The sequence below is a fragment of the Lissotriton helveticus genome, chromosome 12 (assembly GCF_964261635.1).
Source record: "Lissotriton helveticus chromosome 12, aLisHel1.1, whole genome shotgun sequence".
NCBI lineage: Eukaryota > Metazoa > Chordata > Amphibia > Caudata > Salamandridae > Lissotriton > Lissotriton helveticus.
The window spans coordinates 784,208,060-784,269,007 of NC_136073.1; the positions used below are offsets into that span (position 1 = coordinate 784,208,060).

At 43.9% G+C, this 60,948-nt stretch overlaps 1 protein-coding gene across 1 annotated transcript; it reads left to right on the forward strand.

Moving 5' to 3' along the window:
* The first annotated feature begins 16,982 nt into the window (after positions 1-16,982).
* ILF2 (interleukin enhancer binding factor 2) lies at positions 16,983-60,266 on the forward strand. Its single transcript, XM_078671409.1, has 15 exons — positions 16,983-17,215; positions 17,907-17,963; positions 19,298-19,340; positions 19,463-19,567; positions 19,763-19,840; positions 31,103-31,205; positions 31,297-31,362; positions 31,852-31,968; positions 32,274-32,352; positions 32,765-32,852; positions 32,951-33,012; positions 33,096-33,210; positions 34,120-34,210; positions 34,299-34,478; positions 60,091-60,266. The coding sequence occupies exons 1-14, from the start codon at positions 17,211-17,213 to the stop codon at positions 34,475-34,477; spliced, it is 1,188 nt and encodes a 395-aa protein (XP_078527535.1). The 5' UTR covers positions 16,983-17,210; the 3' UTR covers position 34,478; positions 60,091-60,266.
* The last annotated feature ends 682 nt before the right edge of the window (positions 60,267-60,948 follow it).

The following is a 60,948-nucleotide window of genomic DNA, read 5'->3' on the forward strand; positions in this document are numbered from 1 at the left end:
ATTTGGGCCCAGATCTTTGGACTGGGGTGAATGTGTGACATTGATCCACATTCTGTCCATCATTGTTGTGTTTGCAGTTACCGCTCTAAGTGTACTGGGGATGCTCAGACGTGAGTCCCAGGCACTCCACACCACTGGAATCAAGCTAGCCGGGCTGATGAGAGGTGTTACCTCGAAACCGGGCCGGTCCTCGGATGCTTGTTTCCGTTCTGGGAAGGACATGGCTTTTGTAGTTCGGACTGGACTGTTCCCATGGGGCACAGGGTCAGCGCTGATTTGCATATCGCCATTGTCTAACCCAGGGTGGTGTGGAGTGGAAAAACGATGGATTTGGGCCCAGATCTTTGGACTGGGGTGAATGTGTGACATTGATCCACATTCTGTCCATCATTGTTGTGTTTGCAGTTACCGCTCTAAGTGTACTGGGGATGCTCAGACGTGAGTCCCAGGCACTCCACACCACTGGAATCAAGCTAGCCGGGCTGATGAGAGGTGTTACCTCGAAACCGGGCCGGTCCTCGGATGCTTGTTTCCGTTCTGGGAAGGACATGGCTTTTGTAGTTCGGACTGGACTGTTCCCATGGGGCACAGGGTCAGCGCTGATTTGCATATCGCCATTGTCTAACCCAGGGTGGTGTGGAGTGGAAAAACGATGGATTTGGGCCCAGATCTTTGGACTGGGGTGAATGTGTGACATTGATCCACATTCTGTCCATCATTGTTGTGTTTGCAGTTACCGCTCTAAGTGTACTGGGGATGCTCAGACGTGAGTCCCAGGCACTCCACACCACTGGAATCAAGCTAGCCGGGCTGATGAGAGGTGTTACCTCGAAACCGGGCCGGTCCTCGGATGCTTGTTTCCGTTCTGGGAAGGACATGGCTTTTGTAGTTCGGACTGGACTGTTCCCATGGGGCACAGGGTCAGCGCTGATTTGCATATCGCCATTGTCTAACCCAGGGTGGTGTGGAGTGGAAAAACGATGGATTTGGGCCCAGATCTTTGGACTGGGGTGAATGTGTGACATTGATCCACATTCTGTCCATCATTGTTGTGTTTGCAGTTACTGCATCCATATAGCATAGTACACAGCTACACTGGGCACACAGTTACAAGCCTCCTGCATACACATAGCATTGTGCACAGCTACACTGTGCACAGAGGCAAGCCTACTGCATCCATATAGCATAGTACACAGCTACACTGGGCATACAGTTGCAAGCCTCCTGCATGCACTTAGCATCGTGCACAGCTATGCTGGACAGTTTGAGGCCTTCTGCACACGGGGCCGAGACCTGATGCGTACAGTACTCTGAGTCAGGCAGACATCGAGGGCACCCCAAACTCAGCAGTCACTAGTCTGTCTGCAAAGTTGTGCCACTCATTTAATTTACTTTTAGAGGAGCACGTGGGTTCCGATATGTATGTTTCCCTTGCCTTCATTGCTTGCTTTTGCTCGCGAGAAAGTGTAACTCATAGTCGTTGAATGTCACTCATAATTGCACTGAAATTATGAAAAGATCACACATGGCAATCTGAAACCTAGGTATACGGCATGTTCTTTTGCATGCTCCCAGGCTTGGGAAGATGATACAGAAAGTAGGGGAATTGTGATTCTGGCAGCAACGTTTGGACTATATGTAGGATTTGGCAGACCCAGGAACTATGCAACCGATTTTTTTTTTTTTGCAACCGATTTATTTTATTATGATTTAGAATTCCACATAAAAATACATCTTAAAAGCATGTTACATTCCACAAAAGATATCAACATAAATTCATATTGTCATTACATCTACGAACCCGTCTAATCCGAACAGAAGGAAAGGGACTAGTCGTATACCCGTGCAAGAGGGCCTGCATTTTGCGTAATCATGTTGACATACATGAATTCATACAGATTTATAATTAGGGCTCCCGGTTTGCAGTTTTTACGGATTTATACATATGAATACAGGCGGAAATCTATATTTCCTTTGTCTGTATTTATATTTATAAACGGCAAAATACTAGCACATTTTGACTTGCTGACGGCGGTGGTGGCTTCCTGCCAGGAAGCACACCGGTGTTTAGTGTATGGCCCCCTTCTTTGCTGCGGTGAAGGGGCATACACTAAACATGTATGTCACACACATTTTGAAGAATACATCTAATTTATATTCAAGACAAATATGTTGAACTTACCGTGTCTGAATGATTAACTGTATTACATTAAAAAAGGAAATATGATGACTGTGACTGTTGAATTAATTTACGAAGCTGCTGGCTGGCTGGGCTTTCTGCGCAGGCCACAAGGTCAAAAGAGGAGGCCATCACTGGCACCTGAGGCACATGACGGAAACTTTTAAGCTGAGGGCAGAGGGGTGTAGCGCAGGACAATATTTTTAGTCCAGGGCCGTCAGTGGTAGTACTTTCTTGTGCCACTACAGATTGATGGCCTTGTGATCAAACCCCACTTTGGATGGTGTGAAATTAAAAACTTTGGACACAGTTGAAATTTGTGCATGCGTCACTGTGCTCTGAGCCTCCTGTACCTCATGTGTGCCAGCCAACTTGGTGGTGGTAGGGGAGCCAGCAGACCTGCTGCTGGTACCACCACCTCCGTACTCACCGCCAGGGAGGACTAACTCTGAGGGTGGGGAAAGGCCCCTGTGGTGTGGTGTGGCTGTGCCACACTCAGAAAGTCTGCATTGCTCAAATGATTCATGCACTGTGACAGAGTTGCATACATGCCAACATTTTGTAGCTGCAAAGCGGTAGATTATGAAAACAAAATTTGTAGAATTTATTTCCCAACAGAGGTAATTTTAGGTAGGAGGCAGTTAAAATAAAAAAATTTGAGTCTCCCATCTGAATTGGGTCTATTGCATACATACCAATATTTGGGAAGAGAGAGTTTTAAAAAGAAATAGGGGGTATTTATTTTCCCTATTGACTTGTATTGAATTGGGGACTATTGCAGGAGGGTAATTTTTGGCATGAAAAATCTGGATTCTCCCTCCTGAATCATGTCATGTCGGTACGTATGCTGTTGGCATGAATGAGCTGGTCCACATTAGTTGAGGCACAGCACGATAGCCTGATGCCAGTGCTGGCACAGTCCCATTTATTCATGTATCTGCCGCTTTCATGTGCACTTCCTTCCTATCTTGGCACCAACATAAAAGTGGCCCCATTATCGAACCATAAACCTTAACAACCATTGGCATAGCCAAAGGTCTCGCCTTTGGGACCTTATAAGTGTTTATCCATGCAACAGTTGTTGTTACACCAAGGATATTGTGCTGCATAACTAAATACTTATAAGGTCCCAAAGGTGAGACCTATTGGCTATGCCAATGCTTGTTATTTGTTTTCTATTACAATATAGACTATATTGTACTAGAAAAAGAATAAAATTGTCAATTTAAATAAATATGGAAAAATACTAGCTGTAGCGTCGTCTTTTGCTTGTGGCAAAAATAAATGTGGATAAATACAGAAAAAATGGCCAAAAAATAAATATGGATAAATACAGACTGAAATGGCAAAAAAATAAATACCATAAAACCGGGAGCCCTATTTATAATCAAGCACTATCCTAAGACATTCGATATTAAAACTTATCAATAAACAAATGTAAAATTTGCTATACAGTACTAGATCGTGAAAACAAGAACCATGTAAAAAGATAGTTTATCTATTCACTAAACTGTACTGTATAACCAACAGCATAATAACAGTACAAAGAAGTTCAATACCATAAACACGCTTCTTTTAGTGTAAAATCTACAATAGATTAGCAGCAAACAGGGGTTTAGTGAGGTACTTGGAATCCTAGAGGATAAGATACTAGAAGTTTATAATAGTGCCCATACTTAATTCCAAAACTAATCAATCGGACCATAATCGTCTAATATATAATAGTCTAGCAGCAGAACGATTTTGGTAAAGTGCTTGAAATCCAATAAGTAGTAACTAGCAGCAAAAACGGTTTATAAAGTGCATATGCTTAATTGTAAACATGAAAAAATAGTGCAAGTGCTATGTACAAACATACTGAGAAGATCTTTATGCTCTTAATATATATTTAAAAATTGTTTAAAAAAGCAAAACATTTTAAAACACATCAGTTCGGATGGGGAAACAGACAATTTTGGGCCTCTTCTGCAGTAAAAATATTATACTTTAGAAAACAATTCCTTAAATATCTGCAACGTATTGACTGTAATGCGGGACAAACAAATAAAACATGATTCAAGTCTTGTATACAGGAGTTACATAAATGACCAAACCTTTCATATCTAGGGATACCCTTCCAGATTCCTGTTACGATTCGTAGGGGGAGTAAATTCAATCTTAGTAGCAAAATCACCCTACGCACTCCATGTTTAAGATTCCATAAAACATAAGTTTGGGGATTTTTGACAATACTACTCCCCACTATACAATCCATATTCTATTCTTTGAACACAGTTTTATATCTCTCTCACGAGAGACCCCATAGATTGTTTTCTTTATCATAATTTTCAATGCCCTCTTAGGGAGAACCGCTACCCCTTCCATATCTAAACCAAACATTGATAGTGCTTTTAAATTATTCCTAAAAATATCACTTTTTTCCATATTTACAAATATTTCTCTGTACAATGCTTCCCGGAGCAATTTTTTTGAGTTATTTAACAGTGCATTACTCCATCGTAAGCACACGACCATTGAAAGCAGATATGTAGAAAGGAGACCAAATTCGAGCCCAAGCGCTGCAATCGGTGCTGCATAATTCAGATGACATATTTGGCGCCAGATTTGTCCTTCCACTCTCTCAAATTTGGCTCACTGTTGTGCATCTATTGTTTCACCTCAGAGTTGGCGGAATCTTTATTTTTATAAACCGAAATAATATATTAGAAATGTCTTTTCCCACAGTGTGTGTTCAGATGATTAATTGCTAAGGCTTGTTAAATAGCTTTACAATAGTCCTTATGTTTATTCTCTGAACACCTATTTGTAAATATTTTTCCTAAATATGGATAAAATGTTACTACTTTCAATTTCTCTTTTCCCAGGAACCAATTCAAATTTTTTCTGACCTTACATCCTTTAGCACTAAAAAGCATGATTTTACTTTTCATAATATTTATTTTTAGATAATAATCCTCTGTATCCCTAATTAGCTCACCAAGTCGTCTTTGTAGTCCAATTGGGGTTAAATCCATTATTATGGCATCATCTGCATGTAGCAGACAGCTCAACTCTAAGTTTCCTAATTTACGGGGATCCCCTTTACTAAGCCCCACTCTTCTTGGCATATCATTAATATGAATAGAAAAGAGTAAAGGGGCCAGCAGGCACCCCTGCTTCAATCCATTGTTGGTTACTATTTTCTTCGAAAGGGCTTTTGTTCCCCCTAATAATACTTGAGTCCAGGTAGAAGAGTGGAGAGCGATTATTAATCTTAAAAGATTCCCTGGTATCCCCATGGTGACCAATTTCCTCCACAGCTTCCCCGATCTACCCTATCGAATGCTGTGGAGAAATCTATAAAAGCCGAATATAATGGCATGCCCCGACTTACTGGATATTTTTCAGTTAGCGTTTGCAGAATGGAGATATTAACCAGTGTGCCACTATTCTTACGGAATCCTGTTTGTTCCAATGGGATATCATTATTTCCAAATGCCCACTAGGAAATATGCAGAATTTGTCCTTGTGTCATTGTCTAACACCAGGACAATTCAGCAGTGCCTGCTTGTTCTTACTTCCAACTGTGCCAAGAACAGATGACTGATTTAAAGGACCATTAGCCCATTAGCCCTTTTGTTGAAGTATCATCATGCCTGGAAGCGATGTTGAGCCTAACTCCTAGAAACAAATCCTCTCTCATTGTAGTCAAAGAATCGAAATTTGCCTAGCTTATGTAACGGCAAGTTTCAATTCTATTAAGAACACGGAGGCGAGGATTATGCTTTTCTTTCTCCGCAATTTTTTACAATAGAAAAAACACAGCAGCCTCAGAAAAGCTCATAACGAAAAAATGCTTATATCTCAACAGTAAAGCATTATCCATAAACACACAATCCAAGAAAAAAGTCTCTGGGACTACAACTCCCATCCTTGCAACATAGACAGTCTGCACGGAGTCCTTCCTTCATGTCCACCATCCATAGATAGGAAGTCCCCTCTCCATGTTCTTCCTCTTTCTTCGCGCGAATTACGCACTCAGTTCATTGGTCTGATTTGGAACCGTCATTTCCTAACAGAAAAAATGGAACAGCGTAAGCGTTGTAACGGAAGACACAAAGGCTTACAGCTGAATTAAACAACCATTTGACCAAACTCAACATGAGGAGTAAACCATGAAAAAACCTGGTTACTTACTGCCATACGGGCGGGATGTCGCTCGAAGACGTCCTGGGTGGGATAATCCTCGCCTCCGTGTCCTTAATAGAATTGAAACTTACTGTTACATAAGCTAGGCAAATTTCGATTCTATGGCAGGACCGGAGGCTCAGATTATGCTAGTTCAAAGCTTACTCACCACCAAATTTGCAATATCCACCACAGGCTTAAAGTAAAACTTCTTAAAGGTGAAATCAGAGGACCAGTCCGCGGCCCGCATTAAATCTTCTAAACGAGCTCCTACAGAGAAAGCCTTAGAGGCCATGGCCCCCCTGGCAGAGTTAGCTCCGAAACGTTTGGTATCAATGCCTGCCTCCTGCATGACCCAGCGCACCCACCTGGCTATGGTGGGGGAAGAGACTGCATGGTGTGGTTTTCGCAATGCAATTAACAATTGTCTCTCACCCGGAGGGCGAATGTCCCAAGTCACATCCTCATAAGCTTTCAGACACTGAACAACACATAGCTTCGGAACGTCCACGAAAGCCGGATACGAAATGGTTCTAGAAGCCGACTTTGTGCGGCGACCAATCGTGAAAGTGACACCATCCGGTGAAAACACGAGTGCCGAGACATCCAAAGCACGCACATCCGACACTCTCCGGCAGGACACTAAGCATAAAAGCATCGCCAGTTTCGCCGAGAGTTCCTTGAAAGACAGGTACCTATTAGGTTGCCAAGATAGAAAAAGGTTCAGCACCACATTGACGTCCCAAAGGACAGAGTATCGTGGCTCCGGAGGCAATGACAACCGGATGCCCCGCAAAAGCCGGCACACAAAAGGATGTATTCCAACAGGAGAACCATCAAACGGATGGTGCGCCGCTGAGATAGCTGAACGCACAGCATTAATTGTGCGATACACAAAACCATCCATGGCCAGTTCCGCCAAATAATTCAACACGGGAACGACTCCCGCGACCAAGGGATCCAAGTTCCGTCGAAGACACCAACGAACCCACTTAGACCAAGCGGATTTGTAGCGCTTCGAAGTACTGATGGCCCAGGCCTTGGACAACAGCCCTTCAGCCGATCTCGAAAGGCCTGGCAGCGACCAACGTCTCCTGAAAGCCTCCATGCCATGAGGCCGAGAGAGCCCTGAACGATGAGATGATGTGGCTCCCGATCCGGATTGAGAAGCAGGTGAGGAAACCGGGGGAGTAGGATTGGAGAATCCCAGGAAAGTTCCAGAAGAACTGGAAATCAGACTTGGTACCTCCAAAGCGGCGTCACTAGCACCAAATCCACCACCTGCCGGCGAACCTGAGCCGCCATCCGCATCTCCATCGAAAAGGGGGGAAACGAAAAAGGGCCTCTCCTTGCTCCAGTCCTGGAGGAACGCGTCCGTGGCTTCCGCCAGTGGATCCGACCTCCAACTGAAGAATCTCGGAAGTTGATGGTCCAAGCGGGACGCGAACAGGTCCACTGAGAAAGGACCCCACAGCTCGTTGAGCCAGCGAAAAATCTGAACATCCAACATCCACAGACTGGAGTCCCGAAGGTATCTGGAGTGCCAGTCTGCAACCTGGTTGGCTTGGCCCGGCAGGTACTCCGCCGTTACCGATACGTGATGGTCTAGACAGTAATCCCAGAACTGTTTTGCCAAATTTGCCAGTGCACGGGACCTCGAGCCCCCTAGGTGGTTCACGTATCGCACTGCCGACACATTGTCCATCTTCAGCAGTACACACGATTTCACTGAGTCCCCGGTCCAGCAGCGTACTGCAAAGGAACCCGCCAGAAGTTCTAGACAGTTGATATGCAACTTCTGTTCTTCCAATGACCAGGTGCCGCCTGTGGAAAAATCTCCACAGCGCGCCCCCCAACCAACCCTGCTGGCATCGGACTCGATAAGGAGGTCCGGGGTAGACCCGAAAATCGCTCTACCATTCCAGGCCTCCATGTGAGACAGCCACCACGACATCTCGTCCTTGATCTCTTCCGAGAGTGGAACCATCTGGTCGTACGACATGCCCCTGCGCAGATGGTAAGCCTCGAGCCGCTGAAGGGCCCTGTAGTGAAGAGGGCCCGGGAAGATGGCCTGAATCGAAGACGATAGAAGGCCTACCACTCTGGCGACTTGTCGAAAAGACGTGTGGGACTTTGTAATTGTCTGCCGCAAGACGTGCTTGATTTTGGACAACTTCCGCGACGGAAGGCTGAGAGAAGCAACAACGGAGTCTATGACGAATCCCAAAAATTATACTTTCTGAGAGGGTACAAGAACCGACTTGTTTCCATTGATGACAAAACCGAGCTCCTGCAGGAGGTCCACCGTCTAGCACAGCTGGGAAAGCAAGCTGTGTGGACATTGCGCCATCAGCAAAATGTTGTCCAAATAGACGATCAGGCGTATTCCCTGCGCCCGCAGGAATTCCACCACGGGGTGTAACACTTTCGTGAAACACCATGGAGCCGAGGATAGACCAAACGGCAGGGCGGTGAACTCGAACACCCGTTCCTGCCAGAGGAACTGGAGGAAGCGACGGTGTGGAGGATAGATTGGAACCACAAGATAAGCATACTTGAGATCCAGCCGCACCAACCAGTCCCGCGGGAGGAGGATATCCCGAAGAAGATGAATCCCCTCCATCTTGAAATGACGGTAAATCAACCACCCGTTGAATTCCTTGAGGTTGATTACCGGACGACGGCCATCGCCTGGCTTGTCCACTAAGAAAAGATTGCTGATGAACCCTGAGGGGTGCCGAGATGACTGACGAACGGCCCCTTTGCGGAGGAGCTCCGCGACCTCTTCGTCTATCAACTGGGCATCGGACACCGAGAAGGTTATAGGTCGTGGGGGACCCACCTGAAAAGGCTGATCGTAGAATTCGATATGAAACCCGCGGATGGTTTGCAGCACCCATGCATCCGCTGTAAGGTCCTCCCACGCACCCCAAAAGGCCGCTAACCGACCGCCAATCTGAACCCGCTCTGTGGGGATAACACTCACCGTTTGCGTTGTTGGCGCCGGAGTTCTTTCTGAAACCTCGTCCTCCGAAGCGCTGCCCTCTTGTAGGGTAGAAGGAGTTGAAATTGGCTGAGGTGTTGTCCTGCCCTCGCCCGGAGCCTTGCCCTCTGTTGCTGGCATTCTGCCCGCCACGGCCGGTCGCGCGGCCCCTACCGCGACCGGCCCCTTGGGAGAAACGCTGCTGGAACACGCGTTTGATACTGGTCTGGGCCTTATCAAGAGAGGTGAATGTTGACACGAACTTTCCTAACTCTTTAATAAACGGCTCCCCGAAGAGACCGCCCTGGGCAACCGCCCCTGCCTCCGAAGAGGCCAAGTCTCCTAACTTCGGGTCTAGTTTGAACAGGAAAGACCTCCGACGTTCGGTTGAAAGGGCGCAGTTGGCGTTGCCTAAGAATATAATCACCCTCTGCGCCCAATTCGACAGGACGTCGGGAGAAATGGCGGTCCCAGTGACTTTAGCTTCCTCCGCCATATCAAGGATTTTTGTAATGGGCCCCACCACGTCGAGCACCTTGTCCTGCAGTGGCGGCTGGTGGAATTTTAAACTGGTGAGGCGTATGCAGAACAAACGAACGCATGCAAGCAAGCGCAGCGCGGAGCGCAACGGCAAAAAGGGGGGTTCTCCCCCGTGGAGAATTTTTTTTTAAATTGGCATCTTTTGGTGCGATTTTTAGCACTATTTCTGTGATAAATGGACAAAAAATTCAGTTTTTCTAGGCATTCATAACAGAAAACTCATACACTATTTCAGAGAATTTCGGGGTTGCCAAGCAAGTCTGACTTCTGAAGAGGGCTAGGGTACCCAGATTAGACTACTTTGGCTCTACCCTTTCCAATGGAAAACACTAGTAAGTGATGTGAACAAGTTCAATGGACAAACTTAGGGTCTAGGGAGAGTCCCTCTCCTGAGAAAGAAATTAAAAAAAGATTTGCAAATGGTGCATTTTGAAGCAAATGAATGCAGCGATAAAGCAAGGTTCATTACGCAGTTGGAACATATTAAAAACTGCCCCATATCTTATCGCATTAATATATTCAACAGTTACTGTAATGTGCAAATTGTACAGCACAACAACTTAAGCCCTTTAAAGTGTGTGGTTGCCCAGTGTCTTGCACTGCATGTGGCATCAACTTTGAAAGAAAATGCTATAAACAAGTTTTGGGAAGCCTCCACAGCTGCTGATTGTAATCAGTCATATAGAGTATATAGAGATATAGAGATATAGAGTATATAGAGATATGTGCAGAAAGGTCTTTTAGTGGGATATCTCTAAAAAGGAACATTGGCAATGAAAAGTGCAGTACGTACAATAGGATCAGGGCCCAGGATTGAAATGGGTGGGGGGCATTGTATCCCAGTTATTGCTGTTGTTTACTGCTCAGCTGAGGGAGGCCAGTTTACATACACTGCCTTAAAGCTCACAGCACCCTGGCTATGCCCCTGCACTTGGAAGATTCTCACTAGTTGTTTTGCTGGCCTAGGGCTGGTGTTTCTCAAAGGCTGGCAGAACTGGGGCCAAGACCTCATGGTGCGGCTCTCCGCAGCAGTCCTGTGGCCTTGCTTCAGGTACATGTGACTGGTCCTACCCCGTACTTCGGCACCACCACCTGACCCCATCACCAAAACCTTAATGGAAGTGAAGTAAAGGATTCTAAGTAATGGGGGTGCATCTCCATTAAATATAAAGCTAAACACAGCCCCCTGCATCTGCCCTCACCAGGATGGTAAAAGATTCATTACTAAATGTAACAACACATTTTGCCTTTTTTTCGCCAGAACATTTATCCCCAATACCAAAAGAGGCAGTAATGTGCCTCAAGGCACATTACTCACGCCTCGAGGTGAATAATTCACCCATTGAAACAAACCTGACAGGGGCACAACAGAACCAAGTCACGCACTACAATTCTCATCATTCATCCACTGTTGTTCACGCCGCCAGTGAGCTGTGACCTATTAAAGTTCTCCATCACTCACCCGCTGCCAACCACACATTTACAGATGATAGCCACCATCAATACTGCTCACTTCAAGACACCCAATCCATGTATGACTCACTGCCAACTTTCACATCCACTGACTACGCACCCACCCACAACCTGAACTCTGCCCAACCACCACTCTGCCCAACCCCATCAACAGGTCCAAACACCTTCAGCCATCATAAACATGTTTAAAACAATTTCCCTGATGGCCTCGATCATCATTAGCAAACAATCACCCTCTACAATAGTCATCTACTGCCAATTACACTATAATGACTTGAAATGCAGCACTCAAAGCTACAATAATAGAAATAAGCAGTTGTGTTTCTGATGCTCATTAATCATGCACATGACTAATAAGGTGATTCCAACTTTCTGCAGCAGAAAACTACATGTGTGTTCACACACTGTTCAGGCTCATTGCGATTTGAAATGTTGCTTGAGGACACAGAGTGCTGTGAAATTTCGACACTCAAAATTGTAATTTTAAATATGTTTCAGGCTTTCAGCCCTCTTCACTTGCTTGTCTTCTCTGACACTACTAACACCAATCAGAAGAAAGGGTCAACTCTCATATCACTCAGTAGAGCTGAGAAGTGTCTACCGCCCCCTCTCTATTTATTGCTAGAAAATGGCTGGATTACAAAAACTAGCATCAACAGCAGATTTGTCAAACATACTTTCAGCCTCAAATTCATCCATCATCTGCAGATACGGGGAAGCATTAGGAAATGTATTTTTTTTTACTCAGTCCTAGTACATAAACTCTAATCATTACATTCAGGTGCATCATGACGTACACGCAGCAGAGTGGCACCTCATTGCCTGTGTGCGTGTTGTAAGTCAGCATATGGGTTACAGCATGAGGTAGTTATGTTAACTAAGGAAATCTGTGACAGGAACATAAAGGAAACAGGTAATAAATACTTCGACAGGGCAACACTTGTGCACAGTTCTAAATCATGTTTAGTGAAAGGCAGTTCACTTCTGCAACAATTTAACTGGACACATCAAAAGAGCTAATAACTGACGTTAAATCTACAATCTCCTGTTATTAAACTACAACGCATGTTTGTTTATCACCACCAAGAGGCTGAAGCACCGTTGCAGTGTCAGGCAGCCCTATGCTGTAGCCTGTAACATAGTGCACGTGAACTCAATAAAGCCATGTGTAAAAGTGACGGGATGTGAACTTACCAATTCTTGAGCCACCTGGGAGGCACAGCTGGTTCCGTCCAACCTCATCCCTGCATGGTGACAGGGGGTATCCAGGAAAAACGCGGTGCTGTGGGTGGAGCTTTTCGCAATAATAAGCTGCTGCAAAGCTCACTGCGCATGGAGACCCTGGTGCTGCAGTGTGCAGGTGTCACATTTGCTGGAAAGACCTTGATGTGGTATTGAATGTTGAATTAAACAACCATGGGCACATCCTGTAGAGTCCTTGCACCCCGGTCTGCTGTGGAAGCGGCTGGGATATTCTTGTCAACTCTGGAGGCCCGATCGGCCACATCCACTCGGTGCGTAGTCCTACTAGTGCCAAAACTCACCACTGTTTGGACCAGCTTCCCCCTACTGCTTCACCCATCGGTCATGACAGTATCTGGTGTGCTTAGCTAGGTGGCAGGTGAGGCATCATCCAAGCTAGTTGCAGACTAGGCCAGATGCAAAACAACAAGCTTGCTGTGAAAGGGCCAAGGGGTGCTGACGGCTTCAGTGAGGTTTGTGGTCTGCGAGCTTAGAACATACAGGGATATAGCAGGGATATCCAGAAGGAAACTTGGCCAGCAGTGGTTATTATTACCCTGTTACTTTCGTTATCGAGCTCAGACATAAAAGGCTGATTCTGCAGGCCCTGCTGGCCGCACACAGCTCTCAGCAGCAAAGGGCCGTCTCTCTAAAATCTCTTCAGGAAAGGCCTGCTTTGAAATTAGTTAAATACAGTACACCGTTTCTGCGACATAGCGTAGGACTTGCAAGTTATTTACATGTGAACATCCTGCCTTGTTTCCGAGTACCGCTCAGCCTTTCCTTCGTCTTCATCTTCGGTTGATAAAATGTGTACCCTTAAGTAATGTTCGAGCGTCTCCAGTGTAAACGATGTTGAAAGACCGCGCAGCGCTCGAGCTCATTCGAACTGGAGCCAAAACCATATCTCAGTAATCAGCCTCTCGTGTTTAACAGAACACACCGAAAGGGGATTCACTAAAACAACCATGATTTTTGCATGTTGTCGTGTTGCAGTTCAAAGGAAAGTCGCAAACACATTGCTCGACCCAGCACCTAAGTGTGACATTTACGAATTGGAATTGTAAAGTTGCCATTGCACACGGCAGGTGTAGCTTCCATTAAACACAACACAGCTGCTCACACATTTAGGTGAATTGCCCTGTGAGTTTGTCTTCCCAGGGATTGATTGCCCGCTGCCCCCCTGTGGTGCCCAGGGATTGATTGCTCGCTGGCCCTGCCCCTGTGGTCCGGCCGCAAACTCTCATGATGTGATTGCCTTGATTTCTGAATTCTGAGGCGTCGCCTATGGCCTAGCTGCTGTGTCGGACTCTCCCTGTAGGACGCCCTCCCTGCCTCACCACACCTCGGCTGCCGGCCTCCGTGCTGCCTCTGGAGCTGGGTGGCGCTGCACTTTGTGCCTTTAATGAGCGCAGGTGATGCTTGGTGCAGATAAGGGGCAGGGTTGATACAAGGTGACGGCACCCAGTGCCAAAGGTACAGTCCCAAAAAGAGATCATTGTGAACACACGAGGCAAGTACCGCCGCCTCACGGCCTCGGGCTGTTGATGAGACATGTCCCCCTGCGGCGCAGCGTGGCCATACAGTGCGGCAGCCAGCCAGCCAGCCAGCCACCCACCCACCCACGCGCGGCAGCACCACCATCCTCTTGCGCGCGGTAACTCAGCCAATCCTGGCGCAGCATAACATCGCCACTGCGCCAGGATTGGCTAAAGAGCAGGGCTTATATTGCCCATAATGAGACCCGGCTCCCCCGGTCTCTGCCTGTTTGACGGCTAGGGGAGGAGGAGGAGGGAAGGGGCTATTGCGTCTGTGCGCATGCGTGGGCAAGTCATAAAAATGACTTGTCCTAAATGTGCACACTGCTGCTGCCCTCCCTGCCACACTGCTATCAGTCACACGCTCCCAGCTGCCACTCACTGCCGCAGGCCCGCCCCCCACACCTTCCGCGATCGCGATGACGTTGTGACTCCGGCCTCAATTATGACTGTCGCGTCGGCGATTGTTGTGCGCTCTGCGCTGCGCTCATAATTTTACTTTTCGCAGTGTAAGTGACAGCAGTGACGGTCGTCCATGTGGCTAGTGGGGCAACGCCCCAACGCCCCCAATGGACGAACCGCCACTGTTGTCCTGGCACTACCGCCAGGATCGGTCAATGCCCTTACGCGGCTCTTTCATAAATTTCGCTAGAAATGTCGCCATCTTGGTATCTAAATCCGGAGTCATGGCAACTTTACCTTCCAAGGTGGGCCTAGGGCATTCCCCACGGAGACATCCCCTGGCCTCTTTCTCTAGAGGCTTGCGCAACCGACTAGCCACGAATTTTGCCACCTTGTCGCCCGGGGCCAAGGCTGCGGACCGCGGATGCATAATTTCATCCGGATCCAGCATACCTGAGCTGTCCCGTGGCAACTCGGCGGACGAGCTCGAAGGCCGCCAGGAACGCACCGACTCCTCTTCCCTGTCCGAATCCGGGGAATCCCCCGGAGACGAAGGGGCCGTTTCAGGAGCCACTACGGAGGCGGGGGCCGAAGGTTGGTCAGGCGGGGACTCGGTTGCCTTAGCCAAAAAAGCGTCACGCAGGCGTTCAAAGGCTCCCTTGTCCACCCCCTGGGTGCCCTCTGGTAACCCCTCTCTGCAGGGCTTCTTAGGAGCGGGGGTCCCTCACCCGATGGACCTGGGAGGGCATAAGGCAGCCCTCCCTGCGCCTGGGCAAGCTTGGCGCATTCTTCCACAATGCGCGCAGAGAGACGCTCCTCCATAGGAGCCACTACCTCTGTCACGCAACGGTAAATGGAGCTATCTACTGCCTGGTAGAACTCCTCATCCTGCAGATAGGACTGCGAGTCATCCTCATAATACTCACCCTCCATGCTGCCCAAAACCAACACAAGGGTCCTACACACTACCCAACTAGCGTGGGTGTCACTGTAAATTAGGGCAGACCAGAGGATTGCAATAAAGTTTTTTATGCCAGGGACTGGCAGGGATAGGGTGCACTCACTCCCACAGCGTGCAGACCCACCACAGAGGGACCAGGTCAGCCACCTCACAGCGCGCTACCACACCAGTACTGAACACGAGTGCAAGTCCTGCCACAAGGCGTCAAACGCGGTACAACCCGCAGTACAGAACCCCACTGGGGCGTTCAAAAGGGGCAAATGGGTTACAGACCCGAAGAAACGGGCGTTAAATGAGGCAGCTCGAGGGCTCGGCTCCGTGGCAGTTGGTCTCCTCAGCGCGGCTCCTCTGTGAGGAGAAAAAACGCGCCAGAGACCAACGAGGCGCAGCAGCGCCCTCTAGCGGGTGACAGCGCACCGCAACAAGCACAGGAATGAAAGCCGCGAAGGAAGTGAAACGACGCTTCCGCGACTTGTCTGGGGCTCTGTGAAAGCAAAATTACATCAGAGACCCATAGCCCCCAAAAACAGTACTAATAAAACAGTATTCCCCCCAAACAGTATAATAACACTGAGAGGAAAGGAAAAACACTTATCTGGCTGCGAGAGCAGCGAAGAAAGAGGAAGAACATGGAGAGGGTACTTCCTATCTATGGATGGTGGACATGAAGGAAGGACTCCGTGCAGACTGACTATGTTGCAAGGATGGGAGTTGTAGTCCCAGAGACTTTTTTCTTGGATTGTGTGTTTATGGATAATGCTTTACTGTTGAGATATAAGCATTTTTTCGTTATGAGCTTTTCTGAGGCTGTTGTGTTTTTTCTATTGTAATAAATTGCGGAGAAAGAAAAGCATAATCTGAGCCTCCGGTCCTGCCATAGAATTAAAAGTAAACACCAATCTCTATTTTTAACGATTAAGCAACTATTTGCCAGATGACCTAGCCTGACATTTGACCTTTGTTTGAACGCTCAGCTAATGTGACAAGAATAGTATACTCAAGCAAATTGTTATTTCTGGGGGTATTGCAGCATAACTCTCCCCTCTACTTCCAGAGCCTATGGCCACACATGATCACCAATTCGTGGGTTCCGAGAGTACATTTTTTCCAATATGAATGTTTTAAATGTCCAATGACAAGCTTAGCCAGTATATTTTATACTTCCAAGGCTGAAAGATAAAATGTGATAATGTTAAAAAACAATCTGGAGGTTCCAGCCAAAAAAGGTTGTGTTACCTGCCAAACTACTGTAAAAGTTGAGAGGCATGCATTTAACACCAAATGCTCACACCGTGACTGTCAACCTTAAAAAGTTGAAAATCAATGTATTGGCGGGGTGAAAGCCAACTACTCAGTATCCGTGACAACGCCACACCGACGAATAAACAGAGCGCAGCGCTGCTCAATTGGCCTATTGCTGTTGGTCTCGCGAGGGCGCAGGCGCACTGGAGTCAAACGAACCAGTCAGGAATAGGGACCCTCAGCGCACATGCGCAGACTCCATCTGTCCTGCGACAAGCGTCACGCTGTGCCTGGAGCTCCTCCTTCTTTGGATTTTCGCCGCTGGGTTACAGCTACGATTGGGCTATCTTTTGGTTTGTTTTGGGCTGGAGCAGTGCTCTAAAGTCTATCACGCCGGCCGGTGTCTCCTCGTTGTGCGTCGAGTCCAGCGGTCTCCTCCATTCATCACTCGCCGTGTCTGCTACGTCTGTCTACGGCCTAACGATGAGGTGAGTCTGGCGGGAAAAAAAACTCCACCGGGTTTAGGCCGAGGCTTGTAGGAAGAAGCTTGGTAATTAAGAATAAAAGGCCGGAGCGGCAGGCGTTGGTACTGGGAGCCATAATCGAGTCCTCTGTTTAATATCCAGCGATTTTTATTTTATTTATTTATTTATTTATTTTATGCGTTTTTAGATAGCGCGGACTTTACCGGAAGGTGTCGGAGCGCTTCACAATAGGAACAGTAGTGATACATGAGGAGAAAATTACAAGTGACCAAATTACAAAAGCAAATGTTAAGTTACATGAGGCAAAAGTGACAATTTTGAGCAACCAAAATACAAGAGGTAGCAAACGGTGCATTACAGGAGGAAAAAGTGACGTGTGCAGGTTACAAAAGCGTACAAAGTACAAGTAGAGGTATAGTACTGCAATACATGGCAGACAATGGCCCTCCTGTAAAGCGCTGTAATGTCTTTAGGGAAGTACACTCTGTATTAAACTGCAAAACAAAGAGAGTGGTTAAGGAAGCTGATGTTTAGAAGTGGGAATTTGGTGCTGACTGGAGGCCAGTTGGGCGAGTGGGCCCCCCTTTCCGTCGTTTTTAAATCTTTCTTCACCTAGGTTCAAGAAAGTAAACGCACAAAAGTTTCCAACATTATACTTTGCACGTTCCTAAGAGACGCTGTTTTCTTTTTTCAGGGGCGAAAGAGGACGTGGTCGTGGACGCTTCGGTGCCAGGGGTGGCCTTTCTGCAGGGTGAGTTGTTGTCCTGCTTGGTTAATGCTTTTCACAGGGCTCCTTTAATTAGTGTCTTTGGTAATATAAAAGTCCATGGAGCCAGGTGTATAAAATAGGTTGGATTTATTAAAGCTTAGTTCCAGGTTAAGTTCATTAGAAGAAGATAGGTAGATGGAAATTAAACCCCACCAGGAGCAGCCTTCCTGCCACTCAGCCTGCCTGCCATCAACTGCCACTCACACACACAAGCCAGGCACCAAACATTCCATGATGTCATCAGGCATTCTACCACTCACACTAGCTGGTCAACAGGGAAGTCTCCGCCAGGGAAAGCAAAGGCACAAGTCAAATATAACAGTGTCCTTAGTTGTTAGCTCATGAAATGATTCTAATATCCCACCCAGTGCGGTAATTTTCCACAGAAAAGATTGCAGTCTTTTTTTTTTTTTTTTTTTTAACCTGCTCTCGAATTTCCCGCTGTTGTCTCTAATTCATTCTCCCACTGCTTCATTGGTGCAGAATTTACCTGACCATTCCATCTTCTGATCTCCATTGTCTTACTGCTCCCTAACTCCATTCGTATCTCTGGGGTGCTGCATCAAATACGGTGTCTTAGGTCTAAAAGTCTCATAGCTTGATGTTACCCTACCGATAAAGAAGAGAAGCGTGAAAACGTGTAAATCTCTTTACATATACCTTGTTGAGGGGGGTTCAGTTTGAGAAAGGTTTACATCTTTTTACATTTCTAGAAAGAAGGATGGTAGACTGACCCAGAGCTTTATCACTTGGGTAAGGTTTTTGCGACTGCACATGGAGATCATCAGTCATGAAAGTATATGCATTTGAAGTAGACTTTATTCCCTGTTTTCATCCACAGGAAGGCTTTGCTTTTGTAAGTCCCGTGGCGCTGCCACGGCTTTGTTTTTCAGATTAACTGGTAAAGTTCTCACTTTATTATTTATTTATTTATATATTTTATTTAATGGATCCGTTCTTCTGCAGCTAGAAAAGTTAGTTTAGCCGTGGGTTGATTTTGGGTCCAGTGGAAGGGAATCCATCTGATTACCCCAGACTTAAACCCAACTATCCAGTTTCAGGACTTGTGCTTTAAAATTCAGTAACAGTTTATCTTGAATTGGCAAGTACAACCAAGAAGCAACCCCCAAGTTTTTTTGTTTTTTTTGGGTACTGCAGCAAGTATCTTTATGAAATGCTTCTTTGACACCTGTGTACACTTTGACTAACTCTATTGTTTTACATTGTTTCTGCAGCATCTAAGAAAGCTAAATGCTTGATTATTCGTATTCTGTATCTGATTTAACAGTAACTTGCATATGTTGCATTCTTTTTAGGTTTAGACCCTTTGTTCCACACATCCCCTTTGACTTCTATGTGGTAAGTGATCTATCAACAGTATTATAGATTGGTGCTTGCACTGTAATGAGTTGATTGAATGTGGATTCTGGAGAATATATCTGCACCTGTTTACTATTTTTCAATAATTGATTTTTCCTTAGTGTGAGATGGCCTTCCCTCGTGTGAAAAGTGCTCCAGATGAGACTCCTTTCAGTGATGCATTGTTGAAGAGGAACCAGGACCTGGCACCCACACCATCAGAACAGGTACCACCTTTCATTGGCTTTCTGTGCTTGATTGTAGACATATTGCCCTGAGGAATAGCACCCCTCTGGAAACTACTTTCAGTTGAAGGTATGTTTCATTGGCCTGAGATGAGTTGTCAGTTTGTCCCCCCTGGAGTTGATTTTGTGTCCAATTTTGCATGTTTATTTTATTTCTCTTTTGATCTCCCCCTTCAGGCATCTATACTTTCCCTTGTCACAAAGATCAACAATGTCATTGATAATCTCATTGTGGCACCAGGAACTTTTGAAGTGGTGAGTTAACTTTACTTTATTTTCAATCTTTGTATTCTCACAATTAGTTTGCTTTTGAAGTGTTTACCTATCTTTAGTAAATGTCCATAAATAAGAAAGGGGGAAATGTGTTGTCCTGGAATGAGACTGGCGATTATAGTAAGTTGCAAGCCTGAGTTTAATATGTGAGCGAGGGTTGTTTCTGTAGAATGTTACACTCTCAATCCCGATAGAAGTGAGGGAAAGTTTAAGTAGATATGAAGGAAGTAAGACTAACCGAAAATGTTTGAGGGCAATTGATGAAGAGTCCAGACGTGTGGTAAGTTTGGATACTTGTGAGCGTGGAAGTATAAGGATATGTCAGCAGGATAGTACCTTAATGCTATTAGGATCTGGCTGCTGACTGGGTGAGATGGTAAGCAGGATAAGTGACTCCTTTGTGCATAGTGCTTAAATCCAAGGGTTGTAGAAAAAAAGTTAAAACGCTTCATGGTGTCTGATAAGTGTTTGAGCAGCATAAACGTGACCAGCTTGAAAATACCATTGTTAGGGAGATGTGCTGGGGGAGATAGTAGTATTTTTGCTGGCATTGCTTTGAGAGTGTAAGGGTAGAGAGGATATTTGGTATTAATTGTGAGATGATTTGACAGATATGAGAGTTGATTTGATGGTAGCCAGGGCATGTTTGTTGGCCTCAAGTTTATCTGTTGGGTTTTGAGTGATTTGGAGAAATCCTGCGCTAAAGTCAAGGCATCTGCTACATTTCTCTTCATGTTTACAGGTTGAGTTCAATACATATATATATGGTTGTGAATTTTTTTTGACAAGGTGTTTACATTTGGTGACATGCGCCTTTTAGTGTCTGTATTTATATCAGCTATACTGATATACTGGTTGTCATTTGTATGATAAGAGGGGGTGGTGTTCTGGGCCAGAGGGAATTTTTATTCTAAGCAAGTGTCCGGGTACCTTCAATTGGGTGGATGGATATTTGGTGGGTTGGGTTTAGGTCACCTACAATGAGTGGGGTGGAGAGGGTAATGATTATATGGCCTCTAAGGTCATCAAAGAATAAGCCAGTTACTTCATTATGAAAGTCACTGATTAGCCATGTAAGACCCAGAAATTTGAGGAGCCCTACTAGAAGATTGGTGGAAGTAATTGAGGGAAGCTTGATCTCTTGTGATACTCTGAACTAGTCTGAGGGTAGTGGTTACCTTTTGGTCTTCAAGTGAGGATACAGGGTGACGTATGTTTAGTGGTAGGTTGGTGATAGCTCAAAGTGTGGTAAGAGGGTAACACTTCTATAGATATGTTTGTCCAAAATATGATTTCAGTGACTGAAAGCAGAAACAGTGTAACTTGTGTTGATACAAATACATGCTTCCTAGGAAGCAGTGACCTACCTACTGTATGTTTAGTAGAAACTTTCAACACATGCTTGGGTATACGTTAAGCAATATGTCTTTGGGCCGTCACAGCACAACAGCATTGTGCTTTATGACCAGTGACACAGCGCCTTTTTTATTACATTGCATGCTGAATGATGGGAAATAAGGTAATACCCCGGTAACTTACCAGTAATCTTTATTGCCCTTAGTCCACGTTGTCCCAGCCATTACGACATGAGGTGATGTCCCCTCCGGACAGAACCAAAATACAGGAGGGTCCTTTAATGCTAGTCCCTCCCTCTCACCCTGGGTGCCATTAATAGGGTCTGGCACTCCTGGCTACTCCTGTATTGTATCCAAGCCCTCATCAAAGAACTGACATAAGGGAGGAAGGGAGGGTGGGCGAGATGTAATGGCTGTGACGAGGATGAGATGGGCTAAGGGTAATAAAGATTACCAGTAAGTAACAGGGCATTACCCCTACAGCCCTCATTCTCTTCATTCAAAATTTGGTATGCTCAAGGTCCTTTGACTAGTTGAAAGGAATGAATTGTGGTGGTAATGCAACACCTTAGATTTAATTAGAGCAAATACCAGAAAACAAAAGCACAATAAGTGATTAATCTGCTGGTTCAAAACACCTGTACCCAAATTACAATGTGAGCCAAACATTATTACGTAGATAAATGCTTGACAGAAGTATGCTCTGAGGACCAAGTAGCAGCCCAGCAGAGTTTATGAAATGATACTCCTTGGACCTCTGCCCAGAGAAGGCCGTCTCTCTCTTCTCGACCCCCCCCCCCCCTCCTTTCGTAGACCAGTTCCTGAACTGGAAGATATCCTGTAAGGCCAGCAAGATAGTACATTTAATCCATGTACTCAGTCATAGAGGTCGCCTTCTTGCCTATTTAGACTGCCCATATGTTGCAAGTAAGTTTTCCTGAACTGCTGAGACCTGGTAACATAAGTGAAGAACTCTTTTAACTTAAGTGTATTAACCAAATTTTCCTCCGGAGAGGAGGGCGAAGGAAAGAAAGAAGGTAGAATATCTCCCGAGATCTATGAAAAATAGTTCACTTTTGGGATAAAGGCTTTGCCAGGTTTCAAAACCACATAATCGTCCAGAAATCAAATGAACGAAGGGCTGCATTTAAAGGCTCTCAGCTCCCCAGTTCTCCTAGCCGAAGTGATTGCCACCAGAAAAAGCACTGTAAGGGAAAGAAACTGTCTAGTGGCTCAAAGGGATGATGTTGTAAAGCCCATAAAACAGGAAGGTCCCAAGCTGGATAAAGTTTTCATTGACCCCCACACAGAAAAACTCCTGAATAGTGTAGATGCCAATGAGGCCGAAAAAGGTTAAAAACAAAAAAAAACTCTCCTAAAAGCCTTAATTGCAAGCTCTTAAAATGGAAAGAAAGATTCAAGTGGAAACCATCCAGAAGAAAGTGTAAAACATTAGATAAGCTACAGGAGGATGCAGAAAGATTGTCAGCAGAACATCGTGTCAAAGGAGGTACTTTTCTTAAGGAACATTTCATAGTGTAAGGCCTTCTAGAATGTTCAATTACCTCCACCAATGAAGGGAAAATATCCTTTGTTAGAAGACCAGACTTCTCAACCTCCAGGCCGATAGTGAGATGGAGCTAGAAGGCCAGTGCCCAAGTCCTGAAGGGCGATAGAGACTTTGGCAGCATCGAATGAGGTAGAAGAGCCTTCAAAAATTAGAAACCATGATCTCTGTGGCGAGTAAGGGACCACCAGGATCAGGTCAGCTCTATTGCTGCAACTTGGAGAGAACCTTCTGGATCAAATAAAAGGGAAGGAATGTAAAGGAAGACATCTTACAACCATTGTGTCTACTCCCCAAGCCTCGTGTTCTGGAAACCTGGAGTAGAACCTGTGTGGCTGACCAGTGTCTTTCGTCTTAGAAGATCCAGAAATGGTCTGTCAAACTTTCTGCATAGCTCTCAATGTTTGAGTGGATAGCGTCCATTCCAGTGAGTTAAGAAATTTCCTGCTGGGAATGCCCATGTCCACATTGTCCGTGCCCATGGTGTGAACGCCTGAAATATACAACCGGTTAACTTTTGCCCAGGAGCCCAACTGTGTTGCTATTACATTAAAGGATTATGAACTGGTGCTCTCTTGAAGGTTGATGTTGGAGACAGCACTGTGTTGTCTGTCTTTATTAGCACATTTTTTCTGGAACTTATGGTGATGAAAAAATCTCAACGCCCTGAAGATTGCTATCAATTCCCTCCAATTCGATCTGCTTTTCCCCTGACAAAATCCACTTGAATTGGCAGGATCTGTCTAGCAGAGTAGCACAGTAACTACACTATGGAGGCTTAACCTGTCTGTCTTGTATCCAGTTTTTAGGTCTCGCCTACGCAGCGCGCTTGCGCTGCATAGGAGGGCCTTTAGCCGTCGCTCTGCTCATTTTCAAGCACACACTCTTGCTTGTGGCGGCATCCACCTTGCGGGAGTGAGCACCACAAGCATGAGTGCAGAGCTTGAAAATGAGCAGACTGCGAACGCACGCACCTCTCCCGGGCTTATTCGTCTTACAGAAAGACCAGCTTCAGTGACTTCTGGCAGCAGCGGGCTCGCGCTTTACCGTGAGCTGTCTCTTTTCACTGCTTATGTTCGCTCTCTCCCTCCCTCTCACTTGGCCTTCATCTCTGTAGCTTGCTCCAGTCTAATTCTGTTTGTTTTTTTTTGTCAACTTTCTCGCTCATACGTACTCCTGCTTGATCCATTAAGATTATCTTGCGTCCTTTCCGATCTCTCTAGCTCCTTTTCTGTTTCCACTGCCTTTCTGTTATCACCCCTCTCTGTCCTCTTTCCCGACACACACACACACACACACAGGTCTTCGAGACACCTGCACTCTTGGCCATAATCACTTTGGGTTTTGTAGATGAATTACAGTGGCTATTGTCATAAAAGGGGAGGGCGGTGAGTGAGATTGGCTTTAATATTTTAGTCATGACTCCTCTTTTGCCTATAGAGTGCTCCATATGCACTGATAAGCAAACATTGCCTTAAACACGCTAACACTGGCGTGCACAAATGCTGTTTGCATTTTTTACACATTAATGCGATATCTGCTGACTTTGCCAATGCTTGTTAGGTCTGACTTCATAGCTCAATGGTCAGCAAGATGTATTGTTACCATTTGTTTAAAACAAACATAGGGCAGGCTTTTTCTGCACACAGGAGTATTACACACTACCTAGTGACTATTTGACGTAGCTTTACATTTTCCAGGAAGTGTTTCCTTAGGACTGCACAAAGGACCATTTTACATCTGCAAAGTCCATTCAAACGTCACATTGCATGTGTATCACTTGTAGGCATTCAGTACAGAAAACAATCCTTGTTTGCTACTTTTCTGCCAGCATTGACAAAGCCAATAGAACATGCTTTATTGCGATAAATAGCATTTGTGCATGCATCACCTGTAAACAGCATTTGTTGATACCTTTTTAGGTCTCGCTGGCGTTGCAGCGCGAAGCGTTGCCGCCAACGAGACTTATAGCCACCGTGTTTGCCTCCAAGGGAGCCAAACCTGGACACAGACCTGTGCACGAGCCGATTCAGGTCTATGAACGCGCTTCACAGTGAACAGCTTGTGCGCGTTAATTAGGTCTCGCTAGAGACCGTGGACGCGCACCTACAGGTGCACACACGCACACAGGCACCCCCCCCCCCCCACGCACACACACATCCCCTCCCTCTCACACCCCCCCACACTCACCGGGCTCTTTGCGTGTCCTCGCAGCAGGCAGACTCGGAGGTCGGCGTGTCTTCTCCGGCAATCTTCAGCGTGCGCCGATGTGCACGCTCACGGCACTGCATCTCGTGCACTCTCACCACGCTGTTTCGCGCCCGGCGTTCCTCACTCAGCTTGTTTGTCTATCCTGCAGTGTCACAGCCGCATTGTTGTGGCGTGCTGAAGTGACGAACTTCCGGCGCGCAGAGTCACCGGCCATATAGAAGGGAAAAGGATGGTGAGTGAGCGCTCGGCGTTTTGTAGGTTGTGACTAAGTGATTTGCTTGTGTTATGAAGGTGGCACTGTGCCGGCTAGGATACCGGGAGGGTAACACAGTGTGTCGGCACAAAACAGATTTTAACTTGTTGCCTCCGGTGTAAGAGGTGTAAATTGGGGAGATATCATGCTAGGCCTATGGGTTAGTGCTCCACGTCCTTTTTGCCCACCACTGGAAAATTAATTTGGTCATCCACTTAATTCATTGTCATATCCCTCTTTTCATCTGATGTTTATCTACCACGTTACCATAGCTTTTCCCTCATTCTGTCCCTAACAGGTTCCCTTTCTGCTTCCGCTGAGTGTCGTATACCAATGTCAGAATAGTAAATCCCTGAATTAAACACGAACACCCTCACGTCCACAGTGAAATGTATCGGGCTGCCTGTCAATATATCCCCAGTAACCGACCCACTTTTTAGGTTGACCTTTGTCATTAGTGAGTAAAGCTCTCCCACTGTGTAATGACTCCCTTCCTTACTTATTCGTATTGTTCGCTGAAATTGTATAGTAGAGGTGCCTTATATTTGCGGAGATTACATGAAATGAATTGCAAGAAATTTGATTTAAGGAAGACTTCCAAGTCCATGTTTGGGAGGGAGAATGGGGAGTGAAACGTAAACAACTATATAGTTACTGCAGATTGGTTTATTGTATTTTGAGGTTCACGGAGTTTATGCTGCCTGAGGTGCCAATTTTAACGGCCAGCTGTACTACAAAACTAGAATTGTTGCTTATTTTACACTTTCTATAAGTGAAGCACATTTGGAGTTCTCATGTTAGAGCACATAATGTATCATTGTTGCATGCTGGGGAGTTTTCACATTGCGCTGTGTCATCTTGTTGCAGTGACGAGATGAAACAGGTTCTAGCACCCCTTAAAAGTGTCCAGCATTCTCGGATCATGAAACATTTGCTTATTGTCAGCATCCTGTACTTTGAGGTATTAGAAAAGGAAATGTGTTTAAGTTTTTAGGGCCACTAACATCTTTCAAGAATGAAAAGACAATTACAGCTGTAAAAACCATAAATAGTAAAGGCATCTCTGTGGCATGAATAGCCAGCTCCCTGCAGCGTTACTTTTCAGATTGTGGCAGGCCTGTCACTCACATGGTGGAATTCGTTTTGTTTCTGAATCAACATTGAGGTAATTGTAATCAACTAACATTACTCCCCATATTTTTAATGTGTGTGTATATATGTATGTGTGTAATATATATATATATATATATACACACACACACTTTTAGAATGTGTTTGCATCTTTAAGCACATAGCCAGCATTTGCAATGCAATAGGTTAGTTGTTGACGTTAAAAATTACAATGTTTTTTACTTTTCTTTTTATACCAATAGCAATAGAACTATGCATATATAGTTCCTTAACTGCAAATAAACAAACAAAAGAAAAAACATTGTCATTTTAAACGCCAAGAGCTCTAACTTTAACAAATGCGAGACCAATGGCATTTTTTTTTTTCATATTAACCTCTGAGAGAGTGAATACATTTAAATCCGCGCAAGGGCAATAACCCCATTTTTTATTGATGACTGTCAGAGCAATAAAGGCTACATCCGTTAGAAATGCACAAAAAGGCTCGCAATATTAGTTTTTTTCTCGGAGGATGGGGAGTGCTCAAAGCACAATTGTTGCATTGAGCTTCAAAAATCTTTTCACTGTTCCTGTGTCTTTGTACGTGAAAATGCATAGGTTCTAACCTTAGATGCTCAGGCAAAAGATTGTCTAAAATCCGGGAGTAAAAATGCACATCTTTTAAGGTGAGAAAATATGCTTTATTCACATTGAGCTGTAACTAATGAGTGTAGTCAGTCAGACGTCTTAGAAAAGCAACTTTTTGCTGTCCTTACTAATTTCACCGAGTGACTCGTCCCTCTGACATTCCTACAAACCGTTTACGCCTGTGTCGGAATTTTACGAGGCATCCACAGTCATGAATGTGCTCTGAAGATGCTGGCACTGATTTATTGAATAGTGGCAGGTAGACTTTCTGACTGGCTTGCTCCCATGCATTTGTTTTCCTGGACTTGTCTCCTCTGGCCTGATTTTCTGAGGGCAGCGAACACTCTTGCTCAGTTTTCTCATTCACAGCAGGATGTGTGCCCATCCCAGAGGAGTGTAAATTGATGTATTCGTTAGGACGCTATATTCTTGAATCAGCAGACTGCTGGTTGGCGAGTCATAAGTGGCTTAACTGGCACTTTGAGTAAATCAAAGAGCTACAATTGTAAAGCAGAACATTACCGGCAAAAGTTTCGAACGAAGCAAAAAAAACCACCAACAAAAAAAAGCATTTGCAGTACAATGGATCTCGTATTTACTAGAGTTTGAATCATTGTAAATGACAATGCCTTTTATTTACGTTTTGTTTTTTAGAACATAAAAAAAAAGGCATTAGCATCTACAATATGAATAGCTCTAACTCTCGCGAATGCGAGACCTATTGCATTGCAAATGCTTGTTTTACATACTTTGGCACATTAAAAGCTAGACCTATTGGCTTTACCTATGCTATTTTTTTAAACTTTTTTTTTAATTCCAATCTATGAATTCCCAGAGCAAGTTATTGCCACTTTAAGTAGCTAGTAAAGTAGAAAGGAAATTCCATCAGGGTGTTCTATAACTCGTTTCTCACCTACAGCTTCGTTTCTAAGGGCTGTCTTAATGTTTGTTTGAACGACCCCAAAAACTGCAATGTAGACCTTTGCACTTGGGTCATATCGGATACTTTAGCAGTTGCTTCTTCAATGCTTCAGCCAGTGATTTCTGTGATGGTTTTAGCATGTCTGTTATTCCGTTAACCGCTTGATCGATGACTCTATGGCTGGGCATTACTTCTTGAGGAGATATGCCTGTTGGGCTCTCTGTCTCCTTGCAATGGCTCTGCTGTTTGGGGTCCATTTGTGCCTGGGAGAATGGACAGCTGGCGTCTGAATTGATGGTCTAGTGGTCTAACTCTTTTCTCTGTATGCACAGTCTACTATGGCTGCGGTCAGAAAGTTGGCTTCACGGAATGAACATGAATGCTTTGATCAAATGTTGTTTCTCAATAATGACATAATCAATGGCCAGACTGCAGAGAGGACAGTAAAATCGAAATTGCCACAATGCACACCATTTTCCTGCCATTTTAAACAGCCAGGCCCAGTGTTTTGCTAACGTGTTACTTATTTTAGTCTTACTGTGGCTTGTATTTTGTGCAGAGGATCGTTCTTTCCTGGCACATGCTTATGTGCTTCCATGTGGATGTCTATTTTCCTGGCCTTCTGAACATCCCCTTGGCCTGCAAAATAGATAATGTGATTCTGTATGGTTGTGTGTTATACCAAGGGAGCAATGGGGCCTAACGCAAGCAACTATTGTGGCCTCTGCTACCCCTGTTGGCTACTAAGACACTTGTGACTGGCATGCAGTGGATTCATATTCTGTTGGGCTTTGGCGCCACTGCACCAGTTTTAATGTTGATAGCTGTGTATAGTGCACAGTAACGTCAATTCACCAAAATGACAAAGGTAGCAAAAGCTACATCATACACCATTTGGCAGCCAGTGACATCACAAAATTGGCCTGTTTAGGATCACTTCCCTAGGGATTAGGGGTAGTAAGGTCTGGCCAGGGCTACAAAGTGGAAAGTGGCTACATGTAATTGACGTCTATTGAACTGAACATGGATAAAAGATCTGCCTGCTCCTGAGCAGTGGGGTAACGTAAAGTGATGAGGTCTCCTTGCAGAATGTGAAGAGGATATCTGCAGTTCAGAGCAATACCTACTCTGAACTGCACTGAGAGCAAAGCCACTGAGCCTGACTATCAATCTTCAGGTGGGTTCAAGGGGGTCATGGCCCAAGCAAATGACAAGAAAATATAACACATTCTGAAAAGGCAGTGCTAAAATATTCCACCGCAAGCATAATGTGCCATGCAGACCATGCCATCCCCAGGAGTGTCTCAGGTTCCTCGAAAGTTTTGAAAAAGTAACTGCTGAGCAGTCTATTGTCTGTACAATTTCCCTGAAAAACTGTCTCCAAAGCTCAACGTAATACAAGAAGTATGAATCTCAATGTACAATTTCACAATTGGTAGACTGGACTACAGAAACGCCCTATACCTAGCCTTTCAAAAACAGCACAGGGTCAAGCTTCAGCGTGCACAAAACGCGGCCGCCAGAATACTGCTGAACATCCCCAAATTCCAATCCATCTCAGAAGGCTTGAAAAAACTCTGCTGGCTTTCATATGAAGAAAAGAATAGGTTTCAAATCCCTGCTGGGGTGGAAGAAGCTTTCTCCTGGGTACAGTGAAACTACAGAACTCTCTCCCGATAAATAATAAAAGATGCCTAACTCTGCTCGGATTCAGAAAACTAATAAAGACTTGGCTTTTTTCAAACTAACATAATCCACCCTGAAAAGGAATTCTGGCATTCTCCTCCGCAGAGCGCCTTGACGCCCTTGGGCATTCGTGCGCTATATAAATCCTACAATCAAATCAAATTTAAATTACCTGCCGGATCCTAATTTGTATTTACTCTTTGCCTAAGCACCTTCTGTGTAAATACAAATTAGGGTCCAGCAGGCAACTTGAATTCACTTTCAATCCCTCATCCATTCGCGTTCCACTTGCAAACAAGTTGAGCCTACCCACTCACACTAGGTGATGGGGGTGTGAGTCTGATGGGGGTGTGAAGCCGATGATGAAGCAGGCCACAGATGGGACTGCTTGGGTACAGGAGACTTCCCCGGAGTTAGTCCGCGCACTATTAACGCAGCTGGAAAACTGAGCAGAGATACTGCGTGACTCAATACTGGGGCGCATGCAGCTCAAAATGAAGCAAATGGCAGCCTGATATCAAAATTGGACTACATATTGTGTCTCATTACACACGCTGGCTGTGACGCCGGTGGGGTACGATATGGTGCAAGCAGTGAGTTCTCCCAATCCATGCCATGATTATGTGCCTAGAGGCTAGTGGGGTGTTTGCGGGGATGTCTGGTCCGTTGTGGGAATGACATACAGCGCAACATGCCTCGCTGCCATAATTCAATCCATTGCCCAGCAGCACAACAGTCAGTGCAGCCAACTTTGAGAGAACTGCAAGGTGGCTGACTCATCAGCCGCAGGAGCCGGCTATTAATTAATTAGTCTAGTGCCTGATGCGTGCCACTTGCCAGGGCGGTACGGGTGGCATTCCCAGGGCTAGCCCAGATGCTCTCTCCGACTCCCAGTTTTAACAGTGAGCAATGAGGAACCAATATGGCCCATCCAAACGGCCTTCCCAGCAGGAAAGGATGCCACCATGGCGAGGCACGGTATAGGACTCTGCCATCTGTCCTCCCTCCCGGAGAAAGCCGCAAAGGCTTGCCGCCTTCCAGGCCCAGCAAGAAAGGTTAGACTGGTCCCATAATATGCGCAGCCCTAGCCTAGCAGGAACCTCTCTGTCCCCTCACAGGAAAAAAACAAAACAGGAGGAGCCAGGAGTGTTAGCTCCTCTTAGCCCCACCCATCCAACCTGGGTGCCATAACAATTCAAAGATCCTCTTGTTCTGTGTTACTGTCATGAGGGGTCATAACTTTGTGAGGACGAGGGACGTAGGGATAATAGTTTGCATCTGGTGGATTGTGGTGTGCGATGGCAGCAGACTTCAGACTACTGGGATTCGGGGTCAATTTGGAGGACTACTGATTAGCAGCAAATTTTAGACGAAATGTCAATATTTTGAAGTCTTCTCATGAGTAATATATTGTGCCTGTGGCTATGGTAAGGGGAAAAAAGTAGCATATAATTTTCTTTTAACGTCTTTGCAATATGTTTGTATTGTACAGCAAATAGAAGAAGTTCGTCAAGTTGGTTCCTACAAGAAAGGCACTATGATGACTGGCCATAACATTGCAGATCTGGTAGTTATATTGAAGATCTTGCCTACTGGTTAGTTCTACATTAAAATCTTTATTTTATGGAGGGGATGATGGTGAGAAATGAAGTTTAGAGCGATGCTTTTTTTTCTTTCTTATTGCAGTGGAAGCAGTTTCAGCCTTAGGGAACAAAGTTGTTGAGACACTTAAAGCCCAAGACGCTTCAGAAGGTTGGTTGGCCTAATTTTCTTTCTTTTCTGATGTTTAATGGGCAATTTAACACAATAAAAAAATAGAATGTGTACTTTTTTACTTGATGTGTAAGGACTATTTAGGCTTTTGGCATTGCTGGCTGCAAGTTCATCACACTCATACAGAGCGTTTAAATAACTTACGGCAACGAGGTGGATACGTTTATCAGTGATGCTTTTATAACCTGTTAATGAGCAGAGTAGAACAATTCCAAATAGTAGGCCATGCCCTCCAAATTTCTAATAGTAGTTAATCTCCAGTTGGATAGTTTTAGCTGAATTAAAACCAGTAACCAGATGATACTAGCACCCAGTGATGTGTATTTAGACAACCCTGATCTGACTGGTTAGAAAAGGAATGCTGTGTTGGGATAATGAGCACTGAGATTATGTATATGGGAGCACAGATACTAAAGTGTGCTTTAGTTCTGTGACTGAACACTATTTCAACTAGACTTCATTTTGTAGAGTTGTTAATGGAGATCAGTGAAACTGGCTTTGAAATCAGCTCTGCGGATGCAATCGTGAAAGTTCTGATCACCACAGTGCCTCCTAACCTGCGCAAGCTAGATGGCGATCTTCACTGTGAGTACAGTGGGCAATGCCCTATTATTGAATCTATCTGTAAATGCCTCTCTCCACCCCATTAATTTTTTTTCTTTTCCTTGAGTCCTTGTCAAAATCTTCACATCTCTTGTCTGTCTGAATCTGCATGAGCATCTCCAGCTTGTGCTCTTTATTTCTTGGCCATTCATTCATGCTCTCTGTAGATGGACTTCTGCATCAATTATTATGTTGTGTATCTTTGGTCCCTTCACTCTGCTGAATTTGACAGGCAATGTGAGGATAGATTAGATGCCATTAATCAATACCTTTTATCTTTATTTCAGTGGATATTAAGGTGTTACAGAGCGCCCTGGCAGCCATCAGGCATGCTCGCTGGTTTGAAGAGAATGCTTCACAGTCTACGTAAGTTCAACTGGATGGGACCCTTCTCTAGAATTCCCCATTATTCTTCTGGTCCACAGGATTGGCCGTTGTCTATCTGTCAAGTTATTTTTGTCTGCTTTTTATGCAATATCACATTCATCACCTACCTGTACTCTTGAGCGGTTTATTTAGGAGAAGGTTGCATATGGGTGAAACTTAAGATCATTTGGGGAGTACCAAAGCACTTTTACTATGGGGGTGGTAATGCGTCAACATTATGAAAAACTATTTTTTTTGTAGTCCATTTTGTGATCTTTTATTTTACGATGCAGCTTTTCGGTTTGGTCAGTAGTAAAATATGTACACATGTATTACTGTGTTAGTGGGAATTTTGTCTTTTGTACATTCCTGCTGTGAGTTAATGTCTTAGTAAATAGACTTCTCTTTCCAGAGTGAAAGTTTTAGTCCGACTGCTAAAGGATCTGAGGAATCGGTTCCCTGGATTTGAGCCCCTAACACCTTGGATAATTGATCTACTGGTATGTGGTTTTGGTGGTATCCAAGTTCAGGTGTCACTTTGCTTGTATCTATGTCTTCACAGTCCTACAATGAGTTGATCATAACCCTTTATCTTCAGGGTCACTATGCAGTGATGAACAACCCACAAAGAGCACCCCTGGCTCTCAATATTGCCTTCAGGTAAGACAAACACTGTGTATGCCTCAGGGGTTGATAAATCAGCACAACACAATGGCTACTTTATAATTTGTTTTCCTCATTAGGCGCTGTTTGCAGATACTAGCAGCTGGACTGTTTCTGCCTGGGTCCGTAGGAATTACCGACCCCTGTGAATCCGGGAACTTCAGAGTTCACACTGTAATGACACTTGAGCAGCAGGTAGGGTGTTTATTGTACTCATGTAAAGATGCAGTTGGGTATTAGTTTGAGTCCTATTTACACACCACTGTTTGCTGAGACATGAGTGAACTCTTTAGTGTTTTTGCATAATCCGTGATTTAGTGCAAACTATCTCATTACAGACTTAAAGGGTTTTCAAAAAACATTTCTGTATTCATTTGGAGGCTTCAGTTCTGAGAAGACTATTTTTGAAGACTTTTCTCTTAAAGTGCCTTAAAATTCCTACTTATCCTACGTTTGATTAACACTGACATTCGAGCGACACTAAGTTTTATTTTTGTGTGTTCCCCAAAATTACATTTTAGGACCTCAAATGGCATTTATCGAAACAATGTTAAACTTAGCAGCTGGAAAGTATTAGCAGTTGATTAGCAACTACGTTCTGTTCATAATTATTGCAGATATTCTGTGTTTTTTACTAAAAGTTCACTTATCTTTGCTGAGCTTCTACATGCGTAAGTATATCTTCAACTATTTAATGAATTGGTGACTCTTAGGTTGGGGGGCCCCTTCCTTTATTTGTCTGAACCAATTGTCTGAGGCTACGGTTTCAAGGAGCTTTCCCCATTTTTAAAAGTTTAATATGGATTTCCCGGTAAAATACTTTCTAAAAGAACTTTAAATTTATTCAGTAAAGCAAGTTAATTGTCTTACTTTATACTTGGGAGGCTCATTCTATAATTGTCGCCCACTAATAAATGTTTCATTGCCAACGACTTTCTGTCTTGGGCCCCAAAAAGGTCTATGTTGGGCTATGATTTAACATGCGTTATTTGTATTATTATGTACAGTTGAACGTATGCAATTGCTTTTTTTCTTCTTCACGTAATGAAAAATAAGTGCCCGATCTTTATGGATTAAGGTTAATAATATGGATTTTTTTTTTAGGACATGGTTTGCTTTACAGCACAGACTCTGGTCAGGATACTTTCACATGGCGGGTATCGTCACATCCTGGGGCAAGAAGGCGATGCAAGCTGTACGTAGTATTTCATACTTCAACTGGAGGCAATCAACAAAACCGACTGTTAAGATATTTTGATTCTTAGTTATTGCTTTCCTAACAGATCTTGCCACTGAAATGTCAACCTGGGATGGTATAATAGTTACTCCTTCTGAAAAGGCTTATGAGAAGCCCCCTGAGAAGAAGGAAGAGGAGGAGGAGGAAGAGGAGGAGACTGCGCCAGAGGGTACCGATGTAGCAGAGGAGGAGGAGGAGGAAGAGAGCATGGAAACAACTGAGTAAAGTAGGTAACAGTATTTATGTTTTTATTTATTTATAAAGTTTTATATAGCACAAACTTGGCCCTAGAAAAGTATCGGAGCATTTTACAAATGGTTAGGTAAGAAGAAACAGAACAACCAAGAAACGCAAATTGTAAATCAGGAAACAGTCAATGAGTTAATAAACCAGGAAGTTGGCGGCAAGTGATAACCATGGTTGAAGACACTGCGTCAAATCAGTACCCACGAAATGAGTCATTAGGTTCCAGGGTAGAGTTTCTTTTTTGAATGATTTGATTGAAGGGTTTAGTCTTTCAGCCAGTTTCGGCTCATTTCATTACTTTCCTTGCAAGAACACTTTAAGTTTATTGGCAATACACCTAGGGCTTAAAATGCCACTTCAGCAGAAAATACTGAATCAAATGAATTAATAGTGAAAGCTGAGCATAAACTAAGGTTGTATGTAATTCCGGCTCAGGGCGCCTAAAGTTTCTGAAATAGCGAAAAAAGAATGTTTCTCTTTTTTGTGTTGAAATTGGAGTAAGTACTTGCTTATATTGTTGGTTTTGCTCTTTTTCTTGTCTGAGGACACCGGGCGAGCTACTGTAAGTGCACACCTGTTATAGGTTGTCATTTATGCTAATTTGTTCGTTATTTGTGGACATTTACATCAAAGGGGTTGGAAGACGGCAGTTCATAGAAATTGCGTGTTTGAGGCATATGAGCTGCAGATTACACTCTGTGCATAGATCGCCACCTAGTGTTGGGCCCGGATGTTTGCAGTTTGTTGTTGTCCTGAAAAGTTCTTTGGAAGTCACGAGATAGGTGACTCCTCCTTTGGACCTCATTTCGCATGGGCATCGGATCCATCCTCAAATAGTTTTTTTCCGCCATCGGGCTCGGATGCGTTTCCTGCGCTCCGGTTTGGAACCGAATTTCATTCGGCGCACAATCCTCACCCAGTTCGACGGTATTGTTTCAATTGCGCTCCACATCAACGCGATTCTTCACCACTTCGAAGTCTTCGATTCCGGTTGTTGACGAAGGCCTTCGGGCCTACCTAGGCCTTACTCTCTGGCTCATGGAAAGGACGCCATTCAAGAAGTGTCCTCAATTTGGGTCGAATTTTCCCCACACCGATCTACATGAGGTGTGCAACCTTTGCCTCTCACCGGAGCACGAGGCCAAAGACTGTTCCGCTTGTGCCTCTTCCGCTCCAAAAAGACGATTCTGGACCGACTAGCTCGGAGAACCATGGCTCGCTCGTCACCTTCGATCCCCGACGACCTCTTTGAAGAGGGCATCGACGTGCCTGAACACCAGCACGCCGAAGAAAGTGCCAGCTCCTCTGATGCCGAAGACTGAGACGTCAAGGACATCACTCAAGCTCAACGGGTCGTAAGTAAGACAGTCGACCCCAACCCTTCCTCGCCACCCTCAAAAAAGGCTTCGGTCACACCCTCACCTTGGGGCCGGGTGCACACAGAGAGACTGCTTCCCACGCCCACCTTTGGGCCCCGCAAAGAAGCCTACTAAGCCTTCGGGCGGCTTGGGCTTGAGTCAGCCTATACCAACACCAAAGAAGAAGCCATTTTCCTTAACCACGCCAACCGCTTCTCCGACACCTAAGCACACGGTGCCGAAGACTGGCAGCGGCTCATAGATGCCGAAACCGCACTCGAAGCAGAGTAAAAAAAACACCCAAAGGCCCCGATTCACGCGCTTCGGAGCCGAAGAAACACCCAGAACTGAAAAAACATGTTCCGGTAAAAGACATTTCAAAAGGTCACACTTCTAAACCAAAAGACCATAGACCAGCTACCGACTCTATGCCGAAAAAACCTCCTGAACTGAAAACTTTGACGCCGAAGGATCTGCCCTGTACAGAAGAACTTTTTACACCAGATCCTAATCCAAAAACTTTTGTAAAGGATCCTAAGACTGGCCGGCTAGCTCTTAGCTCCAAGAAGAGGCCACTAGAGGCGCCAGCACCTCCTCCTCCTCCTCCTCCAAAGAAGAGACATTGCAACCTCTCCATTAAGGGTCCCTTCTCCACCACCTCCCCATACTGTTCCTCCTCCTCCTCCTACACCTACACCATCCACTAATCCAGATGATGATGTGGATACAAACTCTGATGACACAAATGGGGGTGCACATGACCCAGCAGGGACCAATAGTTCCCCTCCGTCACCTAATCTATGGGATGATTATAACACCCCTGATGTGCCTTACGATGTATATCCTTCCAGACCTTCCCCCCACCAGAGGACACTATAGGTTTTAACCTACTAGTCCAGAGAGCTGCCCAGTACAATGGGGTTGACTTGCACACCGATGCTGTGGAGGAAGATTTCCTATTAGACACTTTTGATAACGCACAAAGGTCTCCTGCTATTTTGCCAATGCTTAAAGGTGTCATCAAGCACGCAACAGAGGTTTTTAAAGATCCTGTTAGGGCTCGGGTCCTCAACCCTCTCATTGAGAAAAAATATAAAGCTGCTCCTACAGACACCGTTTACATTAGAGGTCCAGCACCACTAAATTCTTTAGTAGTGTCTAATGCACGTAAACGTGCTAATTCGCAAACATCAGGTGAGGCCTCACCACCAGATAAAGAATCTAAGCTCCTTGACACCTCCGGTAAACTAACAGCGTCACAGGCTGCTAACATTTGGCTATTGCCAATACCCAAGCGTTGTTGGCAAGATATGACGGGGCACATTATGATGAACTGGAGTCCATAATGCAGTATCTACCTGACAAATATAAAAATAGGGCCAATGAACTCCTACAAGAAGGTAAAAATATTACTACTACTTCCATTCGTTATGCCCTAGATGCTGCAGATACTGCCTCATGGGCAATCAATACCAGTACCCTTTTGCGCAGACATGCCTGGTTACGTATTTCAACTTTTAAACCTGAGGTACAAAATTCCATCCTCAATCAGCCATTTGATGAGACACATTTATTTGGCCCTAATGTCGATGTGTCTTTAGAGAAAATGAAAAAACACCGACGCAGCAAAATCTATGGGAGCCTTGCAGCAGCAAGCTCCCAGATGTTCTTTTCATCGCTCATCATATAGCGGCAACACAAGAGGCTACTCCTCCGAAAGCCCCTCCACTTCCTACAAAATCCTAGCCAATCCACATACACTAAGGGCTACCAGAGAGAGGGTTACAGAGGTAACAACAACAAAGGCAGAGGCAAAACCAACAACTCCCGTTCTGCCTCCACTCCTACCCAATGACTTTCCTCCCCTTCCCCCCCCCAACATTCCACTCCTGTGGGGGGGAAGGCTGCTGCAATTCCTTCCTGCCTGGACCAACATCACATCAGACAGGTGGGTGCGAAAAATTATTCAGTCAGGTTACTGTCTAGAACTAACATCTACCCCCCCCAAACATACCACCCAAACAGCGTCCAATGTCACAAGAACATCCATCACTGTTGAAGCAAGAATTAATATCTCTGCTAGAAAAAAGTGCAATAGAACCAGTTCCTCTGCACCAACAAAACGAAGGGGTTTACTCCCTATATTTTCTCATCCCTAAGAAGGACCGCTCTCTGAGGCCAATTCTGGACCTTAGACCGCTACACATATACATACAGTCAGACGATTTTCACATGGTCACACTCCAACAAGTCCTTCCTCTCCTCGTACAAATCGACTTCCTTGCTACTCTAGATCTCAGACGCATACTTTCTCATTCAACAGCACCAAGATTATTCACCAAGTGCCTAGCAGTAGTGGCAGCACATTTATGAAGACAGCACATCCATGTCTTCCCGTACCTCGACGACTGGCTCATACAAGCCAGCTTATACAACCAGTGTGTGGAACACACTCATGCAACAATCCAACTGCTCCACAACTTGGGGTTCACAATAAACCACACCAAGTCTCATCTGCAACCATCCAAAGTACAACAGTATCTCGGTGCTACAATAAACACCTCAACTGTGCTAGCTTATCCCACTCCAGTAAGGATAGCCAGCATGCAAACTCTTCTCACAAAGTTTCAGCCACAACACTCCCTTCCAGGACAAGTGTTAATGCAACTCATTGGGATGATGGCCTCTTGCATTTTCATAGTACCCCATGCAAGACTTCAAATGCGTCCTCTACAAGAGTGCCTATCACGTCAATGGAACCAGGCACAAGGTCAATTAACACACCTAGTGTTGGTAGACGGTCGGACTCATCGCTCTCTGCAGTGGTGGAACACCAAAACCTTTCCAATGGACGACCGTTCCTAGAACCAGTTCCTCAGATAATCTTGACACCGGACGCATCGCTCTCCGGCTGGGGGGCCCACCTACTGCAACACACCATGCAAGGCAGGTGGACACCACAATAAAAGCTACTCCACATCAATCATCTGGAGTTACTAGCTATATCCCTAGCACTAAAAGCAAGTATCAAACAAAGCTGTGTTAGTCCGCACGGACAACATGACCGCCATGTATTACATACAGAAACAGGGCGGAACGCACTCCCTGCAACTCTCTCAACTAGCACAGGACATATGGCGGTGGGCTATACCTCAAAACCTATTCCTTCTAGCCCAGCATGTTCCAGGAGTACAAAATACCATAGCGGATCTGTTAAGTCGTCAGACACAACAGACCCACGAGTGGGAACTTCATATGCAAGCTCTTCAACCATTCTTTCAGATGTGGGGACAACCTCAGATAGACCTCTTTGCCACCCACAAACGCTAAATGCTCAAGCTTCGCCGCCAGATATCCACACCCACTGTCCAAAGGCAATGCGATATGGATGAACTGGTCAAAACAATTTGCGTACGCTTTTCCACCTCTACCACTCATGCCACTAGTAGTACGCAAACTACAGCAGCATTCTCTGACCCTCATCCTAGTTGCTCCAACGTGGGCCAGACAACCGTGGTACACCACACTGCTACAACTGTCTGTAGTACCGCACCAAAAACTATACCCGTCTCCACGCCTTTTAACACAGAACCGTGGAGCGATCAGGCACCCGGACCAAGCTCAGCTCAACCTTGCGATCTGGCTCCTGAAATCCTAGAATTTGGATTTCTTAACCTTCCTCCAGACTGCATAAATGTCATAAAAGACACTAGACGTCCAACCACTAGAGCATGTTATGCAGCTAAGTGGAAACGCTTTGTAATATGTTGTCACAACAACAATATTTATCCCCTAGACTTAGCCTACACGTCTATTAGACTGCATATTGCTGCAATAGCAGCATATCTGCAAAACAGACAGCATCTATCTCTGTTCAGAGTGCCTGCAATTAAAGCCTTTATGGAAGGCCTTAAGAGAATAATTCCTCCCAGAGTACCACCTTCACCTGTGTGGAATTTAAACATTGTTCTCACACGGCTAATGGGACCTCCCTTCGAACCCTTACATAAATGTTAACTACACTTTTTAACATGGAAGGTTGCGTTCCTTGTAGCTATTACTTCTCTGCGGAGAGTTAGTGAACTACAAGCACTAACCATTCAGAACCCTTCTTGCAAATGCATCATAATAAGGTCGTTCTCCATACTAATCCAAACTTCCTGCCCAAAGTCATTTTTCCCTTCCACCTCAATCAATCTGTGGAACTGCCCGTTTTCTTCTCGCAGCCACAGACAGTAGAAGAAAGAGCTCTTCATACCCAGGATGTCAAAAGAGCATTGCTATACTACATCGAAATAACACAACCCTTTCGTAAGACTAAAAAACTTTTTGTGTCTTTCTCACCACCACATAAGGGTAATCCCATTTCAAAATCTGGGATAGCTAGATGGATTGTTAAATGCATACAGATTTGCTACCACAAAGCTAAACGTACGTTATCTGTTCCCCCTAAAGCCCACTCTACAAGGAAAATAGGGGCTTTAATGGCATTTTTAGGGAACATTCCCCTAGATGATATCTGCAGAGCAGCTACACGGTCTACACCTCACACATTCACAAAACACTACTGTGTAGATGTGCAAACTAAGCAACAAGCGAATGTGGGCCAGGCTGTTCTCAAAACATTATTTCAAACTACTGCAACAGATAGGGGTGGTCGCCGCGAAGAGTGGGTACTGCTATACAACCTATGCACAGTGTGTAATCTGCAGCTCATATGCCTCGAACGGAAAATGCTACTTACCAGTATGCATCTGTTCTTGGCATGTAGAGCTGCAGAGTTACACACGCCCACCCGCCTCCCGGCTACCCATGTCTGTTCCAGTGAAATCTTAATTAGATTCAGCTTACATGGACATCCTTCCTTTTCTTGCAAAGCTCCAACATTTCCCTAATGGCGAAAAACAATCTGAGGATGGAACCAATGCCCATGCGCAATGTGGTCCAAAGGAGGAGTCGCCTATCTCGTGACTTCCAAAGAACTTTTCAGGACAACAACAAACTGCAAACATCCGGGCCCAACACTAGGTGGCGATCTATGCACAGTGTGTAACTCTGCAGCTCTACATGCCAAGAACAGATGCATACTGGTAAATAGCATTTTCCTTTTCAGTCATTGCTGGAATATCTGCCATTCATTTTGACCCTAGCTTACCAGTTGCTTGACTTTGCCATTTGAATATTTCAATACGCTCTGCCAAACCCATCATTGTTGCACAGTCTATTCACAAAGGTCTTTAATCACTGTTCGATTAATCAGTTACGTATGGGGATATGAAATGTTTTTGGAATCCAGCACCTTGGTACTGTTTTGGAAGCACTCCCTTACCTGATAAAGCTGTGTAAGAACTTATTTGGCTTTTATCTTTGCATATGATATCCAAGAACATGTTTAAGTTTTCTTTGCTAAAAGTAATTAAACCTCAGAAATATTTATTTCCCATTTACTCGAGGACATTTCTTTATGATCTGTTTTCTTTGTAGTACCAGTTGCGGAGAGGGTGTGGATATAATTAGCACTCTTTGGTAGCTTAATGTTTCCCTGAAGGAGCCAGGCATTCACTTTCTGTAAAAAAAAAAGAGCATTTTCAATGCAATAGGTCTCGCATTTGTGAGAGTTTGAGCTATTGGTATTGTAAATGACAAGGCCTTTTATGTATGTATTTTGAAAGCCTGCAAGCACGTGTAAATATGCACTTTGTACTTATAGTCCTTTCTTACGAAATGCATGGCTGGCGGTAAAACATGCATAGTTACTGACAGCCTTGCTTCTCGTAAGCAACTACTACTAGAAGTACAAAGTGTGTGTTTATGCACTGATTGCAGGTTTTCAGTACACATAAATAAACGGTATGGTCATTTACAATGCCAACAGCTCAAACTCTCGGAAAGTACGAGACATATAGCATTGCAAATGCTTGTTTTAAATTCTGAGCTGTGCATCAGAAGTCCTCGCCATCCTGTTCATTTGCCTTCCTAGAGCTCTAACTGGTCACCATCGTCCTTCATACACGTCAGATCTGCCACACTTTTCTACCAGCCTGATACTAAACACAGCAGCCCATTAAAAAGAGCACACAATTACCACACCTCCTTAGCGCTGTCCATTGATGACCCTTGGGTTGAACCCTTTTGTCAATATTGCTCACTTCATATACCACTGTATTGTTTTTCGTTACTGCCAAGGCTTGTGTATTCCATGTGATAACTGCCCAATTTAGAATGCACACTGCATAGATCACAGCTACACAGCGGTACTACGAAAACACAATAATACTGCCATCACTTGGAACAGGAATGTTTTAAGCTACTTCTTACAACTTTAAGCTTAAAGATAGAAGAAATCATTATCACATAGCAGAAGAAAGACCAACACTTTTCTTGCACTAAAAGTGTTTCAGGACAGTGTGTTGTGAGATAATTGCCATTTTAAAGGAATCCATCCAATTTTGGGAAATATTTCTGCACAAGTTAAACTTTAGCAGAATTGCATTGTATAGGAGAATAATAAAGTATTTTTCCACAGCAAACAACACGATTTCGACGTGGAATATAAATGTAGCAAAAATTTCCAAAGATCTTTGTGAAAGCTGCAAAAAAAATAAAAAAGCTTCATATACTCCTAACGCTCTCAACCACCTTCCCCCACCTGGAAACCAACTTGAACAACAATTAGTTAAACACATTAAATTTATTCAAGGATATTAACATTGAACATGGTGTTCCACCTTCTTTTAATGTTAGCAAGTAATTTGTTACACCAGTCAACACAAAGGCCCTCATCAAGGTGCTACTTACCTCCAGGCAGGCAGAGCGTATGGTAGGTGTCACACTCATCTCTACGCTGGGCTCTTTTCCACTGCAGTTTTTACGCGATCCTCTGCTTTGAACTATGGCGCTTCATTTTCCAGTTATCTGGGTTGGAACAGGAGATCTGAATATGTTGATTAATGGTAGGTACTACTGACTTACTTTCCCTTGATCTTTAAATATATCCTGATATTTTGAGATCTACACACCCCGCTCTGACTAAGGGTTGGGCCACCTGCTTCATTTGGTCTTGAAGAAAAAGACCAACTTCTAATCAGAGGCTAAGTGGAAATGAAGCTTTATGACCTCTTGAAAGTCAACATCAGCACCATAAAGGGTATTCAGTGTGCTGTAGGTTCAAGACATTATGCCAAAAACAGTGGTGAGTTGCTAAAGAACACAAAGGTGTCCAAGGGAGTTGGCAAAACTGCAGACTTGGGGATGTAGGATATGCACTGGTAAAAGATCTATGAGCCCCAGGACAAGTCACCAGTAACAATGTATAAGTGTGAGCACTTAAAATGAAACCCTGATAGTAAATAACATACAACGCTCGGTGACGCAACAAGCAATGTAATGTTAATTTCACTGTGATTTGCTCATAAAATGAAATGTAACCTTTTAAAATGTATTGATAAACGTGTGAATGTGTGTTTTATTAGTACAATTCTTCTAAATAACATGTTATTGGGCCTATATATATATATATATATATATATATATATATATATATATATCCAAGAAAGAAGTGACTCAAACAGATATATTCACCAAAGAACAAAAATATATTTCCACTACAACGTTTCAGCTTTTTTTATCTTTCATTATCACATAGCAGAAGAAAGACCAACACTTTTCTTGCACTAAAAGTGTTTCAGGACAGTGTGTTGTGAGATAATTGCATATATTTATAATTTATATTTATTATTATTATATATATATATATAAATATATAATAATATATAATATTATAAAAAAAATATATAATAACACATACACACACATATACACACACACACCATGACATTGAAACTAACATCCCTCACTGGAAAGTAAAATAAGACATTCGATGAAAAAATACATACAAAACAAATTTGATATTAACAATCACTGTATGGTGGAATGTAAGACTGGTGCTATGCGTTTCTTTTTTCACACAATCATTGAAACGGCTTCCTTTTGCGCAAGAAAATCTGCATGCTTTTTAAAGTAAAAAAGAACCGATGTTGGATTGTTACATCATGTTTAAGACAATGAGGCTCAGAGGGGCCATTTTAGGCAGTCAATGATAGATATTTTTGCTTTGTTTGACTGCTTTGCAACCCCTATGATTTGTACAATGTAAGTGTGGTGTTAGCTTTTTGCAAGTTTAGCAGCTGATCGTCAACAATTACTGCTGATTAACATACCGCTCCATCAAGCAAGCACTCCATGTTATTTGCACAAGAAGACTTTAACCTAAGGAGCAAAGGCCATGCATAATCACAAAGCAATTGTCCAGACAACTGAATATTCAGTAGACTGGACATAGCCAACGATCCTTCCCACTACAATAGAAAAAACTACTGGTTCACTAGGTCACACTGCCTTTAAGTGACATTAATCGTGGACTAAAGCATGTGTAACAGCATCCGCAGGAAGCTTACGAGGCTTCACTAAAGACTAGAGTCTCAACTTCCTTATGTCTGACTTGGGACAAGGAACACAAATCAATCAATGGCCCCACTCAATGGCAGGGAACTGCTGGATGGGCACAGAGGACACCTGTACTCCTTCGGACCAGTCAACCACCTCGGGCTGGGGGAAGTCTGGTACAGGCGCGGTCCACTCTCCCTGGAACTCCTCCTTGGTGACTCCCTTTTCTGCTGCTGCCTGTTCTTCCTTTTCAATCTGCATGGGCAACGGAAAGTATTAGCAGCTGTGCCTAGCAGCCCAGCAGACCCACATTACAGCTATCCTGCAGTTCCTCACCTCCTCCGGGTCACGGTAGAAGTACAGATCAGGCATCACTTCCCATGGGTGCTCTCGGGAGATAGTGCCCTGTAAATCCTACTACCGGCCCTGGTGCCCCAGATCTCTCGGTGAAATGAGAGAAGGGAGTTTGCTCATCTGGTAATAAAAATGGCTGAGCAAAAACAGAAGTCTCCTTTAGACCCCTGCCGCTTCTGAGTGATTTATTACTTTGTTTCGCATTCAGTCATTTTGGCCTTTACACACCAAAGAACGTTTCTTGGAACACTATTAGCGACAGAGCGAAGCAGGACAGGTAAAGGTGGATTGGAAGAGCCGCGTGCACAGGTGCCCTTGTGAGGAAGCTGCAAACATGTAAGGTCCGGCCAAGTGCGCGCCACTCGAGTGTAACTACTTTCTCAGCCAAGTGCTCCATGATGTACACAGACGGATCGAATAACCCGGGAGTCCCTTGCGCGAGCCGCGCGTTCCTGACCTCCACGCGTCGCCAGAGAGCCATGCCTCCCCTGGTTATTTTATGTGTTGTATATGTTCCCCTGGTCTGTGTTGTTCTTTTACGCAGCTCAGTTGACTAGAACGTTAGCTTTGGAGTTCCTACAGGGCATTTCTAACGTCTCGAAGTGTTGAAAGACCCGCGCACTGTTTTTCCGGGACCCACTTCCTCCCCTATCTACAACAGCAGCAGCTGTGCGGGTCTGATAGAGACAAGTCATGGGGATGCCAGCAGACGGGGGTGGGAAGACCGGACAGCTATAATGGCAGTTGATAACTAGGACACCCCCATCAGATTTTGGGTTGCAGGAGATAATCTTGTAGGCAGCCACTGCGTCGTCTTAAACCAACCAGTGCTGCGCGCGCACCACAAAGGAGCCGATGCCGGAATCGAAACCAGTGGTGCACGCGCACCACAGTGGAGCAGGGGCCATGGAGCCTGTCGTCTGTCCTGCGCTGATGGGCGGAGCAAAGGCGGTGCATGCGCCCGCCTTTGCCCAATTGCGTGCCGTATTTTTTTTGGCTCGTTACAGCCAATGCCAGCCTGCGGAAACAAAACCCCACACACAAGCGTGTGGTTAGCTTTCTGAAACCCATACAAGAGGTCTCGCGCTGCACGAGCAGTGTTGCAAACTGCAACGATTGGCGCAAGACCTAAAGCAATGTCCTGCTACATATGCTAAAGGGATTTGTTATCACGATCTGATTCGTATTGGCTTGAACAAGCACTTATAGATACTTCAGCTGGTGTTTGCCCCAAAGTTAGTACCTTTTTAAGAAAGTGGGGGCTCTGGACTTTTTAAGAATCTTGTAAATTTAAGTTAAAGCAAGCCTCATGTACACGTAAGTGTTGAGCTTTAAAGATACGGTCATGCTAGTCTTTCATATCTATTTCCTTCATTTGAAGAGAAGTCTGTTAACTGCAAAGGATATCAGAAGGATTAGGTTTCAGAATGTCAACACTGATAGATATTGAAGGGATAAATTAAGTTAAATAACATTTCCAAGTCTCTAGAACAGTCTGTGTGGCATTAAACTACTTTTTTTTAAAAATATTGAGTGTCTCTAACTGTTTGGAGCAAAGGCCAGCACAGTCTAGTGATGTTTTGAGCAACTAATATTCTAAACAAGAATCGATAAGAAGTCCTATCAGGGCTCAGCAAGAGTTATTCAGGACCAGCTATTTTTAGGGGCTACTTGCATTTTTTGGGGAGTTGAAAATTCTCTTACTTCAGGGAATACAAACTGACTTTTGACATCTGTCTCTGAAAGCAGAGCAAATGTTACAAGATAAGATTTAAAGGCATCTTTATTGCTCACAAAGTGAGAGAGCAATACAAGTGCCATTAAATCTTCTTATCGTGTCATATTTGCTAGCTTTGAGAGGCCGAGGTCAAAAGTCAGCTTATTTTTTATTTTTTTTTGCAGCGTTTTTTATATAGAGCGAACTAGACCCGAACCGAATCAGGTATCAGAGCGCTTTACATAGCACCAGTTACGTGACATGAGGACACACTTTCATTTTAGGCACGGGGAGATTAAGTGATTTGCCCAGAATCACAGGAGGTTTTTGGCGTCGTTACCGAGACTCGAACCCAGATCCGAGGTCGAGCGCCTTAGCCGTTAGTGTGTCCTCATGTCGCTTTCTGTGACTTAAGCTAGAGGATTTTGTAAAGCTAACAGTTAGACAATTGAACTGTGCAAAACATGTAAATGAAAGGCTGTTAGATGTCAGGCTTTTTTCTAACAACACTGAAATGGCTAAGTGAACTGTTCAAACATTGAAAATATATTTTACTAGTTATGAAGACCCATTTTTATAATTTTATGGTGAAGAATATTTGTATAGGATCAAAACAAATTAGAACACTTTACTTGGTTATGTGCAAATTTTAAATATTTTTGCTGAATCCCAATATCCTAAAATTGTTTATCCGCTATTATCACTGAAACTACATGTTAGTGGTGATGTTTTGTGGCCACTTCAATGAACAATATGCTATCTGTAAATGACCATACACTACCACATCATGGTTTGGTAATGTATTTATGAAAAGTGAGTTTTTAGACCTGAATTGGGAATTATTACTGCTTCTTCCCAGATGACAATGCTATTAGTGACCCAAGAGGCAAGCCATGAATCGTGTGTACCCTATATATGGGCTTGATTCTTGTACCACATGGAGCAGACATTTAGTCTAGAAAATAGTTTTTTTGGTACAGCAGAAATAGTGAACTTACGTTTTTGCCGGTGCTCTCTTATTTGATGATGAAGAAAAAGGCGTCGCCATAAGACAAAATATTTGCCTAGGATCACACAATTTGAGACCAGTTCACGGGTCAAGTACATTGCCGTTAGGTCGAGTAGATTATTGAAGTTACTAGACCTGCAGGTCTAGTAATATTTTTATGATTTTTCTAGCTCGGCTCTGTTAAGTAATAAGGTGCTGTCTATGTCCATCATTGTGAGAGCGGGTGGGGGCGTCTGGTTTGAGTTAGAAGATGACTTTGTATTAGAAAAAGGATTTGGTCGTGGACCTCGGGGAGTTTTTACCCTACTTGGATTGTAATGCGAAACTGAGTCGTGCAGGTTGAGTGTACATACCCACTGTCATTATTGAGGAAAAATCGGGTCTAGCAACATCCTATACTTAGGCGTTTTGTTAAATTTGTTTTCAGTATTAAGGCCCAGAGTTAGTTGGAATTTGTTTTGATCATTCCCCATTAAAATGTAGCAGGTGTAGGTGGCTTTGTTTGTAGAGGTTTTCAAACTCTTCCGATTTTATTAAATTTTCATTGACAAAGTAACCATGCTGTATGAGATTTCAGCAACCTTGGTGAAAGCAGTGTAATCTGATCCGGCTTTCATTCTGTCTATTGGGGAAACTAGCATTGGTGAAGCAGATGGGTCTAGTCTGTGAGGGCTATTGCCTTTGGTAACAGGTTTTAGCCATGTTTAAACTAGTGTGGCTGCTGTTCAACATGGACAAAAGTTTGTGGGGTAGATTGGGGTGGGGGTAGAGATGGGTAGTTTGGTGTGGGGTAGAGTTGGGTAGTGTGGGGTGGATTGGAGTGGAGTACGGTAGATCAGGGTTAAGTGTAGTAAATCGGATTGAGGTACATTGGGCGGAGAAGGTAGATCGGGTAGGATAGATAGGAGTGATTTGGAATAAATTAGATGGGGTGGAGTGGGGCAAGCGGTGTGGAGGGGGTGACCTAGAGTGGAGTATAATGTTGTGGAGTAGTGTAAAGTGGTGTTGTGTGGAGCATGCATGGTGTGGTAACGGTGACATTTCTGACAACACATTTCCAATTGATATTACCATTACATTTGCACACACAGTTTTACTGCAAACAAACGATAAATGTGTGGAAATGTCATCACCTAGTGTATATGTGCTTCCTTTCTACTCTCCGAATTCTGAAAAATCAGCACGGTTCCTTTTTGTTTTGTGCTATAAAAAAAACCTTCCACATACATCATGTCCTCTCACATGGGTGCTCCGTAGGAACGATGGTCACATAAATTTTCTAATTTTGAAGTCGGCAAAATAAATCTTTCAGAATGCCCACAAGAATTCCTAATCAAACCAGACAGCTGTGCTGTCTGGTAGGCTTCGACTTGAAAAGGGGATTCTCTTCCTGTTTTTTTTTTTTTTTTGTAGTTTTGCTACTGTAGTTATTTTGAATGCATTATGCACCAGCGCATTACCCCTTAGTACGCTTGTGACGACCTATTGTAACTTCTATTTTCAAGAGAATTAAAAATATAGCACATGATTGCATTTGTGAGGAGATTTTGAACCTTGGAGACTTTGAAAAACTGAGCATGGGAATACGAACGACAAAGCAGAAGGCATTAGCATGAAGAATATTGGAGTATCTCAATTTTAATATAAAGGTGTCCTAATATGCAGATCGGACCTATTGAATTAATTGTTCTCGCCTACCATGATGTTGTCGTACCTAAACAAAATAACCATTTCTCTGCTAGGCCTTTTTTGTTGGGAGGGGAGAATTTGGGATAGTTTGCGTGTAGGCTTCCATAACGTTATTTTCCCATGAGCTATCCATGTCAAGTTTGTGTCCTTTTTTCCAACATCCTGAGAAATCTTAAGGTACCCAGGGTTTGTCAATTGCCCTGTAGGGGGCTGAGAAGATAGGCAAAATATAGTATAGCTAAATTATGCGTTTTGGGGGGGTAGTATAAAAGTCTTCTGCAAAAATTCCCCCCCCCCCCTTCCCTAAAAATGACGTTAACAAAAGGTTTGCTGTGCTTAAGTCACTTTTTTCCTTGCTTTAAGGAGCATGCAGAGCTAAATCAAATAAACCTATATTTGTTTTTTTTACCACAGTTTTGCCATTTTTCAGAGGCGACACGTTTTTAGGTCTAGGCTGTAGACCGCGCATGCGCGGTCTAAGAGACATGCTGTATCTACTTGGTGGACTTCAGCCCACACATAGGCTTCCCATTTGCTGGCTCCATCGTTTCTCTCCTATTCTTTCTCCCCATTTGTCCATGTCATACATTTCTTGTGCAGCTTCCTGTGTTTACCCATCACTGGGAGAAGGGACCAAGTGACTATCCTTGATTTTATGACCAACGTAGCAACTTTTTCTTGGTTTATGAGTCCTCTTCGGGAGCGCTGGTGTGTTTCATTCGCTCCAAGCGCCATTTTTTTCTTCTTCTTATTCTCACACTGCACACAGTTGATGCTGCCATCGCCCATGTATCTTTGGTCGCTTTTATTGTTTACACACCACACTGGACCTTGTCCCATGCCCTCAGATTTCTCTCTCATTCTGCGATGGTGCCTCAGCAACCACACAGGACCCTGCTCCCGCATGAGGATGTCAGTCTCATTCCGTGACCCCCCCCCCCCCACACACACACACACACACCGCCCTTCTAGGCACAGTACACCCTCCCACTTTTAGGTCCTAGTTTTAAGGTGCGTTACTACCCCTGCTTCTTGGGCTCTGCAGCCTGCCCTTTTTCTTGCTGAACAGCGAACCAACATGGAGCACTGAGCCCGGGTCACGGATGGTACGTTTTACAGAAGTATTGACTCGACGCACAGCAATCGAGTCAATACTTTTGTTATACAGTTCGTGTCCACAACCGACAGCACGCCATAAAGATCAACATGAACACTTATGAGGACATCGCCAAAAGCACGGAGGCCAGAGCCTCAACATTTGCATTCAAACCAGATGAAGCGGACCGCATTTATGCACTGATCAGGGAAGAGAATGCACAGGAAACCACTATCCGCTCCAAAGAACAACATATCAGACAACTGATATATCTAAGCAAGAGACGTATAAATCAACAATTGCATGCCACCACATTGGTCAAATACCATCGGAACCAACGCATACCTAGGGGCCTACGGATTGCCCTCAAGCCATCCCTGTGTAAGAACTCTAAAAAATTCCAGGATAAGTGGTACGAAATCCTAAATAAATGTTCCTTGGACCTTATCCTTTTAATTATCGAGGAATTATCCGGAATATTGGAAGAACTAACCGTTGAGATTACACAAACGTCTACAGAATTATCTAAAATGCTATCAGAGGAAGAGTTGAATACCATCTTAGAAGATATAAAAACACAAATGGATAAACACACTAATGAAATAAACGAACGCAAAATTCGAAAGTATAAGAGGGATACCCTAGACTATCGACTGGGGGAAGTATATACATGGGCAGATATATACGCCCAAAAAAGAAGGAACAGACCATATAACTCGCAGACAGATACATCCTCTTCGGGTAGTGACAACTCACAACGATCTAGACGAGCTCAACCCACAAGAACCTATCCAGAGACTGATCAAGCACAGCAACCAACCACGAGTCAACCTGTAGAACCAAATTCTTTTTTAGAGCAGGGCCAGTCACAAAGAGGCGACCCAGGAGAGGACAGAGCAAAGGACAGAGAGAAAGAAAAAGACAAAGAGAGGGAGAAAGAACCTCCTATCACGAGGAGTACAGCGGGAACGATCAAGGACAAGAAATCTACGAAAAAATAAATCCAGATCAATTAGTCATTAACATTAGTAAATACAAATTAACCCAACACGAAGAAAGACTCCTACAAAAAGGCACTTCATTTGTACCCACCACCCACACTGATAACCTAGAACTGGAAGTAAGTTTTTTTTAAACTTATGCGGAAGTTACGACTACGCCATTTTTTTGAGAATGTGGTGCCCAAACCACCCAAAGATGAACCAGATCAACTATTAGGACTACGACCTCACAGTACATTCCAACCACCCATAAGCCATAAAACACTGGATCTCTTTGAAAATAGAGTCAAGCAAGATCTTACTAAGATCAGACATGGAAAGAAACATCACAAAAACATCACACAAAAAGACACAGACACGTTAAAAAGGATCTCATCAAATGAACAAATCAAATGCATAAAAGCTGACAAAGGGGGAGCCCTAGTCATCATGGACCAAAGTATGTATAACCTAAAAGTCATGGAACATATTACTGATACAAACACCTATATGAGATTGGACAACAATCCAACCATGGAATTCACTAAACTATTGATAACCCTTTTAGAAAAGGCATACGATCAAGGTATTATCAATGAACGCACAAAAAAATTCTTGACTAAATCAAATGCGAAGAGTCCCACTCTGAGAATGGTGCCGAAAATACACAAAAATCTAATGGACCCTCCCATGAGACCAATAGTCTCCACTTGTGGAAGCATCCACGAACCCGTGGGACAACTAATAGATAAATATCTACAACCCGCAGTACAATCGATGAGGACTTATACGAGGGACACTACTGATTTTATCTCCAAACTACACAGCATTGAAATTAATCCGGAAGAGAAATTAATTCTATGTACAGCAGACGTACGCTCCTTGTATACGTCCATACCCCACTCCTTGGGCATCGAAGCGATTGAGAAAGCTTTGTTAGACTCCTCCATAGACAGTGGATTCCAAACATTTCTCATGGAACTTATGCTGTTCACTCTCTATCATAGTTATTTTAAATACCAAGATACCTGGTATCTACAACTGGTGGGCATGGCCATGGGCAACTCGGCAGCTCCCGTCTATGCTAACCTCTTCATGCAACAATTCGAAGAAACCCACATCTTCACAAAAAAGGAATGGACGGATAACCTGAAACTGTTAACCAGATACATTGACGATATCTTTATCGTATGGAAAAACAGTAAAGAGACACTAACAAACTTGTTAACCCAATTTAACTCGATTGATGAAAGGATCCAATTAACTTGGGAAATATTGACACAAGTGTTAATTTTTTGGACGTCAAAGTCACAGTCAACCCTCAAGGATTCGAAACTGACCTATTTACGAAGCCCACAGACAGGAACAACATGATTCACTTTTCGAGCTTCCATGAACCCAACCTCAGAAAACATCTCCCATTTTCCCAAATGGCGCGAGCCAAAAGAATAACATCAGATCCCCACAAATCTATGTTGAGAATCACTGAAGTAGCTCAGAAATTCCACCAAAGAGGCTATCCCCAGGAAATCATTAAGGAATCCACCAACAAGATTCTTACAATAGAAAGATCTAAACTCCTAGAACCCAGAAAGGAAAAAGTACAAGCCCGCATAGTGGCGGTTTCAAAATATTCTACAGCCAGTCCCAAGTTCAAAAGTATAATACATCAACATTGGCCACTACTCAATCTGGAACCAGATTTCAACCAGATATTTAAGGAACCTCCCTTGTTTGCGTTTACAAGGGCACTGAACATTGGTGAACTAGTTCAATACAGACACACACCAACTACAAAGTACACGGGCACCAAACCTTGCATGAACTGCGGGAACTGCAACAACGTCATGAAGGGAAATGTAATTAGCCACCCCATGAGAGGCAATACAATAAAATTACAAGTCAATGCTACATGTGATTCGAGCAACCTTATCTACGCTTTAAAATGCCCGTGTGGTAAACTCTATATCGGGAAAACAGAGAGAAAAATCAAGACAAGGCTAACTGAGCACAAATCAAACATACGGCTAAAGAACAGTAAATCCACTGTGGCTACGCATTTTCAGGAACACTCCCACAACATTTCCCAATTGAAATTTATTGTATTGGAAATCATCGTGAAAGTTGAAGGTAGAGATAATACCAAATATCTCCTGCAACGTGAGAATGTATGGATTCAAAGACTATCGACCCAGAAGCCATCTGGGCTCAATGAAAGAATTGAACTCTCTTGCTATTTATGATTAGGAACAATGTGATCTCATGAATGGAGCAACAATGGGACACCTGTGTATTCTCATGTCGACCCCCACACAGTTGTTTTTCACTGTCATTTGTTACCGTTTTCAGTTTATATTATTTTTATCCTTGTTCGTTATATTTTTATAATGTAACTTCTCTGATAATTACTTTGGTTGGCCCACCGATTTTAAATATAATAGTGAATTATAGGACACTCCACTAACACACGCTCGAACACGGACACTTATAGGCTTTCTTCACTTTCTATGACCACGTGATCGCAACTAACATCACATGAGCCGATCACCAAACCGATACTAACACTCCCGCTCGGAACACCACGGCAGCTTGGAACCGTTTCAGCGAAACCAGCACCCAGTAACAGGTCAGTCCTTAGAGACCCCGGCAGCCTTTTGGCGCACTAACGTTTTGAGAACTTTCTCCCAAGAGAACTGTAGTATTACCCTTACCGCTACTTTGTAATCCACAGATTGTACGAGCACATAGAACAGCGCTACACGTAAGCATGGTGACGATAATCTCTGACCACGTTACACAGGTTGCGGGACATTTTTTAAGGTGCCACTGTAAAACACGTTTCCAAACACAACCTTCCCTCCTTTCCTTCACCTTTAAACCCCAAACATCACTTACACTCCACAAACCCAGCCCAACATTCATCACGATTTATGTTTTATTCCATTTCAGTATCCTTTTCCCTGATGAAGAGGCGGATATGCCTCGAAATGCATTGGATGTTTATAAAAGGACAGTGCTGACATATTAAATATGTAGTGAATACTTGCAAAAATGCTGCAAAAAACGAAATAAATGAGCTACTAAAAAAGAAAAGAATGAAATTCTGCTGAATAAAAGCATATTTGAAACTTCAAAACAAAGTTTGGAACCTCTTTCTTCAGGAGAGGAACTAGGGTGTGCAACACAGGATGGGACAGTGACCCACTGATCCTACTACCGGACGTTTTACAGAAGCTCATCAGGCCAATGGCACAGCTGTGCCGGCTCGGGCGAGTGAGCCCGTGCTGTGAGGGACGTGTGTGAACAGTGGTTAGTCAGCCGGGGGACAGACACCAACTCCAGCTCCAGCACAGGTTGCCTGCACACAGCCATCAGCGACGTACTGACATAACCTTGCGCCGCACTATTGGGGGTCACCTTGTGATAGAAAACATATACAAACCTACAAAGGCCGGTGTGTTTTTAATTGTGTCAGCATGTTTAGGGTGGGTAAATTGTTATTAACAAGCAGACTGATATTCAGTAATGTTTTCAAAATACAAACGGGCATGTAATACTAGCAAACATTTTTGGTGTCATTTCCATATTTGCAGTTTGCATATGTTTTACATTTTAATATCTTGGGCATTTACCATCGCTGCAAAACTCTTGTGCTGAAGCAACTTTAGGGTGACCAGAGACCCGGATTTGCGATGACAATCCCCGTTATTTAGGTCTTGGCTGTAGATACAAGAGCCTCGTATGAAAAAATAAGGCTCCTCTCATTCTGCAAATCACAATCTTTTCTCACCAATGGACACATCTGTTCATTCAAAAGCCAGAAATAAAAAAAACCTCCTGTGCAAAAGCAACGCCCCTTTCTCCGTATCTGGAATTAGGCACTCCCATTGCAGAGACCATTGGCTATGCCAGTGCTTATTCCGAATTTTTGTGCTTTCAACCTACTTTCAGTTTATGGTGGAAAACGCTGTGAAATGCTTGGGTCATCCTGAAGAGCTATAGATTTCTGAAAAGTATACAAAATTCTGAATAAAGCAAGGAGGCATTTGTGTAGATGCCTTCAGGTTTTCCCAAAATAGCTAACAGTTAAAATAAAATGCAAAATCTATTTTAAATTAATTGGGGAAAGTCCCCTTTGTGTGACCATGTTTTAATGTATTACTTCTCGCCATGTTGGTCCATATACAAGACAAATACACCGTTACATCTGCAGGGGTTTGTGAGTTTTCCAAAAACTCGAGGTACCCAGAGCCAATAACGGAGCTGCATCGGTTCCTCCCAGTACTTTAGTTGATTGATTTTAAAACGTATGGACGCACTTTACCCACGATTGGAAAGGCGACTCTGGACAGTACATACAAATATCCATTCAAAGGCACCTTCAGACGCAGGCTCTACAGCAAAGTTTTTGGGTACGTTTTGGCTGTGGGAGTAATGTAATCGTGAAAGTGGCAATCTTTTGATCTAGCCCCATCCTCCACCATTCCAACTCTAGGAACAATTGCCTCCTCCACTACTGCAAGGCTGCCTATTACAGACTGCTGAAACTAATGAAAAGTCCTCTTTGACTCTGGGGAACAATCTCTGAATAGAACGGCATAGAAGGTTGCCAAATGAAACAAAGGAACAGCCAACTTTTTAAACCAAATGTATGGCTTACGAACAGCACTGTAAGGCGCTAACCTCTGATCTAACCTTTCTACACCACCCTTGTGGTTATTGTAGTCTGAAATGCACACCAGTTTCCACACTTCAGTAACCTGACCCCAAGCAGTCGCAGATAATGCAAGAAAAAATATTCCCAGAGGGGAGCGAAAGTTGCGCAAGGAGTTGCTTCCCTTCTATGCATATTTCCCTGATGTCTAGTGAGCTTCTGCGCCCCCCCACCCCAGCCGAACTACCCATTAGGGGCGGCTGAACAAGGATATACAATTATCCCCTGTAGGGACCAACTCTGCCCAGAGGGGCCACTCCCCAACATTAAACAAAGCACTGGTGGTCTAGTGGTGTAGATTCCTTCTCCATGGTCGTGGCCCCGCCCATGATTGTGAAGCAGGAATCCACAATAGACAGACACAGGGGGAAAGGAAAAACTCTTCTGTGCAGTTGGGAGGTTTCAGGTGATTAGATGGAGGACAAAATGAAAGGTGAATTTATGAAACAAAATTATAAAAAAATAAACAGATGCCCTAAGTTGTCTAGTGAAATCTAAAAAAAAAAGTTCAGCTCGTCTTTAGATGAACCGTAGTATTCAAACATCTCATCCTCGATGATTGCAAAGTTTGAGATGACTTTCCAAAGCTTGGTTGAACAGTGCTGGCTTTGGAATTAAAGGAGCAGAATTTCCCTATTTTTATTTTTTTAATAAACTGCTTGAATAGTGGTTTTGTCCATCAAAGTAGGCGTACTTTATCACATTTTTTAATTGAAGTTCAGGTGAATTGCTGGTCAATGGCGATTCTCCGCTTATGAATTCGGAGATGCTCATGGGGTTGGTTAACAGATAGATGATAGTTTTGCATCAATATCCTTATGCATTTCGGAATTGCCAACTGTTTGAAAAAAAAAATAATCAAAAACACACACACACACATATGTCTACATTCAGGATGGATCAGGTTTGCTGCATTGATGTGGCTGACAATCCCAATTGTATTATGCCTTGGAATTTGCATCTGGTGCAAACACTCAAATGCAATGTTTGAGTGCCCAAAAATTCATTGGGTAAGTTAGATAATTTAAAGAGGGCCAGTTTTCAGTATCCTAAAAGTCTGCTGCAGCTGTTGCATTGGTTACAATACATTACAATAATTTGAAGAGCATTTTTATTTAGTTCAGTATTCTTGAAATGCCTATTTTTTTTGTTGTACACGGAGTATAACTGTGTAGTATAATAAGTAATAAGATTTCTGTTAAGGTATTCCTGTTACTTTTATTTTCCAATCTCCCACTTCACAATACCCACAGGATATTGTGGTACAGATTAGCATATTTTACAACACAAAATTGAAATTTTGTGGCACGCATTAGAGTTTTTTGCGGTACTATTGCAGCACTTTATTTCGCTCATGCCCATGCGTGTTCAGCAATAAACTAATTGAAACCATTTCATAATGATATTCACTTTGAAATGGGTATGTTTTAAAGTATTTGTGAGTGTCTGTTTGCCATACTTTCCTTTATGGTAACATTCTAAAGCATTGAACAATGTAAGTTCGAAAGTAGAGGAAGAGTAACCATCCCGTTCTATCAGCTGCTGTGGAAACGTTTGCCAATCAGGGACGACCGAGTAAAAAAAATTTAGTGCTAGAGGATGGGAGTGCACAATGTCAGTCTGTCATCTTTCATCCCCAAATGCTCGTGAAACACTAAGTCAGACAGAGCTCCCAATTTTAGCATGAATAGCTAGATAGATTCTAGGCAGGCGACCAGACACCAACCGTGGTTACCCAGAGCAGATCCTTCCTTTGCAACTTGGAACTGGAACAAAGAGGCATTGTTTAGATCATACTTTCAAATATATTTTGCGTGTGGAAGACGTGAATCCACTGAGCATGGGTAAGAAAAATGGTTTGGGGTGGTTTTGTCAAATGGTAAGTTTTGAAGGAAAACTGCCCCAACCACATGTTATCCCATGTGGAATTTCTGGGCATCCAGAATAGATCCCTCCAGTCGCAGTACTCAGACACACATCATAGTCCTACCATGCATGTGCTACACATTGGGCACATGCACGCCCACAGATTATCATATCATGGTTCTGTGTTCCACATTACAGCAGAACTTTCCCAAGAGGAGCCGGTAGGTTTGCATCTCCTTGACACTGAGAAAAGGGTATAGCCTCACTAAAGATTCACTGTATTGAGTACACCAATGCCACTACTTTATGTGATGCACCTAGGACATGGTGGACAGTAGTCCCAGGCACTCAATGATGGCACGAAGGAGAGCCCTACCAGATTCTGGACTTCACACTTGCAGGGGCAGGCCTAGGCCTCACGATAGATGGGCTTGACTCCAAGGCCAAAATAAACCTAGATGCAAGTCCATATACAATCGTGCAATCTGGACACGTCCATTTACCATGTTGGGGATTTTCCCATCCCAACCTATCCATTCTGCATTTTATTGAAGCTTCTGCACCCTGAGACTAGTATGCCAACCTTAACATGCTATGTAGCTTTCACTAAAAGACATTGAATTGTTGTAACTGAATCATTGTAAACCAGCTTTTGGGTTAGAGAGAGGTTTGTGTGTTACTGATCTTACAACTTTGTGTGGCAAAGCACAACAAGTTATTTCTTCAATGAAATATGTTGCCTAATTCAATGCAGGCGCACTAGCAATGATGAACTCTGCAGTATGCCAGACTGGAAGGCCCCGTGAGCATGACTGAGTTTAATTGACACATGGAGGAACTGTTGGAGCCACTGCTGTTTATTCTTTTAGATTTGTCCATTCCACATACTAGCATTGCCAGGGATGCCCAGCTCAGTCCACACTACCATTTATATGTAGGCCCACGCTTGAACCTAATTAATGGTTGCATCTTTAACCTGGAGATACAGCTACCCATGTTGATGGGGTTAGGTGTCTGTTCATTCATCGGTTTGAAACTTGAGCAGTTTTCTTTTTTAATCTCACTCGGCAGCCAGGCTTCCACAAGTGTGTACGAGGGGTATTTGTTTCAAGGCTTGTGCAAATCCCTCTGAAGTTTGGTAAAGAGGGGTAGAGTGACTTCTGCTGTATATCTAAGATTTAATCAGCATACTTAAGTCTATTAGCCATGGCTCTCTAAGTCACTGGATTGACTGCCTGAAAGCGTTGCACTGTGTCAAGGACCACTCTGTGTGGTCATCCGCGAAGGTCGATCTGTAGTGCAGTATATTTGAAATGAGGCTGAGTGAAAGAGACTGATTTTGGCACCCACGTACAAATGCTCCTCACTCAATCCTTTAAAATAATCGCCCTTTGAATCATCATCCGTGGTATTCCCTTTTATTTTCTTCCTGCCTGTAGTCACCTTTTTCCCGTTCCTGGTATGTGATGTGTGTATCCTTTTGTATTTTTAGCAGAACGCAGCTCTCTATAACCAATAATCTTGCCCAATGGAGGATGTTTAAGGCCCCTGCTACCTTGAACTCTCCGTGCATTGCGCATTGCTCTTGTAATGAAGTGCTTGGACTGCTGTTTAGAAGCCTCCTTGCCACTCTCCGGAGCCCTTGGAGTCCACCCATCAGATCATAGTGCTCTAAAGCCCGGCCCCAGCTATAGATCTGCACGGCTATCTGCTTTGCCAGTATTCCATACGTTTTCACTCTGGGCGAGGGAACATGTAATTAGGCTGTACGAGGTAGTGAGTGTAGTGTTTGTGAGTAAGGCTATCCTGCTGTCCTGCTCCCGCAGCACTCTTCAGTGCATAGGATCACGCCTTCTTTCGCTGACGAGAACTGGGGACTCGCAGCCACCTAGCTTTGGGAAAGCGTATGCTCTAGCTAGGCTGTCTATTCTGGCTTCTTAGATGTAAATTAGAAGATTGGGCCAATGTAAAATGAGTTACTTTGCATTTTTATCCAGAGCTCAGCAATAGGACGCCTGCATTTGGGCACCAGTCTCACACCTGTGCTGAAATTATTTCTCCTCTTAGCCTGAATCAGCCTATGGGCCACTGTGGGTAAACTGTTTGCAGGAAGTAGCTATGGCCTAATATAAAGAATTTTCTTTGAGGGCAAGACTTTATTTAGATTTTTTCTGGTGTCGGAGTTCTATATTCCTAGTGTCAGATATCTATATTGCTGGCATCTAACTTTTTCTCCTTGGTAGGCAAATTCTGGAAGCTCTACCTTCCCCCACCTTGCTGTGTCTGCAACCTAGGCATTTCACCTTTTGGAAAGCTATTTTTGTAAAAACAACTGCCTTTAACAGGTTTCTTTTGTTTTCGCAGGCGAGGCTCATTTACCGATGCAGATCATACCCGAGAGAGCAGTTCAACGACCATTCTACAAGCATACCAGTCGAGTTAAATTATTTTATGTTGACACGTGACTTTTTTTTCTTCTTTTTTTTTTTTACCTGGTTCATCGTTTTCTAGCGAAATAAAAATGTATTTCGTTACTTGTATCTTGCTTGTTGTGTTCTGTTCTTGGGACTGGTGGGTGAAATGTAGTTTTTAAGCTGACCCAGTTTTTGTAATTCGTGCTAGAGCCTGCCTGAAAATCAGTGTTTTGTGTATGCTTACTTATCTGCATCCTCCCCAAATACTGCCTCCCACTGTCACTTTTCTAGGCTTTGGCTCCAAAAGGAGAAAGGTGTGTTTTGCGTTGCTGATAGCAGCCGATGGACTTTGATGCTGACGGCGGTGTTGTTGAAGGGACTCTAAAAAAAAAAAAAATAATAATAATAAATTGCAAATAATAATGAGCAATATACACAATTAAAGACCGTTTACTATGAAATCACCTCTGTTAAATCATGCCATGCAGAGTCAAATCAACATTACAACCAATGGTCAAGTTAGCATATAGAGCGAAAGGACATCCCCCTGAGGGTCGAAAAGTTGACATCATATCAGTTCTTTGACAGGAGTGAGGTGTGATACAGGGTCCTAATACAAATCGCCAAGACCTTGCCTCCCCAGCTCTCTTTGCTGGGGTCCTGCCTGGGACGTGCCAACAAACGAAACCATGTAGTGGGCCAATGTGTGTAACTGCCCGTATTGTGTCTCCTTTCCAATCAGACTATTCTGAAGGAGTGAGGGAAAGGGGGAAACGTGAATGCCGGCACAAGAAAAACAAGTAAGGAA

What these genes read in the sequence shown, in the direction of transcription:
- ILF2 (XM_078671409.1), top strand. An exon ending in GCTCTCAATATTGCCTTCAG is followed by an intron (nt 33,013 to 33,095) that starts GTAAGACAAACA and finishes TTTCCTCATTAG; the next exon opens with GCGCTGTTTGCAGATACTAG. An exon ending in GCAAGAAGGCGATGCAAGCT is followed by an intron (nt 34,211 to 34,298) that starts GTACGTAGTATT and finishes CTTTCCTAACAG; the next exon opens with ATCTTGCCACTGAAATGTCA.